This window comes from Homarus americanus, unplaced genomic scaffold, assembly GCF_018991925.1.
Source record: "Homarus americanus isolate GMGI-L3 unplaced genomic scaffold, GMGI_Hamer_2.0 scaffold23110, whole genome shotgun sequence".
Classification (NCBI taxonomy): domain Eukaryota; kingdom Metazoa; phylum Arthropoda; class Malacostraca; order Decapoda; family Nephropidae; genus Homarus; species Homarus americanus.
Genome location: NW_024752122.1, coordinates 182,500 through 254,588, shown reverse-complemented (window position 1 = coordinate 254,588; position 72,089 = coordinate 182,500).

The following is a 72,089-nucleotide window of genomic DNA, read 5'->3' as shown; positions in this document are numbered from 1 at the left end:
AAATGTTGGTAAGAAAGGGTAAATAACAGTGGATAGAGAGAAAGTGAAGAAAGAAGATGGAAGGAAGAGTTTAAGGTTAGGTTGGGAGAGGGTGTGGAAAGGTTTAAGGACAATTTCCTAAATGCGTCAGGAACTGTGGATTGACAAATGGGAGATGAAAGGAACGGGTGTAATGGTTCACGGGAGGGGGGGGAGGGGAGAGAGGAGAGAGGAGGGAGTGAGTCATAGGAGCGGAAAGGAAAGGGGGTCAAAGGAGGGGAGAAGGAAAGAGAGAGTCACGAAAGGAAAGATAGAAAGGGAAGGAAGAGCAGAACATAGTAAAAAAGAGTGAGGGGCGGGTGAGTGAAGAGATGAAGGACAGAATGGAAGAGGATAGGAATGAAGGATAAAGGGAGAAAAGGAGAGGTGAAAACAAGAATAAGTGTAATTTATATCATAACAATAATTTCAACCAAAGAGAATAGCTCCTCCTCCTTTAGTACCGCCAGTCTTCACAGCTGTAACTGTGAACGGCTTGTCAATATTAGGTTCTCAGGAGTTGCTATAATATGTTATGTATTCTTCCTCCTCTTTGCTTATATATTTAACGATAAAAATTACCCGAATTCTTAAAAAAAGCTCATGGATTAATTGTTCGCGTTATATTAAAAGAACGCACAGCTAGTCGACTCCAGCAACACACATCACGTAGATACGACCAGAATATGGAGTCAAATTTTCATATATGTACTTGTCTATATTTAAGAGGAACAATGTAATGAACAACGTATGAATATTTGAGAATTCATATACTGGTCATTTTTAGTAACGTTTCGCAGATCTTCAAGTACTAAAGAAATTATTTATTATCGTTTACCATTTAGCAGGAAACCTTGTACAGTAAAGTTGAGGATTTGTCATACGAAGCGTCCCGAAACTTAGTTAGAACTGCCCTCCCTTACGACCCGGAAGATGGAAGTAGTTGGTGTGTTCAGAACCTTTATATACTAAACTTCCTTCGTTGTTTTTATACACACGCACGCCTTCAAAAGTTTAGGTGAGTGTTAGAGGGGTAAAGTTTCCCTTAGTGATGAGTATAGGAGAGAAAGAGAGATAATATTCTTAAAGTTTCGCTGAATTGGTCGCTTGGTGTTCGAGATATTTGGGTGAAATATATTCATTTATTTATACGTAGATAATCCTAGAGAACAAATAATTACGAGTGCTTGAGTTTTGGGTAATGACGATGAGGACTGTTGCAGCGGCCGTCTCACCTGCTACGGCTGATACGATGCGCCTTCAACAATAATATGACGAGAAATCCCTCCAGAAAACGACATGAGTTGACGTCATTCACTCATGACACTGACAAATGACAATTCAAATATCTGGGTTCATTCATTTTAATTCTCATATTTCCCTGTTCGCCAACTTGTCATTAGAGTTGACATCTGAATGTATATTACGGTGCAGGGATTTCTATTTATCAGGTTCACCAGAATAATCTTCTCATAGGAGTCACAAGAATACTGTATATATGTTTTTATAAAGGATAACGAATATCAAACTTAATGCCGTCTCTTTTATTACAGAAGCCCCCAACATAAGCACTTCAAAACAAACAACAGAGGCAGGAGATCGAGCTCCCCGTGGAGAACAATTTACAAGGTAAACAAAGGTATTTACAGTTCATATTTACACACAGAAATTACTGTAAGAAGCTCCTGAACAAAACAAACAAGAATGATAATAAAAAACAACACTTATGCTACTTAAATATGTGGAAGTCACATCAGGAGAAAATACAAACATTAAGGCCTGTTTAACTGACCTTTATAGAGTTGATAACCGAATTACACATTGAAGTTCTTCCTTATATTAGCATGAAAAATATAGATCAAATGATTATTCTGAAATATTGTTGAGAATTTTCCGAGAGTAATGTGTGCGTCTAATTTTAGTGTGAAAAATATTATGTGACCTTCAGTTAATACTGTTTGAACCTGAGTGTTAGTGAAAACCTATTGCCTTGTTTAAGTGTATAAACCTATACCTGTACCTGTATTTATACCTTTATCTGTATCTATAGTAGTGTTTCTACCTATTAATTGTCTCTATAACCGTACTAGTTTCTGTATTTGTTACCGTACTTGTACCTATGCATATGTCCTTCATAATTATGTGCCTGTGTATGTACCGGGATATATGTCAGTATCTTTTTCGATATTGTTGTATCTAAAATATATAATAATTAAAACATGAATCGCAATGAAGAAGTTCTGGTTGAGTCACCCGCCCTCCACGACATCGACTCTGGAAATAGAGAAACTGAGAGAAAAAGACAGACTCCACAAGCTTTGGGTCAGAATTCCATCAAGACAACATACAATGTAGATGCCTGGCAGGGTCTGGGACAAGCTGGATATAGACGTGATGAATACATTGGTGAGCTCGGAGAGGCCTGCTGTGACGTCATTCGCTGTATCTGGTGACGAGAGCTGATTGGTTAACGTTATTCGCTGTATCTGGTGAAGAGAACTAATTGGTTGGCGTCATTCGCTGTATCTGGTGACGAAAGTTGATTGGTTGACGTCATTCGCTGTATCTGGTGACGAGAGCTGACTGGTTTAGCATACACTGTGGTCATCTCTAGGAAAAGAACCGGTAGATGTGCAAGTAAACAATGATTTTTTTTTTCACGTAAAGAACTACACAGATGACATGGGGTTCTTAATTAAGTGTCGGTTTCACGAAAATCTCAAATTACTACGAAATTATACAATATTTCTTTGATTTTGGAGAAAGATAGAAGGAATGAGAAAGATTTAAATGCTCACACACCCAAGAATAGTTGTCCTTAATTCAAAACCAACCCAAAACCTTTATGAAATTGGAGGTTTATTTAAATTTGTCATTCTCTTGTCTAAAAAGGGAACATTTTACTTCATGATCTATATATCCAACATTACTCCCCAACGGTACAGCTCTCAATCACGCTTCACAGATCTTCATTAGGGAGTTTAGAGTAACTTCAGAACATCTGGAGCCAAAGTTCTCCTGCTGCACTGTTGCCAATGTGCAGGGTGACCTCCAGCCCTCTGATAAATGACTCAGTGACGAGGGTTTATCTAAGATGACGAATAGACTTTCTCTCTCTTTCTCTCTCAAGAAGATTAAAGGCATGTCTCGTATTTTACCATGTCACATGTTACATTTCAGTACTGTATCCTTGTATTAGGTACCACACTTTGTCACTCAGAGATCAATTAACATATAATTAACAACCTAAATTAATGATAGATGATCAGACTACACCTTCCTTCTGTATATTGTGCGAGTCGTCACATAATACTGCACTATTGTTGACAAAGAGATAGAAACTTAAGGAAAAACTGCAAAACCCTTGTATTTCTGTTTCTCATTTCATAAAAATATAGTATTCTCTCCCTGATATCATATAACCTTGGAAACTACCTGGTCTGACCAGCACAAGGTAAAACCGACACCTCTTGTTGTGGCTGGACAGCTTAAAAACTCGCGACTTGCATTACACCGTCCAGAAGGTAGACAGAAGTGTTCCCGTGCGGCCCGCCTCCTCCTCCAGTCCCTGCCCAGGTCTCCTCATCCCTGTACGTGGTGCTCTGGCTCAACCCCGAATCCTCTTCAGCCTCTATTGTACCCATCACGAACCTACACAAAGAAGCAAGGATATTTTGCTAAACCCTGGAGACCCAGAGAGCTTTTTTTGCAATCTTACAGACATTAAAATTGCATTAGATGTGGAGGTCTTGTATTGCCGTCTGAATACATACAGTTTTACTAAATCATGTAGACGAGAAGTTATCTTTTTTAATGATCGATGGTGCAGACATGAAAAACATTATATCAGGAGGTCTTGTGCCCCCATTTCGAATGCAGGCAAAAGAATCAACAATTCATTAAAATTCGAGAAAGATATTATTATTTTGCATATGAATCCGTAATTTTCGGTCTTGCAGACACTGATGATATCTCATTTACGGAGATTTCGTGTCTTTAAAGGTTTTTCAGTTAAGGAGTCAGTTCACACACGCTTATATATATATATTCCACGAGACGACTCTCAGATATTACTCCAGAAGAAAATATGAACTGAACTTAACGTATTGTGTTGTTATAAGACACTACCTCTACTTCACGAGAGTTGAGACAAAAAAGGTTATACTGTACACCCAACCTTCCTCACACGGTCTGCTACTCGCCGCCAGGCAAACGTGACTCACACCCTTAACTATCTCGTAAACATCTTTGCATCGAGCGGAATGGTCTGTTTAGCTCTAATATTTTTATATTATAAAAAAAATATATACCTCTCTGGACACCGATACCTCGCCAGAAAGCATCATCCACCGGAAGACATAAACGTTTTAGACGGCACTCTTAGCCACGGGCCTTGTTCTTCCTGACCTGAGAACCCTCCTTCAGGCAGGTCCTACACCCCAGCTGGCAACAATGGTCAAAGTTCCTCACTCAGTTGTAATTTTCTTGTGATGAGACTTACATGTTTTGTTTTTCTTTTTCTTTTGGACTCACGTAGAGTAAGTGTAGTTTAGGGGTGGATTCCGCGTGCATACTGATAAAGTTTCTGTACTGCGTTTAGGAATGTCTATAGTGTCAAACTTTCTTACTTTGTTCGTGTATTATTTTGGTACAACCTCTGGCTTTCTCTATTGCTGTTGCTGTTTTTTCTTGGGCAAAGTGAAAACAAAGTTAAGGTATATAAACCCCACAAGTTGAATAATTTTCTCCAGCTGTTTATTCTTATACTCAGCCATGTTTGCTGATTATAGTATTTATGTTAAAAAAATCGACCATTTTACAGTTTATCACATCTTAAGAAGCAAGCCGCTTCAGGTGTCCTTCAGGTGATGACACAGTTGATAATATTCATGACCTTTATAGTGTGTTCTCTCTCCTGTTTCAACCGTTCTGAGCTGCCCACTGATCTCCACTAATAGGGAGAGGGAAACAATTAAAGAGACAAGAGGCAGACAAAAAAAAAGAGGCCTGAATTAACGAGTCAATCGTAAACTATGAATAGATCTAAAATGGTTAATATGTGTAATGAATGCTTAATATGAAAAGAAAAATCCTCTTTACGCATAATTACTTTTTAGAATTTAAAGTGATAAATAGAATAAAAAGTTATAATTCGTAATTATTGTTCCATTACACTGTCTTCCTCGCACCATCGATATGGGAGGAACCTGATGACATTTTACGAATCTGAAAGAAAATCAAACTTTCAACTGCAGTCATCTATGAAAATTTTTAGACTTACTTTGATTTATTGGAAATTGTGATCCCAATCGACACTTGCATTAGATAACGAGAGTTTAAGAATGATGAGATTAATATAAATCGTGCTGAGATATACTGTACAGTACCACCTGGTTGATACGGGACGGGCGCTGGTGAATAGATTCATTATTGTGGCGGCACGTCCACACCACCGGCTGTAGAGGTTATCCTGATATATAAAGACCTACGCATCCTCCTGTGACTACCACACAAAGTGAGGTGAAGGCTTTGGTTTACTTTACAACAGCGACACACTTTATTAATATATATATATATATATATTGTGCCGTCTCTCAATTTACTCTAATATCCAAGGAGGACTGGACTGCCTCCATTAGTTGGTGGACTACTATATATAGGGCCTTTTCCCGCCATGAGACCAGCCGGTGGGTCGTTTAACGATGCAGATGGTCGTTAGAGAACAAAGAATGCTTGTTACAATACTAAATGAAGAAATAAGATGGGCTTGAACAAATAATAACAGTTAAAACCTTAACAGCACAGGGTAAGGTGACTAGATTATATAATAGTAAATATAACACTAAGTTAATTTTGGAGCGGTTTATGTCGACCTTGTGACTGATTATAACTTCTAAATTCAAACTTGCCTCAAAACCCACAACTGTGGGCTGCTGCCTGTGGTCGTGGTAGGTGGTGCTTACGTACGATGTTTGGTATGGTGAGTGTAAGTAAATGTTGTACGCCGCCCCTCCTCCCCCCACTTCTACACTCCGGCCGAGTGAAGCGAGTAAGAGAGGAACTCAGTGGTTGTACCGTTATTTTTTTCTTGCTGGTCCGAGCAATATCTCGGGCACTTTTTGTACGAGGAAACTGAAATTTGGACACAACAACTGGCCAAATACTTTGGCAAAGTGTGATCATTTTTTCACTCATACTGTACACTCTCATTCAGCCTGTAGGCCTATTTTATGTATTTTAAGCTTATTCGTAGGGTCGTGTTTAGTGCATATGCCCAATTTCAATCTTGTGGCCCACTGAGATGAAGGAGGGTCTCTCATGTGGCCCACTGAGATGAAAGAGGGTCACTCATGTGGCCCACTGAGATGAAAGAGGGTCACTCATGTGGGCCACTCGCTAACTCTGGTTGCCCATCACTGCTATACATTTTTAAGCCTACAGTATATCCATACCTTTCACGTACACAGAGGAACACAAGAATTCCATCAGAAGTAATGAGTCTTGTGATGTGTGGTGGCAATCAACAGGTCGACCAGGTTACAATGTTGCCTTAATTACAGGTGCCGCCGCCCTCTCACCATCTACCTGCACTGTGAGGATTCCCTGCCTCTCTCTCCCTCCCTCATCTTCACCTAACCGCTCTCACCAGGCGTGTCTCCTCTCTTCTGGAAGCTCACACCTCTCCTTCTACCCCCGTTTACCTCATCTCTTTCTCTCTCTGAGTCTCTCTCATCCGGCCCGTCTCTCTCATCCGTTTTCCTGCTTCAACATTATTCTTACCTTTTCCTGCTCTCTCTCTCTCTCTCCTATCTATCTATTGTTTTATCCAATATATTTATGCTTTAAATCTGTCTGTCTGTCACAACTTATTCATATTGTAACTACTTTTCTTATTATTGTTTTAAATGAGGATAATGTCAACCTGTGCACGTCGGCCAGTAAATACATCAAACCTTTAATAACTGCAGCGCCAGGTGTAATGTGGGGATCAAGGGGACACGTCTAACAGAGGAGAGAGAGAGAGAGAGAGAGAGAGAGAGAGAGAGAGAGAGAGACCCTCAAATGTTTTTCACATAATAGGCAGGCAATGGAGTAGTGAGCAGAGCATCTGTGTTCAAGCATGACATCGGAGAGGAGCCTGAGAGGCCCTCATAGACGATGAGTTGGTAGAGAGTCAAGGGTTTTAGCCTGTTGAGGGTGTGGCGGCTGGCTGGCAGCGGCACAGAGACATGGTCGACACGGAGACATGGCCGACACGGAGACATGGCCGACATGGAGACATGGTCGACACGGAGACATGGCCGACACGGAGACATGTTCGACACGGAGACATGTTCGACACGGAGACATGGCCGACACGGAGACATAGTCGACACGGAGTCTTGGCTGACACGGAGACTTGATCTTCATATACCAAACTTAGACCTGGATCGTCACGGTTCATATGAAGACTTGGCCACCAGCTGCTTATGTGGAAACTTAATGAACAGAAGACCATAACTAAGGGACCTAATCAACATGGAGATCTGTGGTCATCAATAGCAGCACGAAGGCCTGGTCGACACGGAGACCTGGTAATCCCATCTCAATACCTCTCTTGCCCGCCTCGCTGAACACGAAACACTAACACATTGAATCCTATTCCTAGGTTCAAAGAGCAGCTGAGATATATTAATCCTTTCTCCTTTCTTCTTTCTCACTTTCTTCCAAGTTTAATCTCATTTCTTTTATTTCCATATTTCTTCCTTGTCACTGAGATGTTATTACATATTATACTTGTTAACATGAAACACGGTGCTTTCTCTTGCACTTTCTTTCTAAAAATTTTGCTCGTATTTTTCTCGTTTATTTTTATCACATTTTCCTTCTCTTGTTTCCTTTATATTATTATGAATCCTTATATCCATCTTTGTTGTAATTTCGTTTTCTTTTATTTATTTCATTCTCTTTCCTGCACCTCTTAGTGTGTGTGTAAGAAGACATGATGTATAATATATGCTGTTGCTAACTTTCGTATTTAACAATGACATGACCGCAATAACGTCATGTTCATTGTCATTAAGAAGGGACGAGATTGTATACTCATTTTCTCGAGACCGTATTGTTGTTTTTTGTCCTTTGTATCGCACACACACACACACACACAAACACACACACGTCGAAGTCAAGTTCCTGGATACTTACTGTATAGCGTACCTGGGTGGACTTGGACTTGCTAGAACAGGTGAGACGTGACACAACTTGGGGTGGCCGCTGGAGGTGTGGTGCACGTGTTGTTGCTAACCTTTTCTCACCTTTTCCAACATGGATCGTCTTACGGAACTCAGTTTACCTCTACTCTGACCCCAAGACGCTTTTGTTAACTACTCTACAGAACGGCTGAACCAAATTATAATGGCAATGTTTTTACTCATGTAATTAAGTGATAATCTTGAAAGTGAATACAACTACGTCCATTTTTAAACTGAATTGTATAATTTTCGTTGTTTTAATATTATTTCTGTATGGTAACAGACCATTTTCCGGCTTCCAGAAAACCGAAATTACAGTAAGATCGGAGTCAACAAGACTCTGAGTTCCTGCAGTCTTCACCTGCCTCTCCATGCGTTTATCCATTATTAACTAAATAACGCGTCATGCCTACTAGTTCTACAACTCTATGCATTTTATAGTACATAGTCAAGACTCGGATGGTGATAGCTGCCTGGGATACCGTCCTCTCTCTCACCCCTGCAGGTCGCTAGGGACACTTGAACATTTATAGCTTACTCAGTAATGAAGAAAGTCGAGACTTCGTGGAAAGGGAGAAAAGACAAGGCTATGGAGGGCAGAAGTAAGGCTAGGAAGATAAGGTATACATGAAAGGAAGATAGGATAGACGGACATGACAATCAATAGAAGGAAAGAAAAAAAGAAAAGAAAAAATAACAGACAGACAGACAGACAGAATTGCAATCTGTCATAAATATAACGTCTAATATAGCATCAAAATTAGCTACACTTAGACTGTACCTTAAATAGATACATTCACTTATCATCAGTTGGAAGACAAAACAAAGTAAAAAAAACAATATATTCAAGACTCTGGCCTTCTGCTCAGCTTACCTACACTTGCTTTACTTTTTGTGAACTGGGATGGAATACAACTTCCTTACTATTTATGTGAGTCAATCTCCTATGGTATGTCTCTTCACTATATCAAGATGAGTTACAGCGAGTCTTTTTTTTTTAGCTTATCCATCTCCACTTATGTTTATTCCTTTATTTTACATCACAGTGTTGGTTGATATTACCATTGTACCCTATTTAAAAGAGGCTCCTCCTCACCACTCCCACCAAACCCATCTTTGTTACCTCCCAGTACAGTCTCCACTACCAACTCTCCCTTCCTGTCATCCAACTGTTGACATCATATAGTTTTCCAATGATAAAAGAAAGAATATTCAGCTTCTTTCCCTGTGACTTTTGGTTGTTTATTTTTCTGGGATTTTATTTCCTGGCAACTCGCGGCAGAAGCCCAATAGAGAGGAAACAACTGAGAGCAGAGTGAAACAAAAATCCTTATCATCTAGACTTCTTCCCGCCACTGTTCACCGTTCATTATCTTCTATGCTTTAAATACTTTATGTATATCCCGTCTTTCCTACGAAGTCCTTTACATACCCCAAAACGTTTATTATTTTCACTCACAAACACTACAGAAGACCAGAGGCACAAAAGGCCTAGTGAGAGGAAACTGAAAATATCTCGCCCATTCCAATTCCAATTACACGCGCCACCATTCGACTAACTTTGTAGTCTTCCATGGTTAAAAATATACAGTATGTTTTCTCTTAATCTTCAGGAAATTTTGGTCGTTTTACAATCTCCATGAACTTTTTTATCAACGTTCAACAATACAGCAGTCAACAATAAAAAAAAAATGTCAAAGAACGGAACTAAAAAGGCTTGCTTTTCGCGTCACATTTTTCCCAAGAAAGCAAGTTTATCATAGGGGGATTTCCCTGGTCGCGGGGAGACTTAAACTGTTCGGTGTGTTGTCGTTGGGGATTTTCCCGGATTTGGGAGGGATATTCTTGACCAGGAAGAGTAAGGTACTGTTTTTTCTCCGATTTTTTTTTCGAATGAACTACATATCAACATGTACAATGATAAAGCAGTAAATGTGTCCACAGAAATATTTAAAGACCATTTCCTTCAACAGATAGCCAAGAACTTTGACTCCAGTTTGGTCTTTACACCAGTTTTAAGGCTTCTTAATTCCCTTAAAAAGTTCTATATAGACATTGAAGAGCTGACCTCCATGATAAAAGTTAATTTATCTTAGTCTCGGTATCAGTAAGGAGTTCTATGAAATCTATGCACTAAGGTAGTAGGTAGTAGGCAGTTATCAAACAGGGAGGTACTACCGCCTGGGAAGATATTGGAAGCATAATGTGTTGTAGACCCTGCTGCCATATGGCATCACAAAAATTCTGACCAAGTCCCAGGTTGCTGATCTGACTTTCTGCCTCATTTACGCACAGTTGCAGGGTCTCAATTGTTTCTCTTACTTTGACAATGCAGCCTTAGTCTGACTCCGTGGGTCGTGCATGGCGCTTCATGCGCACTCTGCTCACTACTTGTATCTCTCCTATCCATTAATAAATGGACTTCAGTGTTACCCGGTGTTTCCCTACCCATCACTGCCTTCTTCAGGGAACACTTGGAACCTTCATGGCGCAGTGAGTAGGATTTGTGGACTTACAAGTGTTGTGAACAATGCCAACAGTTACGTCTGCCGGTGATGTGCGTGTCGACTCTAGTGTGTTGTGTTGTGTTGCGTTGTGTTTCGCCGTGACGTGCAGTGTTGCGCCGTCATAGTGCGTTTTAGTGACGGTGGCAGTGTTAGTGTCAGTGTATTAGTGTGTCTAGAGCTGAGAGTTGAGCATTGGCCTGTTTTTTGTGGTACCCACAGAGCACGCAGGCGTACACCCTTATCGTGTGACATCCAGGGAGACACTAACGTTCTTACCTCCGCGGCGGCTCTACCCGGGTGGCGCATTAAGGCCACTACGATTTGCTCTCTCACACACACACACACACCACACACACACACACACACACACACACACACACACACACACACACACACACACACACACACACACACACACGCACGCACTCACGGACAGAACAGTGGACTCTATGCATTATTTCTGCACTGTTTACGTCATATATATGTGGTTCTAGCTGATGAGGCACCACTTTATATACTAAACAGCGCAGTTCAAGCATACTAAGATGGGTGGTAAGAAGGGACGTCAAGATGGGAGACACGACTCCCCACCTTCCCCTCTACCGGGCGCAGATGGAGCTTCTGTGCCCACTGCCTCTCATCCTCCACCACCAGCGATGGACATTGCCACAATTCTGAGGTGGATGGACGACAGGGACGAGAGACGCAGAGAGATGGAATTTCAGAGGGAGGAGATACGAAGAGAGGAGGAAAAGGCGCGCTTTGATGCAATATTGGCGACCCTGGCGCTAACCCACCCTCCCTCACTCGCAGGTAGTGCGCACCAAGGCGCCAGTTCCCTCCCTCCTCCACCACACCAGCGTCCTCCAGGTACCCTTGCTACTCCGACTGCTCCCAAGGCATCTGTTCAACCCCCACCCGCCCTCTCACCAGACGTCACGTTTCAGCTTTTTCGTGAGTGGAGGCGGCGGTGGACAGATTACTCCACGATGGTGGACCTTGATAGCATGCCTCCAAAGAAACAGCTCATCCAACAGCGGATGTGTTTGTCGCTGGAGACCCAGAGAGTTTTGGAGCACACATTGCAAGTGCCTCCCGATTCTACGTCTTCAGTGATGGATGTGCTCGATCTTTAACAGGAGCACGTTAAAGGTCGGAATAACGAGGCTTTGCGTCGCCGCGCCTTCATCAGCTGCAAGCAGGCGGAGAATGAATTCTTTGACGACTTTTTTGTACGTTTAAAGAGTTTGTCGGGGGAAATCGACATCTGCAAGGCGCACAGCCAGGAATGTGAGGAAGTCTGGATCAAGCACGGGATCTTGACAGGTGTCAGGCAAAAAGAGTTGGTGCAGCGACTCATCCCCCTGGACGCTTCCTCCACACTCCAGGTGGTAGTGACTGAATGTCGGTCATACGAGGCCACCAAGTCCGCCACCTCTGCTTTACGGGCCCCACCTGTCTTATTAACGGCAAAAGTTTCGTTCGTCGAGGCAAGGTCATTGTACGGTATCCATGAGGTGAGTGAGAGGGCGAGGAGAGGGTATAATGAAAATTTGAATAATTGGAGAGGTAAAGATAGAAGAGGTAGAGAATGAAGGAAGAAGCAGAGGGAATAAGAATATATGGATAGAAAAAAACAGAGAAGAGAGTGAATGAAAAAAGAGTAAGAAAAATAGAATGTAGAGATAAACTCAGAGTAGGCAAAAGGAGGAGGAAGGAAGAGAAGAAAAACGAGTGAATAGGGAGAAGAAAGGAGGAAGTAGAGTAAAAAAGGAGATGAAAGGAAAAGAGTTCTAAGAGAGAGAGAGAGAGAGAGAGAGAGAGAGAGAGAGAGAGAGAGAGAGAGAGATATGAAACACTATTAAAGAAGAAATTTCCTGAATACACAAGATATAAACTTTGATAAAAGTAGACAGTTCCTCCTCTTATCACCCTGTACTTGTGAGGGGAGGGCCGCCGTCCATACTTGCGTCTGTCTCACCAGCCAATCAATGGATCAACCCGAGTCTAGTTGACGTATATACAGTACTAAGGAGCATTGTCAATATACTCCATTTTATAGAATATTCAAACTCAACCTAATTCAAATTAGTTCTCGACGTATAATATTTTCTTAGGAAATTAGTTTTTGTCATTTATGTTAACTTATAAAAGAAGTTTACATTTATGATTGGTGAAGATAGGTCAAATTTTAATCCCGTGGGAGATTCTTTCATTATTCAAGATAAAAGTATTATCAACTTTTAGTTTTAATTAAATTTCCAACGTCAACAAGCGTTTTAAAACTTACGTGCGGTAAATATTGAAAGAAAAAACTTGTTAGAAAAGTTCATAATGACTCTAAGGGTTAAGTCTGATCACCTCATAAATGACATTGGTGCATAAACATGTGAGATACTAACTTCCTACAGAAAATTTGAGTTTGTGTGTCCAACATGGAAGATAATTATGAGCTCAGTGGTAGTGATCCTTTATCCACCACGCCCGGGACATAGGTTCAGTTCCCGCCGGTTAGGGTTTAATATTATAAATATAAGATTGTATATATTATTTTTCGATTTTTATTTTATTCACCCGGTAGATTTCAGGCAGTGAGGTGGGGGTCATAGTCTGCTTCAGGTGGGCTAAATTATTTTTGAAGGAATAGATTTTAGCCTTCCTAGTGCTTGTCCAGTCATCTCTCATTGACTGATCCTAGACCGAACAGGATATAAAATGATGTAAGTTCATCGTATATATTTGATCTATTAATATAATTATCTATAATATGGATCGCTGCTCTTTTCTTTTTCGTTTTCTCATCAACAAGGTCACTCATCAACAAGGTCACTCATCAACAAGGTCACTCATCAACGAGGTCACTCATCAACAAGGTCACTCATCAACGGGGTCAGAAATTTTCACGAAGACTATATTTGTGAAGTGTTTATGAGGGCGTGAGACGACCTCCTCGGGGGCGGTGGTTCGGGGCGCATTCATCACGTGGGAACTAATTGGCAATCTGTGCACCAATAAGCCACCTGGATCAATACGAAGAAATGATTCAACGGGTCTCTAGGTGCCTCCTGCCTTCCCTCTCTGCGGAAACTACCCTGCATCTACTTAACATACCCCATCATCACTTCTCCCGGAGACTAACCTGAATTTCTCGACTTCTTGGAGACCAGCCAGTACTTTTCAATCTTTTGGAGACCAACCTGACCTTCTCCACCTCTCGGAGACACCCCCCCCCCTTAAAACTATATACGCCAGTGAAGGAAGTCAATAATGAATAATCAAATTAATATATAAAAAAATAAGACAGATGAACAACATAAGATTTATTTCACTTTAATTAATAAGTAAAATATAAATAAAATAAATAAACATATAAATACCTTGACTTACTGATGAATGTGAATAAACTAAACAAATAAATATTAACAATCATGTATAGAGTTGTGTTAGCTGATAGATAGATAGATAGATAGATAGACGGGTGAATAAATTAGTAGTAAAGGGATAAGTGAATAAGGTAATGCATGAATTTAAAAATGAATTGATCAATAGAGAAGAAATAAAGATAAAGATAAATAAAAATATCTTACTTACTTATAACTGCATACAATAACTACAAACAGTTCACTGAATTCAATAATAATATGGATAAACTGAATCACATGTAATTAAGTGCGTCGTGTTTTGAGGCCTCACCCTAAATCGTGTTAAGGAGCCCCCCCCCCCCTCCCCCTAATACGCCAGGGGCCGGAGAGGGAAGGCGAGGTAACGAAATTAAATTAAAAAAAGTTACTCCTAAAATTAAAAAAAAATTTTATTGATTTTTATTTTAATAAGATATCGTCTAAAAGTTGAATATAAGGTGACTTAAATTTTAAGACAAAGGGTGAAGATTAAATGGAATGATGTGAAGAATTACGTGTTACTTAAATATAAAAGGTCTAAATTTATTCGAAGAGCTATTTTTAAGTATAGAGTCTACATCACATTAAAAACAAAAATATTAAAACAAATAAAGTCACCTCATATAGAAAATAAAAAAGACCAATATTATATGTGATAAAATAAATCGCCTTATGCAGTGAAGAGTGACCTAAAAATATTAAAGGTGACCTAAATTTCTTCTTGACTCTTTTAGCAGGTAACTTATATCAACAACAGCGGCTGACTATTTGCAGTTAGTTAGCTGGTCCATGCCCTTCTTAGTAAGACAACAAGGGCTTTGAAGACCATTTGAACTATAAGGAAATTGTTATAAGATAAAGTTGAGGTAAAAGCTATGTTCTCAGACACAGTGGAAGTAAAAAGCTAAGCTTTGAGATACAATAGAGGTAAAAAGCTTAGTTGTGAGACGCAGTGGAGGTGAAAAGCTAAGTTATGAGATGTAGTGGAGGTAAAAAAGTTAAGTTATGAGACATTGGAAGAAAAAAACTAAGTTCTAAGAGCAACAAAAAGGAAATTAGACAACATCTTTCACACTCGTCTGTCATGCCGTCTCTCCCGGTCCAGTGGTCAAGGATCCTCACTGTACTATTGTACTGTATACTTACTCTACTTGTACCCTTCAATGGTAACATTACATTGGACTTGGTTTATTTTGGTCAGAAAATCATCTACAGTTGACTCAAACTTTTCCACGTAACAGAGAATATAAATTCCCAGCCAAAAATGCTGATAATCTCAGTTTAAACTATGGTGTTTATATTCTCCACTGGCAGGGAATTGGGGGGTCCAGGTGGTGGACCAGGTGGAGCAGTATCAAAGGAGGATCGATACCTTGTACAGGAGGCCAAAATTGCGTATTGTATGTGAGTGAGGACGCAGGACTGGCGCGCCCCGGGCAGTAGCACCACCACCAAGGGGAGGACCAGGCCGTCTCTGATCTGCAGGCTAGTTCTCGCCAGCAGGAGCCAGGCGGAGGCAGCTCTCCCAGCTCTCACACCGGCGCTACTCTCACCCACGGGCACTCTCACCGCCGCTACCCCCCGCCCCCTCTTCTGGTAGCGCTCCAGTTGACGGTGGTGGTGGTTGCCTCGTGCTGTGGCGTCCGACTTGGCATATAGGGTTAGCGACTCGGGGGAGAGTTTTAATCTTCGTCTGTGTCGCCTACGTGAACTGTCAAGTGAGGTTATATACTAGTGACTTCCTAGCGCAGCATCGATATAGTACGGTAAACTGTTACGGTAGTGATCCCTTAATGAATATGAACTTTAGGTAATTCAAGACAAGAACAAGAAAAATGTTTCTTAAAGACAGTTTCTGAAACACTTCTTTCCGGAAGTTAGCTACAGCAGCCTAAGTAAGAACCACTTAGGAGGTAACGAGGCTGTAAGGCCCCGTGAGGCTGGGCTCCTCTGGTTAATAGTGTTGTGGCAGGCTCACTGTATGGCTGGCTCGCTGTCTCGCTGTTGACTGTCTCGCTGTTTCACTGGCTCACTGGCTCGCTGGCTTAGGTAAGTACCTTCAGTAACTATTGAAGTTACGATCAATATTGCCGTTCATAAATATTATATATATATATATATATATATATATATATATATATATATTGGTTAAACTACACACGAAAAACAAGTGAAAAGCACAAAATTATGATGAGGTTAGTGGATATATTTACTGGGGATATAACTGAACTATGGCCTCACACAATGAGTCTCTATAGTGTCACCAGTACCATCCATCACTCACTGTTTCAGTAAATATATTTGTTGTCTTTCCGAGCATCAAAATTAAATTTAGAAAAAATGGACTTAAAAAATACCGGAACGTTGTTCTGGAACGTTCCATCGAAATAAAAGACTATTCTATACATATGTATGTATGTATGTATGTATGTTTGTATGTATGTATGTATGTATGTATGTATGTATGTGTGTATGTATGTATGTATGTATGTATTTATGTATGTATGTATGTATGTATGTATGCATGTATGTATGTATATGTCTGTATGTATGTATGTTTCTCACACATCATCAACAAGATATACAACACAAGTTCACAAACGCTTCTTTATTATTGTCGACTAAACAGGAGAAGAACAATATACTGTACATGGTTCCGAATTTATTTCTTATGTAACTATATCATCACTTTGACTCTTCGTTATTAAGTGTGACGTCAAAAGATATCCTCTGTCCTTCTTATTGCCATCTGTAACATTTGATTAAGAAGTGAGGTACAGTCACTTATCTACATAATAAAGAATATGTATTAACAGTTCTATATGGCTGAAATATTTATGGGAGTTATGAGATATATTACAGTTTGATTATAATAAGGGAAGAGTATTATATTACAGTATAATAATTATTAAACAGGTGAGCAACAACACCTGTCACCTCACCTGTACAGTTCCGCGTTGGACTCTTATGGTATGTACAGTATATTGTTTTGATGTAGTTACACTAAAATTTATATTTATATGAAGGAAAAAAGCACAATTTAGGAACATTATTCAAATTGGTGTAATTAATTTTTGGTCACTGCATTATAATTATCTTGAAAGAATGGCGTTTGAAATAATTAAGTATAATTAATTTACAACGTAGATTAAGGATAGCAGTTGTTGTTTTCCTCGTGTGACGTCATGCTTGACTCATCAAATGACTATGGCGTTTTTTCCAGTTCTTTTCATTTATTACATGTTAAAAGTATTTAATTGTCTCCTGTTTCATTGACATTAATACTTGTGAGAGTTAGTCATCATTCGGGTTACCCTTAGACTTTGGAGAACGAGAGGTTGTACCTTTGCCCTTAAAGGTTTAGCTCTTCGTCCTCAAAGGGTTGAACCATCGTTCTCAAAGGGTTAGGTCATAGTTCACAAAGGGTTGAGCCATCGTCCTTAAAATATTTAGCAATCAACCTTAGAGTTTGAAGCCATCTTCCTCAAAATATTAAACCTTTGTCCTCAAAGGGTTAAGTCATCGTCCTCAAGTTGTTCAATTAAATTATCATCCTCAATGGGTTAAACCATCATTCAGAAAGGGTAGAGCATTTGTGATATACTGTACATATTCATTTAACAAAGAAACAGATTAACACTGGATGAACAGTGCAGTACCAATTAAAATAAAATAAGATATTATAACGAGCGCCAGAAAAAAAATGAAGGCACTATATTAAATCGTCTTACGTTCGTGTTTGTGTTGGTGTTTCAGGGAGACTCTGAATCTTAGATGCGTTCAACCGCAATATCCAAATATAGAGAGAGATAGAAAGACAGGTAGAAAAATAAACATTATATTATGAGCCGTTGCGTGCAGGAGGTGGAGAAGCGCCATCGCGGCCAGTTTGATGTTTTTATACCATCGTCTTCCCCTAAATCTCCTCTATCCTGGCAATTTCGATATTTCTAGTTTTAGCGCGTTCAATAGAATCGAATAAACATTGGTGGAACACGATAAATGTTCTTGGTGACAAAGTACGCAGTGGAGCGTGTGCATGATTTCAATTAAATTTCAACAGTTTACTTAATATTAAAGGAAACGGGATCCTCGCGATGTCACTAGGTACCCCTGTACAATGTTACCAGATGCACCTGGCAGGAGTCTCAAGTACATACAAATTAAATAATACTAAGGGGCATACTAAAGCCTAAGGAAGGACGGACATTCCTTCAAAATACCATCAATATTATTTTGGAAATATCTTGCCAGCATGCAGGTGATAAGCATCGTGCCTCCGCTAGGTGGTCGCAGAGTGGTGGTCCAGCAGGCGTCACGGCGTATGTATGAAACAAAAATTTCACTCCTGTCCTTTTTGTGGTGGTGGAGCAAATCAGTGACTGCGTAGCATACCGTTTCGGCAATGTTTACCTCTTCTTGGCCAATCAACTAAACGATCACCTGTTTCACAGGCCAATCAACTAAACGATCACCTGTTTCACAGGCCAATCAGCGTACAGCATACCTACGACGCTAACCACGACTCTCTGTTTCATGTTTATATCCGTCATATTCACTTGAATTACAGTGATCTTAAAACTTTTTCTGCAATTTTTTTGTGATATCGCCCGGTTATGAGTGTTTTAGTGCTTACAATGAGTGACAGCAGTGATACAGTAGCAACTGGTCCATGTTGTGGCAGTAAAAAAGAGAGAGATGTGAGCAACAGTGGCAGAAAACCATTCATTAGCCCAACAAAACTGGAAGCAGCACAATCTGTTGGCCCACCTTGTGCTGATGGCTGCTTCAATAGGTCACAAGAACTGGTGTGGATGCGATATTTAAATCATTCTGAGAGACTGCAAAATACTCAACTACAGAAAAACATGGCTGTAGTCCTAATAAAACGTAAACAAACGAAAGCTGAAGTTAATCAGTACCAAAATGTGACGTACAGTGTGTGTGTTATGCATAACCTTACTGAGGGTCGTGTTTACAAAGTGCTGTGTTAGAAGGCGCTGTAATATAATTGTTATAATGCCCTGCGTTATAAGTGTCACAAGGCGCTAATAGTTAATGTTAATGACAATGAAACAATTATTTTTCTAGTGTTGTAATGTAGTATTAGTTAATGAAGTGTGTGATTTTTGTGAAGTGAAACAATATTACTATTAGTTGTCAGTGTACCGATATTCTCGTACACCCGATGACCGATCACAAGCCCTCTGTACTACCAACAACTTCCAACACCCACAACAGGAGAACGTTGTCAGGGATGGTGAGTGTTAACGTTTTCAAGTTGTTTATGTTAAAATAAAACTAATGGATACTTATTTTTAATTTTATTGATGTTCGCAATAACTCAATTTTCAGGTGATTTTTATGAGAAAAGTAATGTCGGAAAACGCAGTTGGAAATAATGATCGTAATGACCACTAAGATCTCTTGAACACTACTGTACTATAATAATAAAACGTCCTTATGACAAACATGACCAGTAGTCATCAATTAATATAGTCCTCTTAACAGATTTCAATATATTGTACCCCTTTACTAACATGCACAGTCGCGACAATACAAGGGATGTACCATCTCATTACCAACATCAAAATTGTGAGTTCAAAGGCCATATTTAGCTAAAAATAACTTTAATATAATTCATTCGTTCGGTTTTTCGTTCGTTCGTCCGTTCGAGAGAGAGAGAGAGAGAGAGAGAGAGAGAGAGATGTATTTAATAAATATTCCAGTCATGTTCCAAGCACAAGTATAACAGCATGACTACTGACATCCAGGAAAGGCCGAGGGGGGGGTATTAATTTGAACGAGTCCAGGTAACACAGTATTCCACTGTCTAGTTATGTTAACGATGCCGTTGTTATACCACAGCTTCATTACTCAAGAAACTAACGCCACGCTGGTTTCCTCCTGCAGGGAGTCGGTATCAGATTTCAGGTAACGAGCAGCACAACCGGATGTGTCAGTTGAAAAGACCTCAACATTACCACCTCTTTCAGGAACCAAATCTGAGGTAGATCGATACATGGAATTTTAGGACTGTAAATTATGCAATGGGATATAGATCCCTAAAAAATCCCCGTAATCCCTAATTTTATTTGATTGGCTCGGGGGATGAGGCAGTGTGCACCAGGGAAGGGGAGGGGGTGTGGGGTGGTGCATGTGGTAGGGTCATGGCTGGTGGTGCTCCAGACCTCCCATGGTACACTGTTTCTCCTCTTTGGTGTGGATCCCAAAGGCATGACTGCCCACTAGGGACAGTGTGGATACAGCACATTGCATATAAATTCTTGGTTACACAAGTGGCAGCATGTTTGGCACTATACTTGACCGCCATCATTTTCCCGACATGGAAAGTTAATTACACAGTTTCAGCTTCACTATTGCCACTGGAACGGGAAACCCCACGCTCATGACGTAATTTCACTGTTTGTTTATGTTTTAATGTTATGAACCGATGAAGGTCCTACAGAGAGTCTCCCTATCTTCTGACAATGAACTTTAAACTTAGAGCTCAGGAATTAAAAATTTTTATGTGGCATCCCCAAGTGGTCTCCACAATTAATTTTCCTCTGACATCCGTTTTCTTTCTATAGAAAAAAAATCGTCATCTTTGGCGCTGTAATATAGAGAAACCTGAAGTCACAGAGAAAAAAAAACATAAGAAACACTTTTGATGAGTCTTGTCGTCGAAAAATCTAATACAATAAGTCCCAACCTTCTAAGATGATTCGTTCTGAATTATCACAAACAATGTGATTTTTGATCCTTCGAAGAAGACGACCTCAAAAAAGTCTTTATTTTGTAAATTTTGGTGCAATTGTGGCTGATATAGCTATGCCTTATTACGTTATTGGTGTTGGTATGGAAACAGAGACTGATACATAGACAGACACAGAGACAGACTCACAGACAGACTCAGACACAGTCATACATAGACAGACACACAGACACAGAGACAGTCATACATAGACAGACACACAGAACCTCATTCCAATAACCTCACAAACCACTCTGGAGGTGAAGTAATTGTAATAAACCAAAAATTCCTCCCAATTATCTACATTTCATAAATCAGTTATCTGTTTTTTTTTCTATTCTGGCTAATAAACTTCCACACGCGCCTGGAAATATTAAGCAACGAATAAGAAAATAAACATTGTCCTCAACTAACAAGAGTCATGGCTGATTATACACCCATAAATAATTAATGAAATGTAATTATTCAGAATCTCTCATGTGAAAAAAATCATTGTTGGTGTGTCAGTTAGGTCAGAAGTGTAATGGATTGACTGATTTGTGACAACTAAACAAAATGAGTAGGAAGGACATATCAGATTCACGTCAGAAGTCATCTCAAAATATACAACTGTGCTTTAATTAACATAAGGCACCACGTAGTTTAAAGTTAAATAAATACACTAATGAGAATCCAGAGAGATATACATATTTAGCGTGTCGATACATACATATTTCAAGAGGAGTTACCATAAGTAAGATGGTGATACTGATGATGATAATGATGATGATAATAAGAGATTCAGACATAAAAAATAAATTAGGAATAAATCCAAATATTATACGAAAGAATAAAAGGGCAAAGAAGAGTGAAAGACGCATCATACAGATATCTCCCAAAAAAAAAGTAACAGAAAACTCAAAGGAAAGAGACCCAAGGAAATTTACGAGACAGGAATAGATGATAAAAAAAAAAAACCGCACTAAGATGAGGATTGTGGCGGGAGGTAAAAAGTGATAGAATTAGTAAAGCAATAAATTTCGATATTGGATCTAGCATCGCGCATCGAAAACAGATTTGGGGGAAATTTGGCCAAGCATCACAGGTCGGTGGATCTCCAGAGGTTTCTGGGAATTTGTTTAAATGGACAATAGTGGTCGAGAGAGAGAGGGGGGGGAGGGGGAGTCAACCAACCATCTCGTCACCGAATAAAACATAAAAGGTGAAGGTTTCAAGTGTTCCCTGAAGAATGCAGTGATGGGTAGGGAAACACCGGGTAACACTGAAGTCCATTTATTAAAGGATAGGAGAAATACAAGTGGTGACTAGCGTGTGCCATGCACGGCCCACAGAGTCAGACTGAGACTGCCTTGCCATATGGCAGCCTCGGGGCAATGTAGCCACATAACACGTGCAGTGTTGCCACGTAATTATATACATAGATGCTACTCGGCACAGTAGCTTAGATACATAACCTACATCTCCCTCCCCCCTCACGCTCATAGTCTTTGTCTTGAGCGGACTTCTTAGTTCTAAGTCGCTCCGAGCGTCGAGGTGCACTGTGGGACGGATCCTAATGAGGTGTAGGTGACTCGTCCTCGGTCAGGGGGCCAGCAGCAGGGAGTGGGACTGGCTGGAGGAAGCGGCGGTTCCTCCACCAGACACGGCCGCTCGGCATCCTGACCTTGTAGTCCCGCGACCGGCCAACGCCCATCACTATGCCCACCTTGTCCCAATGTGTCGTCGTCGGGTCCTGGACGCGGACAAGGGCACCAATCTCCAGTGGCTGAAGAGGGCGGGCACAGTCGTCATACTGAGCCTTGGCGTCTTGGGCACGTGAAGCGGCGCAGCGGTCGCAGCTCTCGGCTCTGGTCTGCCACTCCTTCGCACAGGCCTTGGCGTGTGCAGGAACGCAAGAGTGGAGAGGGTGACCATACAGGATCTGGGCAGGGGAGCGTCCTGTGTGGGTGGGAGTGAATGCAGGTTCTGGGCAGCTCTGTGCGGCAGCGCCAGGCGCGTCGCTCGTTGATTCACGCACCCTGCTGGCGGTGTACCGAGCAGCTGGGATCTGCTCGGGAAAGTCTCTGAGCACCACACCTAACTCCTTGCAGTGCTCCTACCTTGGGTTGCTCCTTAGAAGTATATGTCCACAGAGAGGGTTGTGACATGTATGTTAGGGATAATTAGATGGAAATAATTATCCCATGTTGGGTAGTGGACCCCTGTATATGCTAGTTTAATTATTTACGAGTATGTTGAGTAAGTACTGAGTTTCCAATAAGCCCAGGAGGTGAGCCTGGTAGTTATATGATTAATACAATATCTTTCCCTTTGATTGCATATTAATATACTTGTTTTTAGAGTACTTTAGGTGTATTCCTTTCTCCCACAGTATTTTACCTTTATTTCCATCCAAGTGACTTGATACCAGAATTACCATACCCATGTGCCTAGACCCTCGACCATGCTACCAAAAGAATGTCCATGCGACCAAAAGAATAGGTGACTGAACTGAGTAAGAGTAAGACTAAGAGAAGTAAGTAAGATGAGGGTGGTGTAGATATAGAGTGGGAACCCGCGCCCTCACATTGGTGGCAGCGGTGGGATGTAATTTATATGGTATCAAGGTCAGGAGGAATAAATGTGATACTGTGGGTAATTTCTGTGTTTAAGGGTGCATATGTAATAACCATTTCTCCCTGCATTTACCTAATCATGTCACTGTAACTATGAATATTTCAGAGTGCTAATAATCTTGTAATGTAATTTTTCCCAGTGTACAGTATAGTTGCTATTCTGTGCAATTTTTTTGAGGTTACGGAGATGTTGAAAACAGTTCATGGCAAATACTTTACTTGGAGTTAGGTTAGAACATTGGCCTCGAGAAAATTAGAAATCTGTTTTAAAGTAAAGTGTACAGTAAAATGTGAATACTTATAATGTTCAAGTACTATATTGAAAAGTGTCTGAAAAACAGAGGTTAGCTACCTAATTTTTTTGCAGTATTTTGTGAAAATCTCGAAAAGTGTTGGTTGTATGCCAAGGTAAATTTTTTTTGGGTGCCTTTCTGCACTGGTACCATAACAATTGTTGTGATCACTCGAGTTAATACTTTGTTATTTACAGACAATGAGGGACATTGAACATGTGCTGTGTTAAGAGTGTTGTGGACAGTGTTGATTTCTGAGTGTACTGGAAGGCCGTAATTGTATTAAGGTTATGTAACTGAGTGTTATTTGTAATTGACATATTATGGAGGTAGTTGTTTTAATTTCAATTGGAAGTGTTTTAGTTATAAGTTGATGTCAGTTTTGACAAGTGAATTTATTTGTATAACATGTGTGGTGTTAGATTCCCGAGTATTTTGTATTTTTTGTATTGTTTCTACTAGTATGATTTTTAGTGCATAGAGCATTAGTTCTAGCTGTGTAGACTTACAGGCATTGTCATTAAGTGTGTTTTATGTTTATTTGAGATCTAATACATGTATAATTTCAGCAATTGCTTTGATGAGTTGAGGACTCTATGGTAATATGGACATCTGTAAAAGAACGCAATCTTTGAAAATTGATTGGTGAAAGTACATGTAAGGACCCCCCATTCGTGAGTACAACAGAGTGCATTGTGAAGTGATAACAGTGTTGAAATCATTGAAATTGAAAAGACAGTGAATATTTGTTGAGTATCGAGGGGACAGTCTCGTAAAGTATTACAGTATTACCACTTTATTTTTGTGAGAGTGACTCGGTAATGGAAATGTCTGATTCTTTTTTAAGTTTGATTTGTTAGAGTACAGTGTAATTCCGGAAGAGTTAATACAGTGTTGCACCCTACAGAGATTGACAATAACAAGTACAATTGCCTTTGAGTGTGCACAGTAAGTTTGTCTTGAAAAGTGACAACAGAGTCCAGTGATGTTTTTCCCGTGTATTCATCAGTGAAGCAGTAAAGTACAAGTTCACATTTCAGTATTATTATTACGGGTACTGAGTAATAAGTTGAGTAGCAATTTGTGCAATAATTTTGAGCCAGTATTTCAAGTGTTTTCATGTATTAGGACAGTTAGGCAGTAATCCATTTGTTTTTGGAAGTGTGCACTGTGCCCGTGTTGTGTAGTACAGTGAGTAGTTGTGACCTCCAGGCATGATGGCCGTCACAAGAGAACAATTCAGGGCAGTCAGCTCAGAACCTGTATCCAGTAAGTTGATGTGTAGACTTGAGAAATATGAGGGTGGAGACATGTTCATTCTCAGGAATGACACCCAGGTTTCACCACCAGTTGCTTCATCAGGTGCATGGCCTGATGGACAAGGAAGTGTAGAAAAGAAGAGTGTGGAATGCCTCTCTTGCTAGTTATGTGAGAGACGAGCATCAGTGTTACCGAGATTTCTTTAAAGGGTTGTAGACTTTGACTGGAATGCATTGATTGTTGATGTGCATGGTGAAGAGTGATGTTTGCATACTTGTGTTGCAATTGAGAAGTACAACTGGTAAGTGAGTACGTTGTTTGCCATGTGAGTTGTGGAATGTTTGGGAGTGTGTAGGTGTTTGTGATTTTTTTTTCTTTGATTTTTTTTTAGATGGGGATTGTCAAGTGCAGTAGACAGAGATTGGAAGATGGATTGGCAGTTATGCAATCATCTGATGGGTATCTGTTACTAGTTGAGTAAAGATACCAGTTGAGTGTTCTCAAGTTTTGCCGGTAAAGCCCTAGCTAGGCTTATTGTGGATGTGTATAGGAGTAATGTTCGTGATTTTTAGGTGGAGTCAGGCCTCGACATGGCGCTGATTTTACTACATGGCTAATGCCATAAGTACAGATAGTTTTAGGTTTGGCTGTACTCCCACAAGGACCGTTAGGAGGTGCATGTATTCTTAGGAATCTCCGCTCGTTCAGGATCCTTCGAAGGTTGCTGCCTTTCGCGAGTAGGACAGGGCTCTTTAGTTTAAAGCCAAACATGTCATTCCTTCGACTTAATGGGGTCTGTTCATCTACGTCCTAGCTTGAGAAGTCTAAGTTAAATCTCAGTGGTGTCGAGTAAGCATTTGACCAGTCTCCTCTTTGAACTGTGATATGAGAAACTGTATCTTCAGTGTTTGTATTGTGTAAAAAATTTTTTATGTTATGTATGTAACCCCATTTTTATGTTTTTTCTTTATTATTGCATTATTCTCCTATGTATGTTTAATTACCTATATTTTGTTTCCCTATGCCATGTTGTCAATGATAATAGATTATTTCTGTTTTTTGCTACCGTTTATCCCATGTATGTAACCATTGTCTATTTTTATTTTGTATGCTTTTGTACCAGATACCTGTAATAGCCCTGATGTGTTTTACGAGTGTATGTAGTGTGAAACCGTGACGAAAGGTAACAGTTGTTTAAAGAATTGGTGTAATTACTGTACATGTTTAGCGAACGTTACCCCTTAATAAGAATCTCGGGAAACGGGAGAGCTTTGTCATGGTCACGTTGACTGCTGATCTATTTAACTAATGATTCTTATTAAACTCTACGCCCGCAAAACATGAGTGAGTTAGCGACCCCTGAGAAGACGTGTTTTTTCCCCATACACTCTACACTTGTGTTCCCTCCCAGAGTCCCGCCTTTGTGAAGACAGTTGTCAATGCGTTGTTTATTCCACTTTCTCCTGGGAAGCTCAATCTGTGTAAATCAACTCAAGTAATTCGCCAGACCTTTGTCAACTGAGGGTCATCTTTGAATGAGTAACAGTTAGTTTGTTTGTAATTATTGTCATTGCGTGAGTAGTGATCACTGGCAACTCAGGGGTATATATACCCCAAGATGAGCCAGGGAGAGTGCTCCTTGACGCTGCTTCAATGTTTCTCCAGGTATGTTTTTGTGTAGCCATTCAGTTAATTCAGGACAGTCTGACGAGAGTTAAAGTCACCCATACACAGCATAGCATTGTTACCTGATAGCTTTGGTAACACGTCCGCTCGCAGTTCATTACACCGAACATGGATGTTATACAGCGAGAATTGACTGTTTGCTGTCTTAACCGTAAATTGTTGATAGTGAATACTTTCATCATTGTGAGTTTTAATCCATTTACAGACCAGACCATTCTTTACATATGTGAGCAGGCCACTTCCTGCTCCACTATTATATGCTGTAAACCCAGCTATCCTGGGTGCAACTTTCTTCTGGGTGCTGGACGTGTAAGGTTCTTGTAAGCCAATTACATCAATGTCAAAAAGTTTAACAAACCATTGTAGATCATTAATTCTGCGATTAACACTCCGGATGTTCCATGAAATGAACCTAAGCGTTCGTGTTACTTTTCCCACCTTGAATTTAACGTAGAGAGTCGCACGCTGGCTTCATAGATCAGCCTGACCAATAAGCTGACCATTCCAATTTCTGTACCTCTGGATTTCCTGATAATGTTCTTCACAGCCCTTATTCCAGTAGGATTTTTATACGCGGGTTCCTTCATCAGTCCCGCGAGTTCCTCCTCCGTAAACAATGGAAAACTTACAGGGTCATGAACAGTCTTCAGACCTGGGACTATTATAGAGACCACGCTGGCAGTCTGGGGCTCATTCTCCCCATCCATGCTTCCATCACTATCGGTCTCGCTCTGGCTACTCACCCTCAAGTTGGCATCATTATGAGAGGAGGCACGAGCTCCTTCAGAAGCTCCACTAACACTATCACTGTCATTGTTCACTGGTACACTTACTTGGCAGGCTTTAGCCTGACCTGCATTGGCTAACGAAGGAGAGTCACTGTGCCTGTTGACTTCAGATGGTGGAGGCGATCCGGCCGCATTGGCATCACTGAGTGGGACTGCTATTGTAGATGGAGGCGTCCTCCCAGGACAACTGGGGTGCAAGGCCGTCACACCCTCCTCCCTGGACCTGGGACACTGCCCCCTGGGTGGGGAGGTGTTGCTGTTGATTTCAGGCGTTGGAGGCGACCCTGTAGCGTTGGCGTTGGCGTCACTGAGTGTGACCGCTATTGTGGGTGGAGGCGGGCTCCCAAGGCAACCTTGATGCCAGGCCGTCACACCCTTCTTCCTGCATCTGGCACACTGCCACTCAAGTGGGGAGTCCTGCTCTCTCCCCTCCTGAGAGGCACCTTTCTTGATGGGGCAGCTGCTTGTGCTATGCATTCGTGCGCAAAAGCCGCAGGTGGCTGGCTTGTGACAGTATTTCGCCACATGATTGACCCCGCAGCAGTTGTAGCACACCACAGGGGGAGGAGTCCACCGACTGATGTTACTAGGGGTACCGTACGTGCTGCCAAAGAAGCAGTACTCCTCAGGAGGTGGTTCCTTCCTTTTCCAAACAATGATGATCCTACTAAGTTGTGCACCATCCTTATAAAGTCTTCTTGCACTGTGGACGCCCTGAAGTGACAGAGCTCTCTTGGGGGGAATACCCTTGGGGAATTGGGTGACAAGGTATTCCTTCATTTTTTGGGGTCGAACAGGTTCATCTCGCTTAATAAGCTGTATTGAGCCGACCTTTCCATCAATGAAGCGTTGGATAGCTTCCGTCTCCTCTCGGCCTACATAGACAAAACGAGGGGTGTTACCTGGCACGACAACATTCAGCTTAGCCGTGCCATAATCCTTATTCAGGGCGGTCAACCAATTAATCTTCATCAAATTGGTTGCGTTCTCGGGGAAGGCAAGGCGCATGTACTTAGCCCGGGGAGCAATGGGAGGGGGGGATGCCCGTATTGGCTCTCCTCTGCTTCCTTCCCTGGGTCCTCATCTTGCGTTTCTGCTGACGTGTCTGAAACTTCTGAAAGCCAGCTTCAGTGTCGCTATGACTGTCCTCTTCATCTTCTTCATCAAGGACATAGGTAGAGCGCCGCCCAGCGATGACTCCTGCCATGGTTAGATTTAGATGGAGCGGAGAGGTGACAGGTTGGACTGCTGTGTCCAGGTAGTAGGGGCATACGTGCGCGCGTGGGTGTGTAGTCTATCCTCCCCCCCAAGGGCGACCATCCATACGTCAGAATGATACACTATGGACAAGAATTTGTCACACCAAGCACTTGTTTATATATCCTTGGCGCAAATAACCACTATTTATATGGTCTCACTGGTGTAATATCAGTTATATATACTCAGTTGGTTCGTCGAGACCCTACATGAAGTGTCCGTTACTATGGTGGGGAGGCAACCGCATGGGAGCACTCTCGGTCCCATAGGGGCGAGAGTCTCGAGACCACCCCTGTCAAAGTAGGCCTATCGACACTGACCTTGGCTCCGAGCTTCGCGTTATTCCACTGACCCAGCGCCGCTAGGTCACCACACGGAACATTTGCAATTTATGCCGTAAGGGATGAGAAGAAACCTTGGGTGGCAATGCTTAGGGTGACTTCGGATATTCATCGACACATTGTTAAATTCTCGCTCCCACACATCGAGTATGTCCCCACCAATAACACTTTTGATCAGGGAGGACTCCACGACACCCACGCCGCCGCGCACGCACCAGACTGATGAGGAGAATGACAAGATTAATCCTGGGCATTAGGAACCTTCAGTACAGAGACAGGTTAAAGCATCTTAATTTGCACTCCCTCGAGAGATGTAGAGAGAGGGGCGATATGATAGAGGTGTATAAATGAAGGTCAGGGCTAAACAAATGTGATATAACAAAGGTATTCTAGCTATCCAACCAGGAGCGAACTCGTAGCAATGGTTTTGAATTAGACAAATTTAAATTTAGGCACGATATAGGTTAACATTGGTTTGGAAATAGAGTAGTGGATGAGTGGAACAAGTTGCCAAACATCATCATTAACTTGAACACCCTGGATAGCTTCAAACATAGGTTGATGAATATATGAGCAATAGGGGTTGGGTGTAAACGGGACTGCCCAATATAGGCCATTAGGTCAGCTGTCGTTTCCTCCAATCTTATGTTCTTATGCTCTTAATGAATCATACTGCTTCACTGTAAAACACTTAGTGTATCATAATCCCTCACTGCACCATACTTACTGCATCACACTCCCTCGTACCATTCTGTATCACATTTCCTCACTATACCACACTCACTGTACAATACTTACTGTATCGCACTCCATCACTGTATCACACTTATTGTAACACATTCTGTCACTCGACCATACTTATTGTATTACATTCCCTCACTGTACCACACTGCATCACACTCCCTCGCTGTACCATAATTACTGTATCACAGTTCCTCATTGTACCACACTTGCTGGATCATACTCCTTCACTGTATCTCACTTACTGTATCACACTCCCTCACTGTACCATGGTTAATGTATCACACTCCCTTTCTGTACCATACTTACACTATCACACTCCCTCACTATACCATATTTACTGCATCACACTCCCTCACTGTACCATTCTTTCTGTATAACACTCTCTCACTGTACCAAACTTCCTGTATCACACTGTACCACACTCACTCATTATAAAATCTCACTGTACCATACGTACTGTGCATTAGAACATAAGAATGAAGGAAACTGCAGCGGGCTTATTGGCCCATACTGGGCAGTCCCATTTACACCAAACCCCTATCGCTCATATATCCATATCCATCAACCTATGTTTGAAGCTATTCAGCGTATTCGAGTCAATATTGATTTTGGTAACTTGTTCCATTCATCCACTACTCTATTTCGAAACTAATGTTTACCTATTTCGCGTCTAAATCTAAATTTGTCTAGTTTAAAACCATTGTTACGAGTTCGCTCTTGGTTGGATAGTCTATGTTTGTCTTTGATACCCCCAAAATGTTCTACACTACTGAGGGTATACACAAACACTTGTTATCTTGAAAATAGGTTCTTATTCTCGTACGGGAGATATACAGAGGAACAATAGACAGTAGGCTTCCACACCAGAGCTTAATGTTAAGACTGAGCATTGTAGTCATTATACCGGGTGTTAGAAAAGATCCTGTGCACCTGCAATAATTAAAACTATAGTTATTCACCCTTTCCCGCTCACAGTAAATATTGAAAATGGCCACCGTCAATGTTGGAAGTGGATACCATTCCCATTATGTACTGTAAGTAGAACAAACTATATAACAAGGTAAGTATAACAAGAAACAACTACTGTATACTGATAATTATTGCAGGTGCACAGTGACTTTTCTAACACCTTGTACGTACCTTCCCTTGTGAGTTTATGGCCTTATGTGGTTTATCTGAGACAGAATCCGAGGCATATAAAGTACACGTTGATTCATTACTTAATAGTGGAGGGGAATGTTGACACTCACTCGTCCTTATGTGAGTCTTGGGCTCTTATAGTCCCTCTCGGTTTTGTGTTTGTTCTTGATGATGACTTGTAGGTATTTTCTGCATGATAGTGATGTAATGCTGCTGGTAAGTGAGGAGAGAGAGAGAGAATAGCAGAATATCTTTATACTCCTCAATATTAAGGAACAGACGAAAGACCAGAATAAAAAATGCTGAGTAATATCAGTGTTTGACAATTACTCAGCCAGGGATTGATCAAAGAGAATATGATTAAGAGTGCCAAATAACAGCGCCAAATCAGAGCCGTGACAAAAACTACCAGCTCACGCTCTCCAATAGTTGTTCCTCGCACTGACTGAGAGCCTGAACTGATTTTGAAATGGGTAAATTAAGTCCAGAGTTATATAACTAAATTTTGGATTGTCTTTAATTTTTTGAAAATATTTAATTAATTTGGGGAGATTTAATTTATAGGGGAGAGATTGAATTAATATTAGATTGATTTTAATTTGGGACAGACGATTTTGATGAGATTGGGTCCATAATAAAAATATTAAGTTACGATCTGCATGTTAAGTGATAGTGTGGTTCACCTGCACCTTCATACATACATACATACATACATACATACATACATACATACATACATACATACGGAAAAACAGACTGGAAAAAATGGTTTTATAAGTACATAGTAATAAAACAAGAAAATAAATAAAAATATGATATATTCTTTTGCTATCCGAGAGAGAAAATAGTTTAGTAATTTTAAACAACAATTATAAAAAAAATATTAATTTCAACTTCACCTTAATAGAAAAACTCTTTATAATATATTTTTATTTCACATTTGCTACTGATTATTAAATGCATGTGACGTAATGTACTATACATGTATATCACCACCAACAGAAACAAAAATATTAACTTTTACTGTTTTGGGAATCCTGGGAAAAACAATATAATGTCATAAAATTTAATATTCAGTATTACGAGGTGAGAATGGCTATCAGTAAGGTATAATTGGTCGTTGTTCGTCCTGTCTTTCGGTGTTAATTACTTTCACGTGTACTCAGGTTGATTACTTGTAACAGTCCACACCCACGAAAATATTAAAACTTTTCACCGTGCCCAAGGTGTTCTCTCTATATTTCTTGTACCGTTCATAATACACTGTAAGGTTCCAATAAGTGTACCATCTTCTTACGACTATTGTACCATCTCTATAACTTTTCGATAATGACTACTGTACCGTCCCTATCATAGTGTACCTGCTGTCTTATTACAACTATTTTACCATTTCTACAATTTTTCAACAATGAATCTCGTTTATTTTCTGTTATAGTGGACCGTTCCTATAACTTCCATTGCAACTTTACGTAACGAACAATGTATCTTACCATCCCTGTAGTATTGTACTGTTCTTCTAACGCTGTACTGTCTCTGTACTAACACTGTATCGTCCCTATAACCCTGTACCACCCCTGTAATAACACTGTACCTTCCCCATAAAACTGCCGCCCCGGGTCCAGCCACCCTTAATACCATTACACTGTTATGATCCTTCATGACCATTACAGTCCACTGCCCCCCCTCTCCCCATCACCTACACTTCACCAATTTACGACCCATCATTCAGCCACCACAACCACCACCACCACCGCCAATGCCACCACCACCACCACCAATACCACAGTTACTACTATGACCACCACCACTACTACCACTATTATCATCATTGCTGGAGAGATCCCGTGTGTATCATCTCTCTGGCCCATCTGTGAGGAGTATTTGAAACATGATATTATTTTAGGAACCTATATGTATGTGTGTGTGTGTGTGTGTGTGTGTGTGTCTGCGGTGGAGCTCCGCATCAGGCAGACATGCTTACAGAGCTCCAACAAGACCTCAGCGGCGGAAGAGGTGACCAACATGGGAACCCAAAGATTACACCGGCGGATGAAGGCATTGAATGATGGACAAGCTACGAAGGCAAAGCCCAACAAACTGGGCTATCGGCAGTTCATTGCAACTCTCCCTCTCCCCCGTCGTTGCAAAACTTGGACCACTGGATCAAAAAAAGAGAGAGCCAACATATGTGGCTGCAGCCTGCGCTCCTGCCTGACCACATAAATCAACTCACGAGCAGCCATCATCCAGCTCATCATACTTCTCATCATCATTAAAACCCCTATACCCCCAAAAGTCCTATGGCGACGAACGAGTGGCGATGAGGACAGGCAGAGATAACTGTTGGTAGTCTCTAGTCACAACTCTGCACATGGGCGGCGTAGATAAGGTGGTCGTTTATGCACTGGGATCCAGGGAGCAGTGCAATCCGGTCATGTCTATGCGACTGAGCAGCCCGAATGTTTGGTAGGCAGCTACCAAACAGGGAGGTACTACCGCCTGGGAAGATATTGGAAGCAAAATGTATTGTCTAATGGTAGACCCTGCTGCCATATGGTATCACGAAAATTGTGACCAAGTTCCAGGTTGCTGATCTGACTTTCTGCCTCATTTACACACAGGTGGGCGCCTCGAACTGGTTAACTACTTTACCGATAAGGGCAAATGGTTTCTGTCTTAATAAACAAGAATTTGCAGATGCCATTGCTCTAAGGTTCGGTTGGCCAGTAGAAGGTTTACCCTCCCAATGCGTGTGTGGCTCTTCCTATGATGGCGATCACGCCATGGTGTGCAAGAAAGGGGGCTTCATATGTATGAGGCATGACGAAGTAAGGGATCTCACAGCAAATATGTTGAAGGAAATCTGCCGGGATGTCACGGTAGAACCGACCCTCCTTCCATTGGACGGTGAGATCTTCCAACACAGGACTTCAAACACATCTAACGAAGCCCGTGTGGACGTCAGTGCTCGAGGATTCTGGACGCGGGAACAGCGAGCTTTCTTCGACATCAGGATTTTTGATCCCATGGCCGCATGTCACCGTAACCTAGCTCTCGATGCTGCACATAGGAGGAACGAGAACGACAAGAGAAGGGGGGCATATGGGGAGAGAATTCAAAACGTTGATCAAGGCAGCTTCACTCCTCTAGTGTTCACAACCTCTGGTGGGATGGGACCAAGTGCAAGATGTTTCTATGCCAGACTCGCGGAGGTGATCTCCGAACAGAAGCAGCAGCCCAGAAGTTATGTTACAGCCTGGATGAGATGTCGACTGTCTTTCTCTCTCCTTCGGTCGGCTTTGCTCTGCCTCAGGGGAACGAGAGCTTCTGCCCCAACTCCGACAACTGCTGCAGATATTGACTATGAGGCTACTGTCACTGAATGCTGCATAGATCTGCGGCTCAACTAATTTAACACAGATAGGATAGCTACTTATGTATTAGGATATTTAATATTAACGTAATAAAATGGTGAGGAAGGAATGGCTATTGGGGGAGGCTGGAGGCCATTAAAGAAAAAATAGTTGTAGTAGTGTGTGTGTGTGTGTGTGTGTGTGTGTGTGTGTGTGTAGACATTACCTTGATTTCTCTTGATAACATAGTGATTTTCAACGAACTCGGCTGAAACAGTACCCTTTACACCTTCCTAATCCTACTCTTCCCTCTCTTCCATCCAACTCCTGCTTGCTACATCTACCACCTCCCCCTCTCCCCCCCCCCCTTTGCCTCCTCCCTCAAAGAGTTCAGAGGAGTTTGGTAATAGACATGAGTTGATTATGTCATTCAGGGGAGTGATATCGTCTAGGGGAAGTGTCGGGTGACATACTTTAGGTGAACGTATATTTAGCTTGGATTAACGTATTCATATAGGTGGCAACACACACACACACACACACACACACACACACACACTACTACTACTTTGCTGTCACTCGGAATTGAGTATGACAATCATCCAGCTGAGACAATGATATGAGTTATTGAGGATGACACCTTCATTGATGAGTTTTGAGGGTGAGTAAAGAGACCGATACGGGACAGGCAGTGTTGTTCACAGATGGTGGAGGTGTGTATGAACCAGGGGCACGTTGAAAGAGAATCTGAGTCTTATGTATATTCACCTCAAGGCTGGAGTGTGCATACGCATCTGCATAGGTGTTCAGGATCTCCTGTTGGTTGCGTTCAGTGTGAGCAACAAGAGTTGAAAGAGAATCTGAGTCTTATGTATATTCACCTCAAGGCTGGAGTGTGCATACGCATCTGCATAGGTGTTCAGGATCTCCTGTTGGTTGCGTTCAGTGTGAGCAACAAGAGTGAGGTCGTCTGCATACTGAAGTTCAGTAATGGAAGCTGCCAACACCTATGTTCTTGCCTGGAGTCGTCTTATGTTGAAAAGAACCTTCGTCCGGTACTCGATGTCCACCCCGCCGGCTAAATTGGCACTGGCACGAGTAAGGAAGGCAGCCAAGAAAATGGAAAAGAGAGTTGGTGCCAGCACACGCCCTTGCTTATCCCCGTTTGGATGGGGAAGAACTCAAACTGGGTGCCACTGTGCAGGACACTGGCGTTCATGCCATCGTGGAGTTGCCTCATAATAGCGATGAAATTTGAGGTGCAGCAAAAACGGCTGACGGTCCACCAGAGGGTTTCCTTGTTGACCAACTTGAAGGTTTTGGTTAGGTGAATGAAAGCTATGTACAGGTCATGACGCTGTTCTCTGCACATTTCCTGTATCTGGTGTGCAGCAAAGATTATGTCAGTGGTGCCATGTGATGGTCTAAAGCCACACTGAAATTCTGGGAAAAGTTTTCCGCCTCAGGAAGAAGTCTTTTTAGGAGGACTCAGGCAATGATCTTGCCAGCTACTGACAGCAGAGAAAACCCGTGGTAGTTGCCCCAGTTTGACCGGTCCCCTTGTTTTTATAGATATTTACGATGGTGGCACCTTTAAGAAATTAAGGACTTCCTCTTTTTCCCATATATTCTCCAGGAGAGAGTGGAGACAGCTAGTAAGCAGAGGTCCTCTTGCTTTATACACCTCGGCTGGGATTCCATCAGGCCCTGAGGCTTTGCTATTTTCATCTGTTTGATTGCAGTAGCTACCTCATCCCGGGATGGAGGATAGCTGAGGTGGGTCAGCTCTGGAAGCTGAGGGACTTGCTGGGTAGTCAGGATATCCACAGCAGTGTTTCGGTTGAGCAGTGAATGGTAGTGCTCTTTCTAGCCCTGAAGGAGACCTTCATTGTGTTTAATTATGGAGTTACCCTAGGATGAACAGAGGGGGGCTACACCACGAGTGATTTGCCCATAAAATGTTTTGTTGGAATTGAAAAAAATCGCGCATCTTGTGCTGATCTGCAAATTTTTGTGTTTTACGTGCTTTATTTTTAAATCAGTCATTCTTTAGATTGCGAAGTTCCCCCTGGTCCACAGCTTTTTTCTTGAAGGTATCAGCTTTGATCTGAGACTGAGGGTTGTTCTGCCAGTCAGTTAAAGCAGCACAATTATCATTGATTAGTAAATTGATTGCCAGGTAATTTTCATCAAACCAGTCCTGGTGTATTTTTTCGATCTTGCCAAGAGTCTCTCTGCAGGTTTTTGTCATGACAGTGTTGAGAATATCCCATTCGGCACTGGGATTTTGGTTGTTCGTTGTCGGGTTGTTTATCAGCCCATGATCGAGCTGCTCTCTGTAATCATATGCTACCCCTGGATCTTCCAGACGCTTTGTGTTAAAACCTCTTCTAGAAGCTTCCTGCCTGGACTGTTTTGGGGCAACGTGAATTGAGAGCTTGGCTCTGACGAGGCAATGATCAATGTCACAGTGGTCTGAGCCAAGCATGGCACGGGTGATGAGGACGTCTCAGCAATCTCTTTCTCTGACATTGATGCAGTCAGTGAGTTGCCAGTGTTTAGATCGTAGGTGTTGCCACGAATCCTTGAACTTGTCGTTGTGTGCCGCACACTTGCTGAGGAGGAGTAGGCTGTTGGGATTACACTTGCCGAGCCCATTAATCACTATGGTTCCCTACCAAATATCAGCATATCTGCTAACTCTGGCATTGAAGTCACCAAGGAGCACAACCTTATCTTCTTCTTGGGGAATGGAGGTTAGCACTCTGTTGAGGTCGGCATAAAAGGCCTCCTTGATGTCATCCTCTGCATCTAATGTTGGGGCATATGCATTAATAAAAAAGGCATGACGTGAATAATTCAGTTAACCTGCATAGGATGCGTTGGCGGATGGTAAAGCCAAATCCATAAATGTGGTTTCTCTCCTCAGTAAGATTACACTGACCATCGTCTGGGAGCCGGGACTCACTAATGGCTGCTACGTCGATGTTATACGAAGCCAGCTCTTTTGCCACAAGGGTAATTCTTCTTTCAGGACGCTCATTTGTGCCAGTATACAGAAGGGTCCTGACATTCCATGCAGCGACCATAAGAGGTTGTGTAGTATATTTTTGTTTGGATCTGTGATTTTGATTGTGTTTTCAACCGCATAAGGATGACCTTACTGGGTGCGGTTGCCCAGTCAAGCTGTGTACTTAGGCAGGCTATGTTTAGGGTACTTTTATAGCCCTCTCCCCATATGGGTTTCAGCAGAGTGGCTCCTCGAAAGGGTTGCTCAGTCACACAGACAGGACCGGACTGCACTGCTGCCTAGATCCCAGTGCATAAACGACCATCTTATCTTGGCCACCTATGTACAGAGTTGTGACTAGAGACAGTCATCTCTGCCTGTCCCGTCGCTTCTTGTCCATCGCTGTAGAACTTTTGGGGGTATAGGGGTTTTGACGATGGCTGTGCATGAGTTAATTTATGTGGTGAAGCTTGAGCACAGGCTGCAACCACCCATCTTGGCTCTCATTTTCCTGATTCAGTGGTGCAAATGTTGCAACGACTGGGGAGAGGGAGAGTTGCATTGGAACTACCGATAGCCCAGTTTGTTGGATTTCTCCTTTGTAGCCTGTCCATTATGCTTTGTCTTCATTCACCGGTGTAGTTGGTGGGTTCCCATGGTGGTCACCTCTTCCGCCTATTCCGCCGTTGGGGTCTTGTTGGAGCTCTGTAAGCATGTCTGCCTGATGCTGGGCTCACCGCAAATTTTTCGTACTGGGTTTACTCCCGTAGCTTTATACATACCAAGGTTAGTCCGCATGGAAGCGGGGTAAAAGTTGGTAGGCGCCAGAACTTGTCCACATGCTAGTGGGCCTATGAGCCGTCCTTTTGGGGCCTACTGCTACTCCGAGATCCCCTGCTGGTCTAGCCTGGGCCCATTAGGCACTCAGTTACTGTGTGTTGCCACGAGGAGGCACAGCAGAAGTGTTGATGGTGAAGAGGCTGTGTACTGGCAGGGGAAAACTTAGGCAAGTTACTTCCTTGTTCGCCACGAGGGTTAGCCAGCGGCGGCAGCTGAAAGCGAGAAGGAGCAAGCAATGCTGCACCTTAACACTAACATAATGCTGTCACACTCAAAGCATTACACCACTCTGTGCACACACACACACACACACACACACACACACACACACACGTTATCTTAAAAACCTTATAAAATTAAATAAATATAAGAGGGAAAAATATGCCTTGATATAATATTCATGAACCATCGTATTTCGTCACGAGGCTGAGGCAGACTACAAAGTAAAGTGTCCATGTGTTGAGTGGAGAGAGAGAGAGAGCAAATCCAACACTCCTACACTCTTTCCCCTCACCACTGCCACCAACACCACCAACTTTCTCTTCCCTTCACCACCACCATCACTCCTATATTTTCTTTCCTCTCATCTCCACTACCCATACACTCCCCTCTCCTCACCACCACCTACACCGCCACAGTTATATCATGGACCAGAGAATGAAAACCTCCATATATGAGGATTAAAGTTTGGTTCCGAGTTTCTAAATTTTACGAAAAACCACATTGAGATTTTTATTATAATGTGACCCTTAAGTTGGACTGTCCTTACCTCACTAATCACCCTCTCCTCTTCACCACCTCTCCTCCTCACCAGCTCTCCTCCCCTTAGCTTCCTAATCACCCTCCCCTCACTGTCAACCCTTCATCTCTCCTCACCCTCTTCTCCACACCTTCCTCCTCATCTCCCCCTCACTCTCACCCCTCACCTTCCTCACCCCTCACCTTCCTCACCCCTCACCTTCCTCACCCCTCACCTTCCTCACCCCTCACCTTCCTCACCCCTCCTCCATTATAACAGAAGACGATCTTGGTGTTGATTCAGGAAACATTTTCTGGATGTCTCTGAATGAATCTCAGGAGTTATTTTCTTCAAGTAGTTACCTTAGTGTGTCAGAGGTGGCAGAGAGCCTGAGTATCAGGGGTGGCAGGGAGCCTTAGTGTGTCAGAGGTTAGCATGGTGCCTCAGTGTGTCAGAGGTGGCAGAGAGCCTGAGTATCAGGGGTGGCAGAGAGCCTTAGTGTGTCAGAGGTTAGCATGGTGCCTCAGTGTGTCAGGGGTGGCAGGGAGCCTGAGTATCAGGGGTGGCAGGAAGCCTCAGTGTGTCAAAGGTGTCATGGAGCCTCAGTGAGTCATAGGTAGCAGGGAGCCTCAGGGTGTCAGTGGTGTCATTGAGCCTGAGTGTCAGAGGTGGCAGGGAGCCTAAGTGTATAAGAGGTGCTGTGATTAGTAAGTCGATGGAACCAAAATAATATCCAGTCAATTTTGAATTCTTAAGGTCACAATATGTCCTAGAAGTCGCTCGTTCTCTCCGGGTCACCCACAGGAAGTGCGGGCGGTCGAGTGCAGTGCAGAGTGAAAAGAATGAAGACTTAGTAAACAGTTCCATCTGGTGTATGATGCCCTTGATAAATATCTCGAGTCTTTAGCGGGATAGTATAAAGCTCTTCACCACACTAGTTAGAAGATAAAACTAACATACTACGTTTTGATGCTCCGCCCCTTAGCGAGCTACTTCCCCCTCCTCTGGTTGGTCGCCAGCAGAGTAAACATAGATGCTTATTATTTAAACATTGTCTGCTGGGTAAAACTTATAAATTAGGTTTAATAGTATGTGCCGTGATGACTGCGCGTTGCCGCTATTTTCCTGATGAGATAATTTATGCAAATTTGGTGAAGTTTGTGTTTGGCGTCGCTTCACTCTGTTGACTCTGGCCAGGACTCTTGTAGAATGGTTCTTTTTAGCGAAGTTTTAAGTAAATGAAGCATATTTTCTTAATTTATCTAATGAATCATATGCTTTTGTTTATCACGTGCCCGGTACCTACCTAAATAGAAGGTCACTGTAGGTATAAAAGACATGAAGGTTCGTCTGGTCGTTGTCCCACAAAGGCGTTGTATAAGCAGCAGCAGGCGAGCGTTCATCAGGCGGTCCCACCACCAAGACGTAAGACCAGGCTGAAGGTGGGAGGGAGGAAAGTTAACTGACTTACCTTCCATAAACTAGGGAAAGGTACGCCAGGTGCAGTTAACTGATTTCTATGTCATTGTTTCTGTGATATGGACAGTCAATAAATGTATTAATCATTTTCAATTTCATTTTCAATTATATATATATTTTTTTCACTTTACATTATTTATTGGCGTCTTTCTTGTTGTTCCTCTTCGTTTCACTTAGTATTCTACATTATTTTTAGTTTTACTCCACTACATCACCCTTCCCTTCACACGACACCTTTAGTTCCTACACTCTTATACGACAAACCAGTTTCCCTTCACACGTCACCTTATGCCCTCCATCCTCATAGCATATTCCTCCTTCCCATCACACGTCAAGTTAAGTCCATCTAATCTCACCTCACACCCCATGTTCCCTTCAGTCGTCACTCCTCATCCCTCCACTCTGACCTCACCTTCCCGTCTCACGTCACTCCTCATCCCTACACTCTGCCTTCACCTTCCCTTCACGCGTCACTCCTCGTCCCTCCACTCTGACCTCACCTTCCCTTCACACGTCACTCATCGTCCCTCCACCCTACCAACGCTATTGTTATGTTTAAAGCATTTGTTTGGTGTGTGTGTGAACTTAGCTAAAAATACAGTGAATAGAGAACTGAAACTACTTTATACGCTCATTAAAAAAAAAGAGTGATTTTGTAAGGGAGACGAACAATATAGAGGATATTTTATTATTTTCGTTAACTGCAAATGTTGCAACATCTACGTCTGTGGACAGTTGAACTGTTGATGAGACCGTCTGTATAACATAAGTGAAATTTATTCTGTAGAAAATCTCTGAAATGAGAGAGAGAGAGAGAGAGAGAGAGAGAGAGAGAGGTGCTAGGCCAGGCCAGGAACGTCATATCAATAGGTGTCCATTTGAGCCGCTGGAGCTTCCAGGCGTCCCAAGAGCGTCCGGTTATTGACGTAGGGATTAACTTACTCCCTCTATCCAGGCTGTGAGGGAGTAGGTTGGTATATATATATATATATATATATATATATATATATATATATATATATATATATATATATATATATATATATATATATATACGGCTCATCTGCTAGGCAACGGTAGGACGCCACCCTCTGGGAGTCTCCACATTGTCTCACTGTTCAGTCCCCAAAACTTCTTCTTCCATCAATAGTTCATTAACGGTGTATGTAAGTTCCACCATGTTTTTCACTACAACGGTACAGCAAAGTATATTTTTTTAGCTTTAAACTGTTATTATTTTATTGTCTAATCATCACTACATATAACACCACCTATCGTCACTACATATAACACCATCCATCATCACTACATATAACATCATCCATCATCACTACATATAACACCATCCATCATCACTACATATAACACCATCCATCATCACTACATATAACACCACCCATCATCACTACATATAACAACATCCATCATCACTACATGTGACATCATCCATCATCACTACATATAACACCATCCACCATCACTACATATAACACCATCCATCATCACTACATATAACACCATCCACCATCACTACATATAACACCACCCATCATCACTACATATAACACCATCCATCATGACTACTTATAACATCATCATCCACCATCACTACATATAACACCATCCATCATCACTACATATAACACCATCCACCATCACTACATATAACACCACCCATCATCACTACATATAACACCATCCATCATGACTACTTATAACACCATCCATCATCATCACTACATATAACACCATCCACCATCACTACATATAACACCACCCATCATCACTACATATAACACCATCCATCATGACTACTTATAACACCATCCATCATCATCACTACATATAACACCATCCATCATCACTACAGATCGGTACAGTAGTTTCCGAGATTCTCGTGAGGACACAAACACACAGGCATATTTCTTTGTTTTATATATATATATATTAAGAGTCTTTTATGTTGAAGATTATCGGAGTTAATATAATTTTTATTTACTGTATAACGAAGGTTAATAGTGGAAAAGTTTTTCATCGTTGATATAATTATTTGTGTAGTCTAGCAACTTTACTAGTGTGATGCATTATGTGATTAGGTGTGTAAAAGTTTTATTATTGGGTTAATGATAGTTTACTTCTCATGCATCACCACTTGAGGCGGCTCCTGTGGCAGTGTTGTGTACGTCATGTCTCATTTATTCGTTACCTCGTGTCTTCTTAAGGCTCCTCAACCGTTACCTCAGTGAGTCATCATTTTTTTTTGACCTAGCACCAGATGACAAAGCGAAGGTAGCCGGCCAAGGAATAGTTCCCCACCTCACCCTGGTCCATCGATCAGACACAGGAAGATGCCTCAACTGCTAAAGGACAAAGACGATGTTTTGTTTCATTAAAGATGGTGCGTCACGTCGCCCACATTTTCTTAACGATATTATAACTTTTCTCAATAAAGAATTGGTTGATCTTTGGACCGGGAGTGGGATCCTACTTAAGCCCCCTTGAATTTTTCCTTCCTTTATATGGTTGTTTTAAAAGTTCAATAGGATAAGCTATTGAAATAAATGGAGAGAAACAGAATACCTATTTGATGTCTGCACGGCCACTAAAACACCTCTTTCTGAACTTGTAAACCTTGGAAAAAATGTTTAGAGTTCTTCTTTATTAGTTTATCTTGCTTTTCGGTTTAGCTTCTTAAGTTTTTTAATAATAAATAATAAAATGTAGGAAGATTATTTGTAATCACCTGGTACCTAAGTATTTTGGTCAAAATGTTTCATCATCAGCTTATCTATTGGTAAATTCTCAGTGTGTCGTACACTTCGGGTTACATATGAGCCTTGCAATGAAATTTTAAGTGTGTGTCGAGAAAAGCTTGCGCTCAGCTGCCTCCTTTATGAGCTCTCATTTATGAATTCTTACTTATGAGCTCTCATTTATAAGCTCTTCTTTCAGGAACAATTTCAACAAAATTGTTGAAACCTGACGCAGAATTTCAAATGTGAAGGAGAATGGGTTAATAATTTGCGGGGGAAAATCAAAAGAAACATCTTCAGTTGTATTTTTTCTTTTTTCTCACCATCATTTGCTCTCTTTTACTTTATTATAGGGATTAAGTGTGTTCATTGTTGTTGAGGGCTGGATTACCACATTTCTCTGAAATAATCTGAAAAGTCATATTAGTTGTATAAATTGGCAAGACTTTGTTGAGAATACACACACACACACACACACACACACACACACACACACACACACACACACACACACACACACACACACACACACACATTACTACTACTACTACTACTACTACTACTACTTTTTTTTTTTTTTATAACGTGGCCTCCAGCCTCTCCCAATAGCCACACCTTCGCCACCATTTAATTACCTTAATATTAAATATCCTAATGCATAAGAAGCTATCCTATCTGTGTTAAATTAGTTGAGCCGCAGATCTATGCGGCATTCAGTGACTGTAGCCTCATAGTCAATATCTGCATAGTCAATATCTGGCGCTTCTCTGCCTTGGTATCCAGTTGGGCAAATACGAAAGTATACAGTAGATACCTTCTCGTGTGGTGCTCCTCGGAGTGTTAGATTTACCATTCGTTAGGTGATGGAAAAGTAGCTAATTTGGCAGTCTACTGTCGACCATGCGGGTAACATGGCCAGTCCAACGTAGTTGTTCATGGATAATATTAGCCTCGACGCTCCTATAGTTGATATCACCGAGAATACTGGCATTTTTTCTCTTGTCTTCCCAGCGAACTCGGAGGATGGAACGTAGACTACGTTGGTGAAAGATTTCAAGTGCTTTGAGGTGCTTCCTGTTTGTGGCCCATGTCTCACTGCCATATAAAATGGTGGGGAGGACTACTGCTCGATATACGTGCTCTTTGTAGATAATTTCAGCTCTCTCCAGGTAAAGACATGGGTACGGAGCTTGCAGAAGATTTGAGATGCACATCTGATCCGATGTTGAATAGTGGAGGTGTGGTTGAACCAGCGGTAGGCTGAAAGAGAATCTGAGTCTTACGTACATTCACCTCAAGACCGAAGTGTGCCTATGCATCTGCGTAGCTATTCAAGATATCCTGCAGGTCATGTTCAGTGCGAGCGACGAGGGTGAGGCCGTTTGTATACTGAAGTTTAGTAATGGAAGGTGCCGACACCTTTGTTCCAGCCTTAAGTCATCTTATGTTGAAAAGTCCCTACATCCAGTACAGGATATACACCCCGCTGGCTAAATTGGCACTGGCATGAGTAAGGAAGGCAGCTAAAAAATTGAAAAATATTGTTGGTGCCAGTACACATCCTTGTTTTATCCCTGTTTGGATGGGGAAGAACTCATACTGGGTGCCGTTGTACAGGACACTGCTGTTCATGCCATTATGAAGTTGCCTCACAATGGAGATGAATTTTGATGGGAAGCCAAGACGGGTGAGGGTCCGGCTGAGGGCTTTCCTGTTGACTGAGTCGAAGTCCTTGGTAAAATCAATGGAGGCCAGGTACAGATCACTTCGCTGTTCTCTGTGCTTTTCCTGTATCTGGCAGGCAGCAAAGATCATGTCAGTGGTGAAACATGATGGTCTAAAACCACATTGAGATTCTGGGAGGAAGTTTTTCCTCCTCAGGAAGAAGCTTGTTTTGGAGGACTCGGTCGATAATCTTGCCAGCTACGGATAGCAGCGAGATCCCGCGGTAGTTGCCACAGTTTGACCGGTCTCCCTTGTTCTTATAAATATTGACGATGGAGGCGTCTTTAAAAGACTGGGAGATTTCCTCCTTCTCCCATACATTCTCCAGGAGAGAATGGAGACTACTGGTAAGCAGAGGTCCTCCTGCTTTATATACCTCGGCTGAAGGATACCGTCTTCGTCTTTAATTAGGGAATTACTTTCGGATTAGCAGAAGAAGGCTGTGCCATGAGTCATTGAGCCATAAAATGTTTCAGTGGAATTGAAAAGTTCGTTAATATTGTGCTGATCTGCAAGTTTCTTGCGTTTCACACGCTTTTTTTCAACCATTCATCCTTTAGATTGCAAAGTTCGCGCTGGGCCGCCACATTCTTCTTGTGGAAGGTATCATCTTTGGTCCGAGACTGAGGTTGTTCTGCCTGTCAGTTAAAGAAGCAAGTTTATCATCGACGAGCACGTCGATTTACGGGTCGTTTTCATCAAACCAGTCCTGGTGTATCCTTTCGATCTGGCTTGCTTCATGACAGTCTAGGATGTCCCATTCAGCACTCGGATTTGGGCTGTTTTTTTTATCGAGTTGTTTATCAGCCCATGCTCGAGCTGGTCTCTGAAAGCATGTGCTACCACTGGATCCTTCAGACTGGATTCTGAATTGACATAAATCTGATGCGTCCTGACCAGTGCATTGAGTTCTATTACATGTAGGTAAAGAGAAAGAGGAATTGTAGTGTCATGCTTATGGTTATTACGCCAGACGTAACATCACTTGCCATCTACGTATAGTGGCACCGTGGCACTGTTTTATGGCATTATCATTTGTTATTAGTGCCTTAGCCAATGAAAGGTAGCTTGCCTTTTTGCCTTCAATAGGACTCTTTTATGGTATCAGTATTCGTTTACAACCCTTCGGTAGACGGAATTAGCCTGCCTCTATAACATGTTTTGGCACTCTTTCATAGCCAGAGCTATATTTTTCCGTTCTCTCTACCACCTATCGCCAAGGTGGTAACGTCCGGGGTGGAAAACGAGAGCGACACCTTATCAAGTTGTTCAAGAGTTTGATGGACTCCTTAGTGGATTTTAAGAGCTTTCAGGGGTGGGAGGAATATTGGAACGAGGAGGTTAACTTGTCCACTTATTCTGTTGTCCTCGAAGAAAAAAAAGTCAGTCAGCTAACTTTTCAGAATTTGATGGAGAGGTTCGTGAGTTGGCTGAACGAAATATTATATGTTGGGTAGTTTATAGATTTAGAGAGAGAGAGAGAGAGAGAGAGAGAGAGAGAGAGAGAGAGAGAGAGAGAGAGAGAGAGTTTAATAACTTGTATATCAAACAGATTTTCATTAACATAGGTTACAACACGCTTTACTTACTCTAGTGAATTAAATGATATTGCAGACCTAACCGTATCAAAGTAAGATAATGGGCAATGTGACATACAAACAGACAGAAGTCGATATAGCTGACGCCGCACGAGACAGTAACAATAAAAGTCAGCTGGTGATGGACTAGAAAGTTGACTACAGATGTGACGGGTGAAGGCAAGTAAGATAGACAGCTGATGATGGACGAGGCAACTAAAGACTGTAAACAAACCACCTAACACATCCAACCTCGTATCAGTTGTCTAAACGTCCCTGACAGCCACACTCGGCTCGCACTCGTGTATTAACCAAACAGTTTCCATTGCCAGATAGTTAGTTCAGTGCTCATGGGTTCAGCACTTGTTGGTAGTCTGTGAATTCTGTTGTGGTGGCAGTTTTGACCAGCAGATGTGAAGAATGTGACTCATCACTTAACATAAAGAGACTGCAGCTTGATAAAGAGGTTTTGGTATATATCGGGTGTTCCAGAAAAATGTCCCTGCCTCCTTCCTTCCCTGCCTGCTCCCTGGCTCCCTCCCTGTCTCCCTCCCTCCCTCCAACTCATAATGTCTCAGGGAGGGAGGGAGGGAGGGACATTTTTCTGGGACACCCAGTATGTTTGCGAGTGGTCAATGAACTTTGTGCTACCTACCTACCTACCTACCTACCTACCTACCTACCTACCTACCTACCTACCTACCTACCTACCTACCTGTCTGCCTGCCTGCCTGCCAGCCATGCTGAAGGGAACTCATTATTGTAGCTGGAACCATTTTTTTAAAAGATTAGGTCATTGTGTCCAGTATGTTTACCTGTACCTGTATGTGTTGTTTGTGAATTAATACAAATAAAGGAAAACGAAAGAAAAACAAATCCAGGGTACACATTTCCCCAGAGCACAACAGGCATATCCCACAGCTTCTACACTTAAGTCGTACCAACGAATTTTCACGAAGAATAAGTTGTAATCCTGTTCGTGTGAGTGTGTGTGTGTATCCTCGACAAACTTGTCTCCGACATCCAATTTTACTTCAACTAACTCCCGAGAACTTGTTAACGTGTACTCTACCTGCACTTACCTGATGCTTTTGTCATAATGGATGCCCTATTGTTATCTTCCATTTTCCGTCTAGTATGCCATATTCATTTTGTAGGAGAGAGAGAGAGAGAGAGAGAGAGAGAGAGAGAGAGAGAGAGAGACTAACTTTCTTAAAAAAAACTCAAATACTACGCCAACACAGGCTCAGGTGCTACCCACTTGGCGCCAAATTAAAGGGTAGAAGCTTGCTCCACTAATTAAGGGTACCTTCAACCCTTCCTCCCTCCCTTCTCTATGTCTCTTTTCCTCATTCCTCCGTACTGATATTGTTGTTGATATTGAAACAGTTTATTTAGCCAGAAGAACACAGATACAGAGTTGATAAAAATCATAATAATAACATGGCTGTGCCAGTTGAGAGTTCTCTTGAAGGCACCTGATATATACTGTACATTTATCTCAAGGAAGTATTATGTAACATTTAGTATCGTCTGGAATAGTACACATAGCATGGTGGTAATAAGAACATATCGGAATGTTACCACGGTTATCACTTCGATATTTATTTATTTTATTTTATTTTATTTATTTTTTTGCATTATATTATAAGTATATACATATTTAACAGTGGAGTTGAAATACATAAATATGATAAGGGAGGGAAGCAGTGCAACATGGGTTGGATGTAGGTGGAACAAGAGGTCAGAGCTGTTGGTATCATGTCAAGCTGGCAGATATATTTATTGCAATGGTAGTTTCTATCTATCTACATGATAATTTCTGATAAAACAGTTTTAGTGGTACAATAAAAGCAGGAATGTAAAGAAGGTATTCCAAAAAATGTTTAGTACTTGGACAATAGTTATTTTTTAGAAGATGATTTTAAGGAATGGAGCGTAGTCTTTGCTCCGATGGGTAAGTTGTTGCACACCTTCACACTATGGTATTTTATGGAGGTCTGGGACTGAAAGGAGTGCATGTGGGGTGATCTTAGTAGCTCTGGGTATCTTAAGTTGTATCTCTTATTATAACGGAACTGGACGTAATTATTGTCAAGCCTCCCCCAATAGCCACACCTTCGCCACCATTTAATTACCTTAATATTAAATATCCTAATAAATAAGCTATCCTATCTGTGTTAAATTAGTTGAGCCGCAGATCTATGCGGCATTCAGTGACAGTAGCCTCATAGTCAATATCTGCAGCAGTTGTCGAAGTTGGGGCAGAAGCTCTCGTTCCCCTGAGGCAGAGCAAAGCCGACCGAAGGAGAGAGAAAGACAGTCGACATCTCATCCAGGCTGTAACATAACTTCTGGGCTGCTGCTTCTGTTCGGAGATCAACTCCGCGAGTCTGGCGTAGAAACATCTTGCACTTGGTCCCATCCCACCAGAGGTTGTGAACACTAGAGGAGTGAAACTGCCTTGATCAACGTTTTGAATTCTCTCTCCATATGCCCTTCTCTTGTCGTTCTCGTTCCTCCTATGTGCAGCATCGAGAGCTAGGTTACGGTGATATGCGGCCATGGGATCAAAAATCCTGATGTCGAAGAAAGCTCGCTGTCCCCTCGTCCAGAATCCTCGAGCACGGACGTCCACACGGGCTTCGTTAGATGTGTTTGAAGTCCTGTGTTGGAAGATCTCACCATCCAATGGAAGGAGGGTCGGTTCTACCATGACATCCCGGCAGATTTCCTTCAACATATTTGCTGTGAGGTCCCTTACCTCGTCATGCCTCATGCATATGAAGCCCCCTTTCTTGTACACCATGGCGTGATCGCCATCATAGGAAGAGCCACACACGCATTGGGAGGGCAAACCTTCTACTGGCCGACCGTACCTTAGAGCAATGGCATCTGTAAATTCTTGTTTATTAAGACTGAAGCCATTTGCCCATATCGGTAACATAGTTAACCAGTTCGAGGCGCCCACCTCCTGCGCTATAGATACTTTTTTTTTCAAATTTTCTGGTACCTGCAGCAATAGTTGCTGCAACTTATCATTTTGGCTTCGCTGTCGTTCTGTCGTAATGGACCTTCAAATCTTGTTTACTTCACTGGTATCCACCTCCCCTGTTGTGTTCTGAGCTATTATGTGGTCCGTGAGGGCTGCCGTGAGTTTAACTGAGTTTGAAGTTCGGTGGCAGCAATCTCCTCTGCATTAGTCAATCCCATTCCTCCCAGTCTCGGTGGTAGTGCAAGGAGTGATCTTTCTGCTGGGGTTAAGTGAGGGTGTTTCACTACTACCTACTACCTATGTGGTGCCTGTTTGTCATTTACCTTGAGTACATGTGCTATTGTTGGAGCAGCATTTCTTGGCACTACATTTTCAGACTGAGGTGACTCACTGCCATCATTAAGGATATCGTCCAGGCGATATCCACTGTGCCCTCCTGTGATGGATCCTTGCCCAGGGGATTCTGGCAGTTGTTCCCCTAACTGCACCCCACACAACGGCGGTGATTTCTCACACATTCACAGTTTGTGCAATTTTGGTTCCAGCTGGAACAGATGCAATGAAAGTTACTTGGCATAATGCTCCACACTTGGAGCAACAAGAGTATCTAGTGAGGGAGGCACTAGATCGCTAGTTTTACGTGGTAGATGAGTAGACAATTATGACCTAAGGACACTTGGTTAACACAGGTTTCGAGTGCCATCTTCCTGTATCTGACAGGCAGCAAAGATCATTTCACTGGTGCCACATGATGAACTAAAGCCACATTCGCAGGTACAGGAGTAGGTAGTAGGCAGCTACCAAACGGGGAGGTACTACCGTCTGGAAAGATATTGGAAGCATAATGTGTTGTCTAATAGTAGACCCTGCTGCCATATAGCATCACGAAAATTGTGGTCAAGTCCCAGGTTGCTAATCTGACCCTCTGCCTTGTTTACACACAATTGCAGGGTCTCAATTGTTTCTCTTCCTTTGACAACACAACAAACATATATCGTTTCTCACTATTGATCTTTATTCTTTTTTCTATTTCTTTGTTTTTTATTGTTATTGTTATTAAATTTTAATTTGTTATTTTTTATTATAAATTTTGTTTACTTTTAACTAATTATTATTATTGTTGTTATTATTATTATTACATTTTCGCTCCCCAGGCCTCGATGTGGGCTGATCCCCGTAAAACAAAAAAAGAAAACAAGAAAAAAAAAGAAAGAAAAAAGAGGTTTTCGGAGGAAGTTTTCCATCTCAGGAAGGAGTCTGTTTAGGAGGACTCAGGTGATTATCTTGCCAACTACAGACAGCAGCGAAATCAGTCGATAGTTGTCACAGTCTGACCGGTCTCCTTTGTTCTTATAAATATTGATGATTGAGGCGTTTTTAAGATCTCGGGGGATTTCCTGATTTTCCCATATATTCTCCAGGAGAGAGTGGAGACAGCTGGTAAGCAGAGGTCCTCCTGCTTTATAAATCTCGGCTGAGATTCCATCAGGCCCTGAAGCTTTGTTATTTTTCATCTACTTGATGGCAGTAGTTACCTCATCCAGAGATGGAGGATAGTTGAGGTTGTTCAATTCCGGGTGCTGAGGGACCTGCTGGGTAGTTAGGATATCCACATCGGTGTTTCGCTTGAGCACCGAATGGTAGTGCTCTTTCCAGTGCTGAAGGATGCCTTCTTCGTCTTTAACTAATGAGTTACCGTCGGATGAATGAAGCAGTCACGCATTTTATGTTGATCCACACATTTTTGCATTTCACACGTCATTTTTTTCCACTATTCGTTCATTAGTTTGCGAAGTTCGCGCTGAGCCGCCACTTTCTTCTCGTAGAAAGTGTCAGCTTTGATCAGAGACTTAGGGTTGCCCCTCCAGTCAGTGAGAGCAGCACGTTTACTAATGATGAGTACTGTATTTCGATTTCCGGGTCGTTTTCATCAAACCAATCCTGATGTTTTCTTTTGATCTGGCCGAGGATCTCGTTGCAGGTTTTAGTGATAACAGCTATGAAGGGACCGTTTTCACCATTCGGATTTTGGTTGTTAATTTTTGTGGTTGTTTATCGGCCTATCATTGAGCTGCTTGCTGAAAGCATGTGCTACCGCTGTATCCGAGGGGCTGTCTCCACCTTTCAGTCACTCACCTGTGGCGTCCCCCAAGGCACCAAGATGGGACCACTCTGCTTCCTTATGCTCATCAATGATGCCCTAAGAGAAACCCCTGCTCGCTGGAAATATCTCGACGACTCCACCATTGGGATCAGCGTCAACAATTCTGCTCCCGACTATACCGCCCTTCAGGATTTATTGAACAGTCTCCAAAACTGGGCCACCAACAACCATGTCACCATCAACCATACCAAGACCATGGTTATGCACATCAACCTCTCCTCCGACATTGTCCCACCTCCTTCCATTACTTTAGGTCCGAACACACTCCAGGTTGTAGATTCCACGAAGCTCCTCGGCGTCACCATAGACAACAAACTAAATTGGAAACCACACGTCAGTGAAGTTGTCAAATCCTCCAGTTTCCGTCTCCACCTCCTCCGCCGACTCAAGTCCCTCGGAGTTCCTGCACCCGAGCTCCTCAGTGTTTACACAACATTCATACTTCCCAAGCTCACCTATGCCTCCCCTACCTGGTCTTCCTCCCTAAATGCCACACAACGTAAACACCTAGAAAAAGTGCAAAAGAGGGCATGCAAGATTATTCTCTCCCCTTCCTACTCCACATATCAAGAAGCGCTCAACACACTGACCCTTTCGACTCTCACTGACCATCACCACGACGTCATCTGCAAATTTGGTAAGAAGCTTCACCATCCTCGACACCGGCTCCTACTACCACCTGAGATCCCTAGCCCGAGAATTGCTGTTCGACACCACAACCGCATCCAGCCCATACGTGCACGAACTGATCGCTATAAGAACAGCCCAGTCCCAACCATATATAAAATTATCAATAACTTGTAATAAACCAGTGTATTCACTCCCAGTAAATACTACTTCTTGCACTGTCACTATGTTGAAATGCACTGTAGTTTGAGCTTTTCCCCATCTAGTTATTATATATCTTATTTGTATCTTTTATGTTACTTGTATATTATTTGTAATTCGAAACCCATTCCCAAATATGTAACTGTATATTTTCAGCCTTCTGGCTGCCAAGCTCTTTCAATAAACCGTTAATTATTATTATTATTATCCTCCAGTTGCTTGGTGTTAACGCCTCTTTTGGAGGCTTGTTGCCTTCTCCATTTTGAGACGACGTGGAGGGTGAATTTGGCCTAACAAGCCGATCATCTGTGTCACAGTGGTCTGAGCCACACTTGAGATGACAATGTTTGGATTATGGGTTTTTCCAAGAACCCTCGTATTTGTCAGCCTGCCTAAAGAAGGTGTTAGTGATAGTGAGCTTGTGTTCAGTACACTTGCTGAGGTGGAGTAGGCTCTTGGGATTACTGTATACTATCCTACTCCGTTTCTCCCTTTGGTTTCCTGCCGTATGTCAGCATCTCTGCCAGCTTGAAGTCACCAAGGAGCACAACCTTATCTTCTCTGGAGATATAGGTTAGCACTCTGTCAAGGTCGGCGAAATAGGCCTCCTCGATGTCACAGACACACACACACACACACACACACACTCACATGGTGACCAAAACTGTTTGGCACTGGAGGTAAAAGTGGTATTGTTGGCCGGGTGTGGCAGCCAGTGACACCACTCGTGCATTAAACTTTCACAGAGGAGAATTTTTACTTCTTTAGTGACTTTTTATTCTCTAGCGGCCAGACTGTTGACGAGTGAGTGTGCGGGGAGTGTGGATAATGCTCCCACTCTCTCTCACTTATTCATCAAGTTTGCTGTACTTCTTCACCACTAATCTCTCTCTCTCTCTCTCTCTCTCTCTCTCTCTCTCTCTCACGTTGGTGGAAGACGTGTGTAGTGTAACTGGACCATCCCAACTCCTTTAAGGAAGCGATTCAGGTGTAATAATAAGGTCGTATTTCGTTACAGTATGGCGATATTAGCTCCAACTACTTCATTTTAGTTTTTGAAAAGGCAAGTATCCACTTTAATTAGCTGACACCTTGAGGCTCTTCCCGGCACGTGTGAGCAGCTGTGGCGTGGCTCTGTTGCCCCTCACGGCAGATAAGAACAAATTTTTCCTCTTTTTTCTCCTAAGTTTTCAATACACCAGAGATAGTTTCTTTGGCTCGGCTGATTGAGGGCTGAAGCGTCGTAGATAATAAGCTTTATATTTTGTATTTGTTTTTGTTGTGGTTGTGTTGGAGAGATGCTGGAGGGAACAAAACCAGTTAATTTAGTTATTGGTATATATACTAAAGGCATGGGTGGAATTGCTCGAGTAAAAATGTTTCCGAATGATATAACGTTTCTGTCTGTTTGTCTGGGGGGGTAGTGAAGCGCTTTCAACTTCAGTTTGTCCAATCGTTTTGCTGCTTCAAATTCTTCTACTCAGTCAGTGGCAAGGGGGGCTGGTAGGTAAGCAGTGAGACTGGTTGTGTCAAGCCGGAGGAGCGTCTGGCATTTAGTTGCGAAATGGTTGTTTGTTTGCTCAACTGCGTCACTACTAGTGAGATGGCTAAGGAAGGGGAGGGGGTGTGTCTTATTGTTTATTCCACACAGTTCTTTAAGCTTGCCATATTACTGACTGATGTTGGTCTGCTTCAGGTGATGTAACTTGGTTGGGTAGTGGGACTCTTTTGCAGTACGTATTTCACGGATGACTTGCTTGCAACGGGACGTGTAGCGGTTGCGGTCGTTGAGATAAAAGGCGCTGTCTCTCTGTTGCATAAGTCATTTGATCCGAGGTGTGATCCAGTGCAGGCTAGCTGGGTGTGATCTGACGGATCTTCCGTGGTGGTGTTGGTATAATTTATCCATTTGGTGCTCACGTAATCCACACTAAGCACTTCAGTCCAGGGATGGTGAACTATCCACTGCCCGAAGAGATGCATTGTAGAGTCAGAAATCGGCCTGTACGTTTCTGAGACCAGAACACTGACAGGTGTGTACTAAACCCGATAGGAAGGCATTGGTTGAGGTGTGTGTCTGTTCACACACAGGGTGGTGAAATGCGTCTAGCATGGCAGCATTATGTTAGTGGTAAGGTACAAGCACTGCCTGCTTCCTCTCGCTTTCAGTGACCACCGCTGGCTAACCCTCGTGGCGAACAGGGAAGCAAGTTGCATAGGTCTTCCCCTGCCAGTACACAGCCTCTTCATCATCAAGACTCCTGCTGTGCCTCCTCGTGGCAACACACGGTAACTAGGTGCCTAGTGGGCCCAGGCTAGACCAACAAGATATCTCGGAGCTGCAGTGGGTCCCAGAAGGACGACACATCGGCCCACTGGCATGTGAACACGTCCTGGTGCACTACCAACCACCGTCCCGCTGCCTTGTGGATTAAACCTTGGTAGGGATAAGGGTACGGGAGCAAACCCCAAACGAAAAATCTGCTATGGAAAGGCCATAGATAACTAAAAATCCATAAAGACGAATTACAAAACAGAAAGAGACTGAAATACACGGAGAGGAAATGAAGCACTCTGATAACGAAGAGAAAAACTAACAGGTGGAAAGAGGAAAGCGGGAGATAGAGGGCAAGGAGTCTGCATATACTGTATCTGAACTGAGAAAGTGAAGAAATTCAATAAATGGAAAAAGAAGGAAATACAGCAAGGGAGAAGAGACATTCACACAGAGGAAATTGAAAATGTAATTAAGAAAAGAGAAATGAGGAGAGGTAGATGGGAAGATGAAGAGAGAGAGAGAGAGAGAGAGAGCACAAAATCAAATAATGGATATAGAGAATTGTGATAAACGACCAGGAGAGATGAGATAGACGAAAGAAAGGAAATGGGAGGGACACGAGATGATGAAGGAGGAATTAAAGTAATGACAGTTGTGTAGGGGAGAATCAGGCAGTTACCTCAAGAAAGGGTTATGGTAGGGAGAGGAGAGTAAAAAAAGAAGAGGAGTTGAAGGAGGGGAAAGAGAGAGAGAATAATAAGATGGTATATGTTTGTAGGTAAATGTTGAGATCCAAAGGTGCAAATAAGAAGGAGTAGGATGAAGGAAGAGGAAGAAAAGGAAGGAAGAGAAAGAAGGAAAAAGACGGAAGGGGAGGAAGAAAGAAAAAGTGAAAAACAAATAAAAAGGAAGAGGAGGTTGATTTAGGAGTAAGAAAAGGAAAAATAAGGAAGCAGGAAGAGATTGAAAGAAGAGGATGAAGAATTAAGAGAAGGACGAAGGAAGTGGAGGAAAATGAACGAGTAGGGAAAAAGAAAGCGGAAAAAAAAACGGAGAAGAGGAAGAAGGATTAAAAAGAAAGAATAGGTACAGGGAAAAAGGGAAAGAGGAAGAAGAAAAAGAACAAAAAAATAGGAAGAAGAAGAGAAGGGAGAAAACCAAAGAGGGAAGTGAAGGAAGAGAGGGAAGAAGGAAAAAAAAAACAAAAAAAATGGAAGAAGGAAGGTGATGAGAGAAATGTCGAGATGGGAGGAGAAGAACAGAAGAACAGAAAAGAAGAAGTATTGTTTATCACGAGTTTGTGTTGTTGGTGTTTATCACGAGTTTGTGTTGTTGTTGGTGTTTATCATTGTGTCTCTAATATAAACACACTAAACGATATAAACACACTAAACGATATAAACACACTAAACAATAAAAACACACTAAACAATATAAACACACTAAACAATATAAACACACTAAACAATAAAAACACACTAAACAATATAAACACACTAAACAATATAAACACACTAAACAATATAAACACACTAAACAATATAAACACACTAAACAATATAAACACACTAAACAATATAAACACACTAAACAATATAAACACACTAAACAATATAAACACACTAAACAATATAAACACACTAAACAATATAAACACACTACACAATATAAACACACTACACAATATACACACACTAAACAATATAAACACACTAAACAATATAAACACACTAAACAATATAAACACACTAAACAATATAAACACACTAAACAATATAAACACACTAAACAATATAAACACACTAAACAATATAAACACACTAAACAATATAAACACACACAAACAATATAACACACACAATATAAACAATATAAACACACAATATAAACAATATAAACACACTAAACAATATAAACACACTAAACAATATAAACACACTAAACAATATAAACACACTACACAATATAAACACACTACACAATATACACACACTAAACAATATAAACACACTAAACAATATAAACACACTAAACAATATAAACACACTAAACAATATAAACACACTAAACAATATAAACACACTAAACAATATAAACACACTAAACAATATAAACACACTACACAATATAAACACACTAAACAATATAAACACACTAAACAATATAAACACACTAAACAATATAAACACACTAAACAATATAAACACACTAAACAATATAAACACACTAAACAATATAAACACACTAAGCAATATAAACACACTAAACAATATAAACACACTGAACAATGTAAACACACTAAACAATATAAACACACTAAACAATATAAACACACTAAACACTATAACACATTCCTAACTTTTACAAATCAACAAACACAAAACAACTACTCTCATGTGTTTTCATTAAGTGGATGTACGTAATTAACTCCTCCAAAATAAGATTATATTTAATTATGTTATGTTTATCTCTTAATTATATTTAACTCTAGGTAAACAAGATTATAAGTCAACTATTAATAATATATCAGGTTATTGTACATTTGTAGTCTTGTGTGAACGTGTATTGACATATTCATGTTTTGTTTTTAATTAAATAAATAAACAGTGATGAATTGTATTTATTTGTAAACATAATCACTTAATATTTTGGCAACAAATAGCGTCATCAATCAAATGAATGTGGACTTGTTTACGTGATATGTATCCGTCTGTGTTGGTTCCGTAATTCATTGAAAAACACCATGAAAGTGAATTACAGTGTACTTAATTTGATTACTTACATGTGTAATTACAAAACCAAATTTCTTTTAATGGCGGCCAAATAAATGTATTATACGAGTAATCCAGGTGAGGAAAACTTATAATATATCCGCTTATACGAGAACAAATTACTTCGTGTATTTAACAAACAAATAAACTAAATATTGGTACATCTGTATTTGTAAGATTCATTTATAAATTTATCTCAAACATAAACATTCTAAAAGTGTGTTGATGTTTACCTAAGTATTTTATCTAAAATTCTTAGGGGTAAAGACCAAACAGTATTAGGTAGGTTATTCACTGAACGAGCGCAGAGTTAATGTGTAATCAGTTCCTTGTTTATAACCTTGACCTGGGAAGTACTCACCTTGTTAGTAGTTGGATTCATTTTCTCCTTCCCTCCCTCTCTCTTTCTTTCTCTGTTTCTCTGTTTCTCTTTCTCTTTATTTTCTCAATTCCTCTTCTGTCTGACTCTTTACATGTACTTGTCTCTGAGTCTTTTTCTTTTGGCAGGTCTTGTTACGCTTCGCTCGTGACGGCAGGGAATTGAGTGATTTCAGAGTAACGTAACGTAACGTAACGTAACGTAACGTAACGTAACTTAAACCTCGAGCGAGACAACATGACGAGATCTGTCTGTACAATTAGCTGCTGTGATTTCTATTTTATATCTCTTCAAATCTCTCTCTTTCTCTTCTTATCTCCGTTTGTTTGTTTGTTTGTTTTGTATCTCTTTCTCTGTGCTTCTCTCTGTGTCTTTTCGTCCATTTTCTTTATAATTCTCTCCAACTCTTTCTGTCTATCTGCCTGTCTGTCTGCCAGCCTTCGTTAATCTGTCTCACTGTTTCTCTTTAGCTCTTGGTCGAAGAGGGGGAGGAAGGGAGTGAGGGAGTGAGGGAGTGGAATAAATAGATATGAGGGAGAATGGGAGAGAAGGAAGCAAGCCGAAGGAGGATATGAAGTAAGGGGGGGGGGATGGAATGAGGGTGTAGGGTGGAGAGGATAAAGGGAAGGGGAGGGAAGGAGGCAAGGAGGAAAGAAAGTGGAATAGAAGGATGAACAAACAGATGGAGGAATAGGTGGAGGGAGGAGTGTTAGAGGAAAAGATAATATATAGATAGATAAATAGAGAGAGAGAGAGAGAGAGAGAGAGGAGAATGTAGTATCTTAAAGGAATTTCAGGGGGACATAATGTACTCTAGTAGAGAATCAGGGTGTGACAACCTAACCAGAGAAAACTTAGAAATAAAGTGAACATCTTGAGGAAACAGCGTCTTCATCCAGCAGAATACTCGACAATGAAACTCACCTCCAGGTGGTTGAGCTTCTCCAGAGAAAGGAAATTATATCACATCTCACTACTTACTTATACTACAGTATCTTTAACCAGACCTGCGATAAAATACTGCTTTTATATCTGGGGGTGTGGCACTCTGAGTCATTGTTAAAGTATTCCAGACCCGAAGCCAGGCCAGAGCCACCAGACTTCGTGATGACTTGCTACCTCCAAACCCTGGCCATGTCATCACTCTCTTTATTTCCTTTAATTCCCCACGTTATTGTCGTTATGCACGGCTATAGTATTGTATTGTACTTCTTAGGTTAGTCAACCTTCCTGACACCCATTTGACCTTTGCACCTCAACCATACTGTGTGAACTTACGTACTGTAACTACTGGAACACAAAGACATACATCGTCCTTTTGTTTTACTTCACAGCAAAACACTGGAGCAAATTTCCTCCAGCCCAAAATATTCCACTTGCTGTTACGTAACACCATTTACTTGTGACATCATCTAACTATTATGGCACATCGCCTATCAATCTATAATGTTACATCATCTATCTTGTGATCTCATCTACCTATAGTTGGTCTCTGATAAACTTTGACTTCATTCTTTTGGTCAGTCCTTCTATACCTGACCTTCCCTGTTCTGGGTATAGGCCCTCTCTTAACCCTTCTTCCTCTATAAAAAAGTAAGGTGAGGTGGGAAGGTCGCGCGCCCAGACCACTAACTAGATAATGTTGTCGCCGAGAGCTCTAGTTGCAGCGCCGCTAAGTAGAAAAAATGAGACTTACTGTACAGTAGTGACACGTTAGAGGAAGACAAAAAGACTTTTAGCTCTGCCGTTGATGTTCCATTAACAGATTTAGTGTCACATAAGAGGTTTAGGAGGTGAACGATATGTATAAAAAGATATATAATGAAACATGTTGCTTCAAGTTGATACAATGAAATGATTGTCTAATCTACCATGTATCTAGTTCACTCAAAGTATTAATATGAAAATCTAAATAATGCATACCCTGTATATGAAAATATTACTTGCAAATATAAAACAAGTAGGTAAGATATCTAAAGTGTTATCTGAGATAATTCACCTAGTTCGAAAAAAAATAATGAATATATATTGACAAGAGAAATTATACGAGGAAGACTAAGGTTTTCGGTGTCTTATCGTGTGTGTGTAACGAAACATTTGTATTATCACAACTGCAGAATCATTTTTATTTTGTTAAACACTAACTAGTTGACACACATTCATGCTATATCGACAAATGCATATACAGTACTCACTAACACACACACACACACACTACTACTAATACTACTTTGCTGTCACTCGGAATCGAGTATGACGATCATCCAGCTATGAAACAATGATATGAGTTATTGAGGATGTTACCTTCATTGGTTAATTCTGAGGAGACTAAAGAGGCCGATACGGGACCGGAAGGGTCGTTCACAGCGACATCTAGTGCGGGAGGGGCGGTGGCAGCGTCTTTTCGGCGTTGGCGCTTGTCTGTCTCGGTTTGCAGTCGGGCTAACTCGAAAGTATTGACACCTTCTCGTGTGGTGCTCCTCCAAGCGTTGCGGTGTGGAGTAATCGTCACCCAGGTGAGGGGGTCGATTTGGCACTTTTTCAGATTTGTCTTAAGACTATCCTTATACCTTTTTAGTTGACCGCCAGCGTTACGTTTTCTATTCTTTTGGTGACTGTAAAGTAACTGCTTTGGCAGTCTACTGTCGTTCATGCGGGTAACATGGCCAGTCTAACGTAGTTGTTTGTGGATAATGGTAGCCTCGATGCTCCTACAGTTGGTGTCAGCGAGAATACTGGCATTTGTTCTCTTGCCTTCCCAGCGAACTTGGAGGACGGAACGTAGACTACGGTGGTGAAAGTTTTCAAATACATTGAGGTACCTCCTGTATGTGACCCATGTCTCGCTGCCATATAGCAGGGTGGGGAAGACCACTGCTCGATATACGAGCAACATTGTAGATAATTTCAGCTCCCTACAGCTGAAGACACGGGTACGGAGTCTGCCAAGTGGGGGACGCGAACAAGCAAATAAGCGGCGGCAACCATCCTGCTCGTTACCGCCCTTACACCACCCATGTGCAGAATTGTGACTGGAGATTCCCGGCAGTGATCTCTGACTGTCCCGGTCACCACTTGTTTAACGCCATAGGACTTTAAGGGGTATAGGGCTTTTGTTAATGATGAGAAGTATGATGAGCTGGATGATGGCTTCGCGTGAGTTGATTTATGTGGTGAGGCAGGACTGCAGGTTGCAACCACACATCTTGGCTCTCCCTTTTCCTGATACAGCGGTGCAAGTGTTGTAACAACGACTGGGGATAGGAAGAGTTGCAATGGACTGCCGATAGCCCAGTTTGTTTGGTTTTCGCCTTAGTAGCCTCTCCATCATGCATTGCCTTCATCAGTCAGTGGAGTCGTTGGGTTCCCATGTTGGTTACCTGTTCCGCCTAATACTACCCTTGGGGGTCTTGTTAGAGCTCTGTAAGCATGTCTGCATGATGCGGGGCTTCACCTCAGTTAATCCGCAAGGCAGCGTGGCAGTGGATGTTTGGCGCTAGGGCGTGTCCACATGCCAGTGGGCCTATTCGCCGTCCCTCTGGGGCCCACTGCTGCTCCGAGATCCCCTGCTGGTCTCACCTGGGCCTACGAGGCACCCAGTTGCCGTGTGTTGCCACGAGGAGGCACAGCAGGAATATTGATGGAGAATAGGCTCGGGACTGGCAGGGGAGGAGGTATGGAAATTGCTTCCCTGTTCACCACGAGGGCTAGCCAGTGACGGTAGCTGAAAGCGTGAGGGAACAAGCAGTGCTTGTACCTTTACACTAGCATAATGCTGCCACACTAGATGCATTTCACCACCCTGTGCACACACACACACACACACAGCTACAGGGAGGGGCAGAGAATTAGAGGATAGGGAATAAGGTCATATCATATATTTATCTGGTCCTTTTTTCCTTTCTCGCTTTCTCTCTATGATATATCCCCTTTCCCTCTCTCTCACTCACTCTCTTTCTCTCTCTCTCTCTCTCTCTCTCTCTCTCCTTTCCTCTCCCCCTCTATTATTATTCTATTCTTCTTTCATATAGTATTTCTTATTTTTTCTCGAATACTTTTCCTCTCTATCTCTATTCATATGTCTACTTTTCCGTCTTATTATCTTCTCTCCTTTTCCCTAACTTTATCTTTCTTTTTCTAATCTTTCTTCTATTTCTCTTTCTATTCTATTCCATTGTATTTTTTGTCCTTTTCTTCTTTTTTAATTTTTCTATCCTTTTTGTTCCATTTGTCTGTCTTTTTTCTCTTTCTCTATTTCAATCTGTCTCTCTTTCTCTCTTCCTTTCTCTCTCTGTCTGTCACCTCATAATGAGTGAATGACAATATTTACCGTCAACATAATCAACCTTTACAAAGTTTCTATCAGCCTTCAATATTTTTTTAATTATATCAATTAATGAAAATTTGCATATAATTATAATCGTTCAAAGTTCCCCTTATGATTAATTTCTCAAATTATTTTAATTAGTTGGAAATCACTGTCAGCCGTATGATGAAAGTAACAACATAACTAAGTACTACATTAACCTGTAATACTAACCCGCTATCCCATATAACACAGTTAGTTATATGTATCAAAGTCAACTCCATTATCTATCGTGCAAAGGGGACAATTCCATTAGCTGTATTACAAGGGAGGGGAGTTGATTAATGTCATTATCTTACTAAGGGGACAGTTTCGTCGTGTACATTTAAAAGGTAACTCTTCTGTACATTATTCTCCCCACCTACAAAACTCACCTGTACATTAATGAGCTATTAAGTGCACTGCTTCTACATGTATTCGGGATTTTCGTATGATTTTCAAGGTTTGGTATTTGTTATATCGATATCACACACACACACACACACACACACACACACACATTCACGCACACTTACATAGACAAATATTACTTAGGTCAGCGAAACACCGACCTAAAGCATATGTTCCTTTCACACTCTCTCTCTTTCTCTCATCCTTTTCTCTGTTTCGCTTTCTCTTTTAGTTACATTACATTCCCTTTTTGTCTGTCTGCTCGTCTGTCTATGATTTTGTCTGTGTCTCTGTGCCCGTATCTCTGTCTGTCCCTCTGTCTGTGCCTGTATTTCTGTCTGTCTGTGATTATATCTGTCTGTCTGTGTCTGTTTGACTTGACTTGTCTTCCTTCACAATTAGTCATCCGTGTTATTGGCCATTGTTCTCCATTAGAAACTCACACGTCGCTGTCTACTAGCCCACACGTCACTGTTTACTGGCCCACACGTCACTGTTTACTGGCTCACACGTCACTGTTTACTGGCTCACACGTCACTGTTTACTGGCTCACACGTCACTGTTTACTGGCTCACACGTCACTGTTTACTGGCTCACACGTCACTGTTTACTGGCCCACACGTCACTGTTTACTGGCTCACACGTCACTGTTTACTGGCTCACACGTCACTGTTTACTGGACCACACGTAACTGTTTACTGGACCACACGTCACTGTTTTTAGATATTCTTAGATTCAATCCCATTTCCTTCATTCCTTAATTCTATCCCTCCCATTCCCTTGCAGTCCTCTCTGTTTGTCTGTCTGTCTATATGTCTGTCTGTCTGTGTCCTTCCTTAATTCTTTCCCTCCCATTTCCTGTCCTTCCTCTCTGTCTGTCTTTCTCACTGTCATTATTTGGAGTCCGTTTTCTTTATCTAATTTTTTCTAACCTCTCTTTCTCTTTCTCCAATCCCTCTTTCTAACCCCCTCCCCTTCATTTCCTCCCCCGTTTTCCTCCCTTGTCTTCTTTCCCTCTCTCCCCCTCCCCTCCTCTTATATTCCCCTTCCTCTCCTCCCTTTTCCTCCCTTCCCATCCCCTCCCTCATTTCTGTACCTCCTTCTCATTTCCTTCCTTCCTTTCTTCTCTTCCCTATTTCTATCTCTCTTTCCTCTCTCCATTTCTTCCCTCTTTCTACCTCCTTCCGCCCCTTTCTTTCTCCATCCATCCATCAGTGAAAGGAAGAAGGGTGGGAGAATGAGACAAAAAGGAAATGAGACGAATAGAAAAAAACACAAGAGAGAAGAGGAATGAAGGAAGAGGGAGGAGGGTGAAGCAAAGTGAAAGGGAAGGATCGAGGGAAGGAGAGGGGAAGGGATGTGAGAGGGGGAGAAAGAATGGGGGAGGAGAGATGAACGGATGAGGTCTCAAGAACAAAATATTCTCTCTTAATTACAATTGACAACGTGTGAGTGTGTGTTATTGTTGTTATATAAATCTTTATACCAGACTTAATATTTTTCTACATAATACAAAATCACACATGGTTCTTTCCCTCTGGTCTTTACATGAGTTTGTTACATAATTCCTCAACGCATTATATACGTAACTTGTTTATGTTATGTGATGTTCGTATGATAAACTTTCCCTGAGTGTTGTGGAATTAGGTTAAATATAGGGTTTTTTTTTATTAAACAGGCCTACACGGCCAGGTAGGATAGATTTTACCTGTAGTCAGGTATTCAGCGTAGTGAATGACCTAATATACATAAATAAAAAGCGCTCCGTTTGCTTCAGCTGGTTTATAACTTTTCTCAAAAAATAAAGCAATTTAGAATTAATTATAGACAACGTGCAATGTGACTTGTATATTTAATGTTAACTGCAATTTGCACTGGGAGCATTTACAACGCATTTATTATTTTAAATAACATTTATTATTTTTCATTAGTCACAAAATAAACATCAACTCAACACCTTTGATAACAGCTAATAAAGTCCACACAAACACAAACACACACACACACACACACACACACACACACACACACACACGCACTACTACTATTACTTTGCTGTCACTCGGAATCGAGTATGACGATCATCCAGCTATTATATAGTGATATGAGTTATTAAGGATATCACCTTCGTTGGTGAGCTCTGAGGTGACTAGAGAGACCGATACGGGACGTGCAGGGTCGTCCACAGTGCGGGGAGGAGGAGGGGGGACGGCGCTGGCGCTTGCCTGCCTTGGCTTCCAGTCGGACTAACTCAAAAGCATTGACGCCTTCTCGTATGGTGCTCCTCCAAGCGTTACGGTGTGGAATAATCGTCTCCCAGGTGAGGGGGTCACATAATATTTTATCCGAGCGCTGACTGGCTTCTTGACGCGTGGTAGAAATAGCAATGATGTTCTGTGGATGAGGACATGGTTCACACGGGTAGGAGGCAATGTCTTCCGTACCTCCTTGGAGAAGGAAATCAGTCGGTAAGGATGTCGACATCATAACTGGGACATAGAAAAATCTACAATATTCATACTTGATGTTTGTATTCATAATTAAAATTCCTCGAGCTTTTATGTTCTTGATATCAAAGTCCCCTGAGCCAAAGGCATGATATTACACGTGCGTCGCCCAGGGTGGGTAAACACGTACACAGGTGCAGTCTCGTTCGTACATGTAGTACTTATTCTTTGTCACGTGATGCTGGTGATCCAGTTTTGTGCCAGAGTCAGGTGCTTCATTAACCTAATGGGTTGAAAAATCTTTCTAAACATTATCCGGTGACAGGAAAAACAAAAGCAGGAAAAAAGAAGAAACTGATGGAATTTTTGTTTTTCTTGTAAGAATGAATTATTACGGCTCCCTGTCATTGTGTTATTATTCGAAGAACACACACACACACACACACACACACACACTCACACTCACATGACCAACCCCTTGCCGTAATATGACAGCAGAGTTGCCGTCTAGCATTAGAACTATCATTTATTGACGTCCATCAGAGAAATTTGTTAATTGAAGAGAAAAATATTTTTTTTTTATAGACTGTATTTTACGTTTTTTTTTAATTTTTTTTTTTTTAATTTTATGGTTGTCCATTTAAGCCAGTGTGTACCGTACGTATTTTTTGTAAACATTGGAATGATTGAATGCTCGTCAGTGACTATATGTAAATGAATGGATTCCAACTTGGTGTTTTTCCAGTCCAGTTCATTGTGTCGTAAGTCCAGGATATTAACTAATACATACAAGTAATTAAAAAGCATTGATAAAAATTTTATAATATAGATAGGAAGAAAGAACTATAGGAAACCCTGTGGCTATCAATGGGTCATAATTTTCAATAAAGAAAATCGTTAAAAAATGTAAAAGACAATTTGAAAGAGTTTGTTAAAGCAGAGGGCGTCATTGTTCTGGCGTGACGCGTGAGGTGAGATGTAACCTGTCTGTTAACACGTTGTCCAGGTGTCGACACTTGTGTTGTGTTTTCTAATGTCTTTGTTGTCTACTTTATTTTATATTTGTATTTTCTGCTTTTTTTCCATTTTTTAAGGAAGTGTCAACCGAAAATATTTTTTGGGCATTACTGAAACTCTCGTACCCTAACATTATTACTGTATTCCTACTCAGCGTAACACACACACACACACACACATATATACATGTGTGTGTGTGTGAAATGTTCATGTATGTGTGTATGTGTGTGTGTATTTGAATATGTATGGTCGCGAATAAAAAACTAATTAGCTTATGCCACCCAAATTAGCAACCTCCACTACAGTATTACCAACACTCTCTTCAGTATTCTGTGAAATAAATAGTGCAGAACCGAACTTGGTACAGTGTATGTGGAAAGCCATTATGCGGACATTTAATTTGCACGAGGTAGAAGCTCGACCAGATGTTGAGTGCGCCACCAATTACTGCATCGATGGGTGTGAATTTAAAAAAGGCTTGGAGTAATACTGAGGTAATTCAGTTCCATCCTAACACGTATACAGCAGAGAGAGAGAGAGAGAGAGAGAGAGAGAGAGAGAGAGAGAGAGAGAGAGAGAAAATTCAAAACATATATGTGGAGTGTAGTAATTGGACGAGGCTTCCAATAACCGTCATTGTCCTGGAAAAAAAAATATTGGTGATATGATGAAATTTGTAAAAGGACACAGCAAAATTTTTTAGTAGTAATGGAAAGGGAAAGACGAAGACGAAGGGTGGCAACAGGAACACCATTACCAGGTGACACAAGAAAGAATTAGGTGGTTGTTCGTCGGTGACAGTGATAAATTATAGAACTACAAAATTCCTTCACTTTTGATATTTATATAAAAGGATCGCCTTTGTTTGCAGGTCCCATGAGTTTTGTAATGTTAGAGGTGAAACAACAAGCTGAAATTAATGGCCAGAGATTTTGTTGTGTTTTCTCACTAAGTATTTGTATTTTAAGTGTTACATTATTACCCATTGAACCTACGTATTTTTCTATAAAGTTTATGGTAGTTATTCGTCTTGTTTGAGATAACGACGAGTCTCATATAGTTGTCGAGCGGAGGAGTTCAGTCTTTTATAGCCGTAGTGTTAAAGTGTAACTTACCAGTCGATACTGAACAGATAAACAAGGTAGACTATTAATCAGCAGACAAAAAATGACTTACAATAATAGGTATAGTGGAATGTTGACAAAAGCTTTCAATACAAAAGGGAGACGTGGGGTGAACCTACAGGTTATATATAAATAACTGATAAATGTTGTTGTACTGGAAAGACGTGACTGTACACCTCCCCCCCACACATACACCTCCCCCACACACCCCCCCACACACACCTCCCCCCACACATACACACACCTCCCCCCACACACACACACCTCCCCCCTCACACCTCCCCACACACACCTCCCCCCCCACACCCTCCCCCCCACACACACCCCCCACACACACCCCCCCACACACACCTCCCCCACACACACCCACCCCACACACACCCCTCCCCCACACACACCCTCCCCCCACACACCTCCCCCACACACCACACCTCCCCACACACACCCCCCCCCACACACCTCCCCCCACACACACCTCCCCCCCACACAGCGCAGCTCATAGACTCCCTCGAATTCCTCAGGTTAAGGAAGAAGATCCCAGTACGCAGCGAACATTTCGTCTTTGGATCACTATATTGAGGCGCTGGAACAAGTAATAAGATGCTCTGGTGTGTCCGGTGGTTTTCATAAGTCTGGACTCAGCTCAGTGAGGAACTTGAGGGCCTTTGTGCCTCAACCTCCCAGAGTCTCTGATCCTATTGGGAGAAAGCAATATTGAGTGCTAAAGTTGTCCAACCTTCTCGGCTGAACAGCTCTGTAAATAAATATTATTAGATAATTAATTGTGCTTTACTGTGCAACACATAATGCCATATTGAATATATAAATATTACTAAGCACATTAACTAATCCAATGGATATTAGCTGCCCATACTACAAATTTCATAGTATAAACATTCCAAACAATGTTGGTATTATTTTGGTTTTGGTCGAATCCAAATATCCAAATACTTATGGTAGTTAAAGTAAAATTTCACCCATTAATTAATATAAATGATGATATATCCCATTGGTTCATTAGTGAATCAGGAAAGCAATAATAGCACTATATTGTCATGTTTACCTAGCAACATGCATTCTCAAAACAAAGTCCAGACAATGTCATTACTTCTAAATTGACTCGTATCCCCATCTAGTACTGATATACTCTGTAAATGCACTGGAAAAAAGAAGAGAAAGTCTACCAGGTAAGAGTACTTGACAACTGAGCTGGTGTGAACATGGAAATTTTGTTGTCCATAAGCTGCTTTTTACGGCACATTTTTTCACTTACGAAATGTCCATGACTTAGACCATAAAAAAACACCCTTAAAACTTACCTGAACGTGGCATTTGGGGTCTGAAGAGGCCATCCTTTTTCCTACCTAAGACTGCAGCCGTGAGTTTGTCGGAGAACGTCGTCTGCGGGGAACCTGGTGACGTCATTGCAAATAGCGACCCTGTTTCTAGAGAAATAAACTTATCTCTACTATTATAGCAGATCTTTAAAATTTTATTCCAAATTATATATACCGTATCACTCTACGAGCGTGGCAGAGTGTATTTCTTGTGTCTAGTCAGAACCGACAATTCGCCACATTAACACTGATCAATAGTCAAGAGAAAAATTCCATTCATGACCTGTCGAATAAAAATAATTAAACATTATTATATACATGTTAATATAATTGTGTTATTCGTGTGATATAATGACCTCCTGAGTGTCCCAACCTCGTAGCGAATTTACAAAATGATAATTGGACTATTGTTCTCACATTATGAAATTACTTGTGCAGGTAATAACACGGATACCTCACATGGACACCGGCAATACCTGCTTCAGTAATTACAGTACATATACAGGAAAAGCTTAAAAACCTATTTGAGGTGACAACAACGTTAACTGACCCAAATAAATCAGATCTTGTGTTATTGTTATTATTATTATTATTATTATTATTATTATTATTATTATTATTATTATTATTATTATTATTATTATTGCTGTTGTTATTGTTGTTGTTGTCCACTTAGGTTCACGAGTCAATACTTGATGTTTGCCCCTGAGTTCAAATTTACAACTTCATATCTCTTTGAAAAGTCACTAAATTTTGCTAAGATACATTAAATAGGTTGCCATTCGTCATTCTCTATATTGCTGCTTTGAGATTTGTACGTTAGGTGAGACTGTGTACATGTTGTTCATTTCACTTAGTGTTTTATACTTCCGTGTCAAGTATCTCAGGTAAATATGTTTAGTGGCTTTTGTAGAGCATACTCTAGAGTCTTGAGTATACCTCCCCAAAAACTATATACGGGTTGGTTGTAGTCCTATGAAGGGTTTAACGACCAGGGAGTGTTGAAGTCAAGCCTTTTCGTGGGAATAACTCAAGTACCATTGTATGAAACCTACTAAAACTCTCAGATATGATTACCAGTGACATTGCCTTCTAATAATATTCGTATGACTCTTTCGTATACTATTTATATCTCCTACTACAAGGCGTCAAATTACAATATGAAAAGTATTGCTGATTTTTTTTTATGCCTGTTCTGTCAACACAAGGTATCACACTGACGTAAAAGAACAAATATTAATCTGACCTTTCTGTAATTTGGAATAAAAAATTTAATTAATAATTGGTCACTTCTGAACCTATTTCGTAATAATCAGACATTGGTCTTTAGGGTTCACTGACACACACACACACACACACGCACACACACACACACACACACACAGACACACACTATGGCCTTGTCGTATAATGCGATATTTCCCCAATAGGTGTTCTCATATATTACTGCTTGCTACACCTCGCTTAGTATTGGTGCAGCTAAAGCCTACCCTGTTGTCGAGCTCTGTCTAGTTAACATTATATTTACTGAACTAATTACATATTAATTTAATGGCTGTATAAATTGCTTCAATAATTATATATTTCATAACACATTAATTTCTCTATTGTTTTAGTAATTAAATTGCTTAGAAAGATATTTGATTAATTAGCGATTCATTTGGCGTTATAATTAGAATAAATACGAAGTTATTTGTGGTAATTCAGAATAATTAACATTATATAATAAAGTTTAATCTTGTGGGCTCTGTTATTTGTATAGTTTTGTTATATGACCACCGTATTACTGATTTTAGCAATAGTATTAATAATAATAGTATCCAGCTATTTTAACCTTCGGCCTGGGAACACCTGCTTGTAGAAGGTGTGGCGTTCTTGTAAACAAAAGACTATCCCCGGGGAAGGCAAAGGCGTCAAGACCGGGTAGTCAAATGTGGGTGTTCGTGTGCGTAGATTAATTATATAATTGTTTCCCTTCTGATAATAGAATATTAATATTTTACCCCATGGCGATGAACAGATGTATAGTATTACCGTATTGGTGATCTATCTATACGTACGGCCGTGAAGACGTATCTCATTTTATTTCCAAATACTGCTGGCTATATATCATCTTCACTAAGTTGTTTGTTAATGACTTTGTTAACCTTATCATAATAATTTTTTCAACTCCTTTTAAGGTAATGTGATCGACGTGCTACTTGAATCACCTGTGTTAATACGGTCACAGTAACTTGTCTTTTGTATTTAGTTAATTAGATTCAATTCTTCTGAAAACTTAAACTGATTTTGAGAGTAAATTGATTTCTTAATAGAGTTTAGGCAAAATGCATTATTAATACACAACTTAAGAATTCTCTGTAAATGTTAAACCATCTCTCAGTTCCTCATATAAGTTAGGTGTTTACTTGAGGATTTTATTGTTTTTATCGTTTTCTATCGACTTAGAGGAATAGGTTAACGTAAGTCTGTTTTGATATTTATGTCGGTCATAACTCAATCATATAACTCACCAAAACTTAAGAGAGTTATTAGAAAATTCTGCAGGATCTGGGAGGATTACTTTCTTCAAGGACAAAAGCGGTTGACGAGAGACTGTCATGAGTAACTGAGGATTATCTGGAGTTACCAGCGATTGTCTAGGGGCTGTCATGGGTTACTGGGGTTATCAGAGTTACCAGCGGTTGACGAGAGACTGCCGCGGTTACTGAGGGTTGCCGGAGCATTGCTGTTGTCGGTATAATCGTCGTGTTACTGGGGGTTATCAGGAGTTACCAGCGGCCAGTTGACTGTCATGGGTTACTGGGGGTTATCAGGAGTTACCAGGCGGTTGTCGAGAGACTGTCATGGGTTACTGGGGGTTATCAGAAGTTACCAGCGGTTGTCGAGAGACTGCCATGGGTTACTGGGGGTTATCAGGAGTTACCAGCGGTTGACGAGAGACTGCCATGAGTTACTGAGGGTTATCAGGAGTTACCAGCGGTTGAGGAGAGACTGTCATGAGTTACTGAGTGTTATCAGGAGTTACCAGCGGTTGACGAGAGACTGTCATGGGTTACTGAGGATTATCAGGAGTTACCAGTGGTTGACGAGAGACTGTCATGAGTAACTGAGGATTATCTGGAGTTACCAGCGATTGTCTAGGGGCTGTCATGGGTTACTCAGGATTCCCCATGATTTGCGAGCGCTTTCCAGAGGTTAAGAGAAGTTCGAGGTACCAAGGACTACCAGAGGATTACCATCACCCTCCCTAGCATACATAACACACGATATTCTTGTGGTCTTTTTGTTGCTCAGAGGAAATGAGATCGCATCAATATTTTTGTGTGAGGAGCGACATAAAAGTTGGTGGGAAAATTACAGTCGAAATAGTACTGAGTTATACCGTAAGAAGATGAGTTTTCGTATTACCGGTTAAGTGACAGCAGCACCTTTAGAAGTTTTGAGGATCTTAACCTTACTGTATAATCTTTGAAATA